This window comes from Heterodontus francisci, chromosome 29, assembly GCF_036365525.1.
Source record: "Heterodontus francisci isolate sHetFra1 chromosome 29, sHetFra1.hap1, whole genome shotgun sequence".
In the NCBI taxonomy this organism is placed as follows: Eukaryota; Metazoa; Chordata; class Chondrichthyes; order Heterodontiformes; family Heterodontidae; genus Heterodontus; species Heterodontus francisci.
In genome coordinates this window covers 59,548,083-59,620,171 of record NC_090399.1, presented here as the reverse complement: position 1 = coordinate 59,620,171, position 72,089 = coordinate 59,548,083, and the positions used below count along the sequence as shown (strand labels likewise).

At 56.6% G+C, this 72,089-nt stretch overlaps 1 long non-coding RNA gene across 1 annotated transcript; it reads right to left on the bottom strand.

Moving 5' to 3' along the window:
• Positions 1-48,815: 48,815 nt before the first annotated feature.
• On the bottom strand, positions 48,816-50,534 carry LOC137346044 (uncharacterized). Its single transcript, XR_010968640.1, has 2 exons — positions 50,356-50,534; positions 48,816-49,380 (listed from the first exon to the last, which is right to left on the bottom strand). It is a non-coding gene; the product is annotated as an uncharacterized lncRNA (long non-coding RNA).
• Between the last annotated feature and the right edge of the window lie 21,555 nt (positions 50,535-72,089).

Here is a 72,089-nt window from a genome sequence, read left to right as displayed (position 1 = left end):
CACACACACACACAAACAACCACCACCTCCCCCCACCCAGCACACACACACACACACAAACAACCACCACCTCCCCCCGCCCAGCACACACACACACACAAACAACCACCACCTCCCCCCGCCGAGCACACACACACAAACAACCACCACCTCCCCCCGCCCAGCACACACACACCCACCCACAACAACCCACCACCTCCCCCTGCCCAGCACACACACACACACAACAACCCACCACCTCCCCCCGGCCAGCACACACACACCCACAACAACCCACCACCTCCCCCCGGCCTGCACACACACACACACACACAACAACCACCACCTCCCCTCGCCCAGCAGACACACAACCACCACCTCCCCCCACCCAGCAGACACACATACACAACAACCCACCACCTCCCCCCGGCCAGCACACACACACCCACAAAAACCCACCACCTCCCCCCGCCCAGCACACACACACCCACAACAACCACCACCTCCCCCCGGCCAGCAGACACACCCACACAAACCCACAACAACCCACCACCTCCCCCCGCCCAGCACACACACACACAACAACACACCACCTCCCCCCGGCCAGCACACACACAACCACAAAAACCCACCACCACCCCCCGCCCAGCACACACACACACACACAACCACCACCTCCCCCCGCCCAGCACACACACACACAACAACCCACCACATCCCCCCGCCCAGCACACACACCCACAACAACCCACCACCTCCCCCTGCCCAGCACACACACACACAACAACCCACCACATCCCCCCGCCCAGCACACACACCCACAACAACCACCACCTCCCCCCGGCCAGCAGGCACACACCCACAACAACCCACCACCTCACCCCGGCCAGCAGACACACCCACAACAACCCACCACCTCCCCCCGCCCAGCACACACACACACACACAACAACCACCACCTCCCCCCGCCCAGCACACACACACCCACAACAACCACCACCTCCCCCCGCCCAGCACACACACACACAACAACCCACCACCTCCCCTCGCCCAGCAGACACCCACACACAACAAACCACCACCTCACCCCGCCCAGCACACACACACAACAACCCACCTCCTCCCCTCGCCCAGCAGACACCCACACACAACAAACCACCACCTCACCCCGCCCAGCAGACACCCACACACAACAACCCACCACCTCCCCTCGCCCAGCAGACACCCACACACAACAAACCACCTCACCCCGCCCAGCACACACACCCACAACAAACCACCACCTCCCCCCGCCCAGCACACACACACCCACGACAACCACCGCCTCCCCCCGCCCAGCACACACACACCCACAACAACCACCACCTCCCCCCGCCCAGCACACACACACCCACAACAACCACCACCTCCCCCCGCCCAGCACACACACCCACAACAGCCACCACCTCCCCTCACCCAGCACACACACATCCACAACAACCCACCACCTCCCCCCGGCCAGCGCACACACACAACAACACACCACCTCCCCCCGGCCAGCACACACACAACCACAAAAACCCACCACCTCCCCCCGCCCAGCACACACACCCACAACAGCCACCACCTCCCCTCACCCAGCACACACACATCCACAACAACCCACCACCTCCCCCCGGCCAGCGCACACACACACACACAACAACCCACCACCTCACCCCGGCCAGCACACACACAACCACAAAAACCCACCACCTCCCCCCGGCCAGCACACACACACACACACACACACACAACAACCCACCACCTCCCCCAGCCAGCAGGCACACCCACAACAACCCACCACCTCCCCCCGCCCAGCACACGCACCCACATCCGCCACCACCTCCCCCCACCCAGCACACACACACCCACAACAGCCACCACCTCCCCTCGCCCAGCAGACACACACCCACAACAAACTACCACCTCCCACCGCCCAGAACACACACACACACAACCACCACCTACCCCCGCCCAGCACAAACACAAACAACCACATCCCCCCGCCCAGCACACACACACACACACACACACACACACAACAAACCATCAACTCGCTCCACCCAGCACAAACACAAACAACCACCTACCCCCGCCCAGCACAAACACAAACAACCACATCCCCCCGCCCAGCACACACACACACACACACACACACACACAACAAACCATCAACTCGCTCCACCCAGCACAAACACAAACAACCACCTCCCCTCGCCCAGCACACACACACAACAACCACCACCTCCCCCCGCCCAGCACAAACACAAACAACCACCTCACCCCGCCCAGCACACACACACAAACAACAACCACCTCCCCTCTCCCAGCACACACACAAACAACCACCACCTCCCCCCGCCCAGCACACACACACACTCAACCCACCACCTCCCCTCGCCCAGCACACACACAAACAACCCACCACCTCCCCTCGCCCAGCACACACACACAAACAACCACCACCTCCCCCCGCCCAGCGCACACACAAACAACCACCACCTCCCCCCGCCCAGCACACACACACACAACCCACCACCTCCCCCCGCCCAGCACACACACAACCCACCACCTCCCCCCGCCCAGCACACACACACACAACCACCACCACCTCCCCTCGCCCAGCACACACACACACAACCCACCACCTCCCCCCGCCCAGCACACACACACACACAACAACCACCACCTCCCCTCGCCCAGCACACACACACACACACAAACAACCACCACCTCCCCCCACCCAGCACACACACACAAACAACCACCACCTCCCCCCACCCAGCACACACACACACAACAACCACCACCTCCCCCCGCCCAGCACACACACACAAACAACCACCACCTCCCCCCGCCCAGCACACACACACACAACCACCACCTCCCCCCACCCAGCAGACACACACACACAACCACCACCTCCACCCACCCAGCGCACACACACACACAACCACCACCTCCCCCCGCCCAGCACACACACACACAACAACCACCACCTCCCCCCGCCCAGCACACACTCACAAAACAACCACCACCTCCCCCTGCCCAGCACACACACACAAACAACCACCACCTCCCCCCGCCCAGCACACACACACACACAACCACCACCACCTCCCCCGCCCAGCACACACACACACACACTAAACAACCACCACCTCCCCCTGCCCACAACATACACACAACCACCACCACCCCCCGCCCAGCACACACACACACAACCACCACCTCCCCTCGCCCAGCAGACACACACACACAACAACCACCACCTCCCCTCGCCCAGCACACACACAACAACCACCACCTCCCCTCGCCCAGCAGACACACACAGACAAACAACCACCACCTCCCCCCGCCCAGCACACATGCACACACAGACACAACCCACCACCTCCCCCCGCCCAGCTCACACACACACACAAACAACCACCTCCCCCCGCCCAGCTCACACACACAACAACCACCTCCGCCCGCCCAGCACACACACACAACAACCACCACCTCCCCCCGCCCAGCACACACACACACAACAACCACCACCTCCCCCCGCCCAGCACACACACACACACACAACCACCTCCCCCCGCCCAGCACACACACACACACAACAACCACCACCTCCGTCCACCCAGCACACACACACAACAACCACCACCTCCCCCCACCCAGCACACACACACAACAACCACCACCTCCCCCCGCCCAGCACACACACAAACAACCACCACCTCCCCCCGCCCAGCACACACACACAACAACCACCACCTCCCCCCGCACAGCACACACACACACAACAACCACCTCCCCCCACCCAGCACACACGCACAACAACCACCACCTCCCCCCACCCAGCACACACACACAACAACCACCACCTCCCCCCGCCCAGCACAAACACACACACAACAACCACCACCTCCCCCCACCCAGCACACACACACACACACAACCACCACCTCCCCCCCGCCCAGCACACACACAAACAACAACCACCTCCCCCCGCCCAGCACACACACACACAACAACCACCACCTCCCCCCGCCCAGCACACACACACACAAACTACCACCACCTCCCCCCGCCCAGCACACACTCACACACAACAACCACCTACCCCCGCCCAGCACACACACACACACAAACTACCACCACCTCCCCCCGCCCAGCACACACACACACACAACAACCACCACCTCCCCCCGCCCAGCACACACACACACACAACAACCACCACCCCCCCGACCCAGCACCCACACACACAACAAACACCACCTCCCCCCACCCAGCGCCCACACACACAACAACCACCACCTCCCCCCACCCAGCACCCACACACACAACAAACACCACCTCCCCTCGCCCAGCACACACACAAACAACCACCACCTCCCCCCGCCCAGCACACACACACAAACTACCACCACCTCCCCCCACCCAGCACACACTCACACACAACAACCACCTCCCCCCACCCAGCACACACACACACAACAACCACCTCCCCCCACCCAGCACACACACACCCACAACAACCACCTCCCCCCACCCAGCACACACACACACAACAACCACCTCCCCCCGCCCAGCGCACACACACACACAAACAACCACCACCTCCCCCCGCCCAGCGCACACACAAACAACCACCACCTCCCCCCGCCCAGCGCACACACACACACAAACAACCACCACCTCCCCCCGCCCAGCGCACACACACACAACCACCACCTCCCCCCGCCCAGCACACACACACAGCAACCACCTCCCCTCGCCCTGCACACACAAACAACCACCTCCCCCCGCCCAGCACACCACACACACAACAACCACCACCTCCCCCCGCCCAGCAGACACACACACACAACAACCACCTCCCCTCGCCCTGCACACACACACAACAACCACCTCCTCCCGCCCAGCACACCACACACACAACAACCACCACCTCCCCCCGCCCAGCACACCACACACACAACAACCACCACCTCCACCACCCAGAACACACACACACAACAACCAGCACCTCCCCCCGCCCAGCACACACACACAAACAACCACCACCTCCCCCCACCCAGCACACACACACACACACACAACAACCACCACCTCCCCCCGCCCAGCACACACACACACACACACACACAAACAACCACCACCTCCCCCTCCCAGCACACACACACACAACAACCACCACCTCCCCCCGCCCAACACACACACACAACAACCACCACCTCCCCCCGCTGAGCACACACACACACAACAACCACCACCTCCCCCCGCCCAGGACACACACACACAACAACCACCTCCCCCCGCCCAGCAAACACACACACACACAACAACCACCACCTCCCCCCGCCCAGCACACACACACACAACAACACACCACCTCCCCCGACACAGCACACACACACACACAACAGCCACCACCTCCCCCCGCCCAGCACACACACACACAACAACCCACCACCTCCCCCTGCCCAGCACACACACACACAAACAACCACCACCTCCCCCCGCCCAGCACACACACAAACAACCACCACCTCCCCCCGCCCAGCACACACACACACAACAAACACCACCTCCCCCCGCCCAGCACACACACACACACAACAACCACCACCTCCCCCCGCCCAGCACACACACACACAACAACCACCACCTCCCCCCGCCCAGCACACACACACACAACAACCACCACCTCCCCCCGCCAGCACACACACACACACACAACAACCACCACCTCCCCCCGCCCAGCACACACACACACAACAACCACCACCTCCCCCCGCCCAGCACACACACACACACAACAACCACCACCTCCCCCCGCCCAGCACACACACACACACAAACAACCACCACCTCCCCCTGCCCAGCACACACACACACAACCACCACCTCCCCCCGCCCAGCACACACACACACACACAACCACCATCTCCCCCCGCCCAGCACACACACACACAACCACCACCTCGCCCCAACCAGCACACACACACAACAACCACCACCTCCCCCCGCCCAGCACACACACAAACAACCACCACCTCCCCTCGCCCAGCACACACACAAACAACCACCACCTCCCCTCGCCCCGCACACACACACACAACAACCACCTCCCCCCGCCCAGCACACACACACACAACAACCACCTCCCCTCGCCCAGCACACACACAAACAACCACCACCTCCCCCTGCCCAGCACACACACACACACAACAACCACCACCTCCCCCCGCCCAGCACACACACACACAACAACCAGCACCTCCCCCCGCCCAGCACACACACACAAACAACCACCACCTCCCCCCACCCAGCACACACACACACACAACAACCACCACCTCCCCCCGCCCAGCACACACACACAAACAACCACTACCTCCCCCTCCCAACACACACACACACAACAACCACCACCTCCCCCCGCCCAACACACACACACAACAACCACCACCTCCCCCCGCCCAGCACACACACATACACACACACAACAACCACCACCTCCCCCCGCCCAGGACACACACACACACACACACAACAACCACCTCCCCCCGCCCAGCACACACACACACACAACAACCACCACCTCCCCCCGCCCAGCACACACACACACACAACAACCACCACCTCCCCCCGCCCAGCACACACACACACAACAACCCACCACCTCCCCCTGCCCAGCACACACACACACAAACAACCACCACCTCCCCCCGCCCAGCACACACACACACAACAACCACCACCTCCCCCCGCCCAGCACACACACACACAAACAACCACCACCTCCCCCCGCCCAGCACACACACACACACACAACCACCACCTCCCCCCACCCAGCACACACACACACAACAACCACCACCTCCCCCCGCCCAGCACACACACAAACAACCACCACCTCCCCTCGCCCAGCACACACACAAACAACCACCACCTCCCCTCGCCCCGCACACACACACACAACAACCACCACCTCCCCCCGCCCAGCACGCACACACACAACAACCACCACCTCCCCTCGCCCAGCACACACACAAACAACCACCACCTCCCCCTGCCCAGCACACACACAAACAACCACCACCTCCCCTCGCGGAGCACACACACACACAACAACCACCACCTCCCCCCGCCCAGCACACACACACACAACCACCACCTCCCCCCGCCCAGCAGACACACACACAACAACCACCACCTACCCCGCCCAGCAGACACACACACAACAACCACCACCTCCCCCCGCCCAGCGCACACACACACACAAACAACCACCACCTCCCCCTGCCCAGCACACACACACACACAACAACCACCACCTCCCCCCCGCCCAGCACACACACACACACACAACCACCACCTTCCCCCGCCCAGCACACACACACACACACACACAACAACCACCTCCCCCCGCCCAGCACACACACACACACAACAACCACCACCTCCCCCCGCCCAGCACACACTCACACACAAACAACCACCACCTCCCCCCGCCCAGCACACACACACAAACAACCACCACCTTCCCCCGCCCAGCACACACACACACAAACAACCACCACCTCCCCCCGCCCAGCACACACACACACACACACACAACCACCACCTCCCCCAGCCCAGCACACACACACACACTCACAATTACCCACCACCTCCCCTCGCCCAGCAGACACACACGCACAACCACCACCTCCCCCCGCCCAGCACACACACAAACAGCCAACCACCTCCCCCCACCCAGCACACACACACACACACACAAACAACCACCACCTCCCCCCGCCCAGCACACACACACACACACACAACCACCACCTCCCCCAGCCCAGCACACACACACACACTCACAACTACCCACCACCTCCCCTCGCCCAGCAGACACACACGCACAACCACCACCTCCCCCCGCCCAGCACACACACAAACAGCCAACCACCTCCCCCCACCCAGCACACACACACACACACACAACAACCACCACCTCCCCCCGCCCAGCACACACACACACACAACAACTACCACCTCCCCCCGCCCAGCACACACACACACAAACAACCACCACCTCCCCCCGCCCAGCACACACACACACACAACCACCACCTCCCCCCACCCAGCACACACACACACAACAACCACCACCTCCCCCCGCCCAGCACACACACAAACAACCACCACCTCCCCTCGCCCAGCACACACACAAACAACCACCACCTCCCCTCGCCCCGCACACACACACACAACAACCACCACCTCCCCCCGCCCAGCACACACACACACAACAACCACCACCTCCCCTCGCCCAGCACACACACAAACAACCACCACCTCCCCCTGCCCAGCACACACACAAACAACCACCACCTCCCCTCGCGGAGCACACACACACACAACAACCACCACCTCCCCCCGCCCAGCACACACACACACAACCACCACCTCCCCCCGCCCAGCAGACACACACACAACAACCAACACCTCCCCCCGCCCAGCAGACACACACACAACAACCACCACCTCCCCCCGCCCAGCGCACACACACACACTAACAACCACCACCTCCCCCTGCCCAGCACACACACACAAACAACCACCACCTCCCCCCCGCCCAGCACACACACAAACAACCACCACCTCCCCCCACCCAGCACAAACACACACACACAACCACCACCTCCCCCCGCCCAGCACACACACACACACACACACAACAACCACCACCTCCCCCCGCCAAGCACACACACAACAACCCACCACCTCCCCCCACCCAGCACACACACAAACAACCACCACCTCCCCCCGCCCAGCACACACACAAACAACCACCACCTCCCCCTGCCAAGCACACACACAAACAACCACCACCTCCCCTCGCGGAGCACACACACACACAACAACCACCACCTCCCCCCGCCCAGCACACACACACACAACCACCACCTCCCCCCGCCCAGCAGACACACACACAACAACCACCACCTCCCCCCGCCCAGCAGACACACACACAACAACCACCACCTCCCCCCGCCCAGCGCACACACACACACAAACAACCACCACCTCCCCCTGCCCAGCACACACACACACACAACAACCACCACCTCCCCCCCGTCCAGCACACACACAAACAACCACCACCTCCCCCCACCCAGCACAAACACACACACACAACCACCACCTCCCCCCGCCCAGCACACACACACACACACACAACAACCACCTCCCCCCGCCCAGCACACACACACACACACAACCACCACCTCCCCCCGCCCAGCACACACTCACACACAAACAACCACCACCTCCCCCCGCCCAGCACACACACACAAACAACCACCACCTTCCCCCGCCCAGCACACACACACACAAACAACCACCACCTCCCCCCGCCCAGCACACACACACACACAACCACCACCTCCCCCAGCCCAGCACACACACACACACTCACAACTACCCACCACCTCCCCTCGCCCAGCAGACACACACGCACAACCACCACCTCCCCCCGCCCAGCACACACACAAACAGCCAACCACCTCCCCCCACCCAGCACACACACACACACACACAAACAACCACCACCTCCCCCCGCCCAGCACACACACACACACACACACACAACCACCACCTCCCCCAGCCCAGCACACACACACACACTCACAACTACCCACCACCTCCCCTCGCCCAGCAGACACACACGCACAACCACCACCTCCCCCCGCCCAGCACACACACAAACAGCCAACCACCTCCCCCCACCCAGCACACACACACACACACACAACAACCACCACCTCCCCCCGCCCAGCACACGCACACACACAACAACCACCACCTCCCCCCGCCCAGCACACACACACACAAACAACCACCACCTCCCCCCGCCCAGCACACACACACACACAACCACCACCTCCCCCCACCCAGCACACACACACACAACAACCACCACCTCCCCCCGCACAGCACACACACAAACAACCACCACCTCCCCTCGCCCAGCACACACACAAACAACCACCACCTCCCCTCGCCCCGCACACACACACACAACAACCACCACCTCCCCTCGCCCAGCACACACACAAACAACCACCACCTCCCCCTGCCCAGCACACACACAAACAACCACCACCTCCCCTCGCGGAGCACACACACACACAACAACCACCACCTCCCCCCGCCCAGCACACACACACACAACCACCTCCCCCCGCCCAGCAGACACACACACAACAACCACCACCTCCCCCCGCCCAGCAGACACACACACAACAACCACCACCTCCCCCCGCCCAGCGCACACACACACACAAACAACCACCACCTCCCCCTGCCCAGCACACACACACAAACAACCACCACCTCCCCCCCGCCCAGCACACACACAAACAACCACCACCTCCCCCCGCCCAGCACAAACACACACACACAACCACCACCTCCCCCCGCCCAGCACACACACACACACACACACACAACCACCACCTCCCCCCGCCAAGCACACACACAACAACCCACCACCTCCCCCCACCCAGCACACACACAAACAACCACCACCTCCCCCCGCCCAGCACACACACACAACCACCACCTCCCCCCGCCCAGCACACACACACAACCACCACCTCCCCCCGCCCAGCACACACACAAACAACAACCACCTCCCCCCGCCCAGCACACACACAACAACCACCACCTCCCCCCGCCCAGCACACACACACACACACACAACAACCACCACGTCCCCCCGCCCAGCACACACACACACACACACAACAACCCACCACCTCCCCCCACCCAGCGCGCACACACACAACAACCACCACCTCCCCCCGCCCAGCACACACACACATACACACAATAACCACCACCTCCCCCCGCCCAGCACACACTCACACACAAACAATCACCACCTCCCCCCAACCCAGCACACACACACAAACAACCACCACCTCCCCCCGCCCAGCACACACACACAAACAACCACCACCTTCCCCCGCCCAGCACACACACACACAAACAGCCAACCACCTCCCCCCACCCAGCACACACACACACACACACACAACAACCCACCACCTCCCCCCGCCCAGCACACACACCACAACCACAACCTCCCCCTGCCCAGCACACACACACACAACAACCACCACCTCCCCCCGCCCAGCACACACACACCCACAACAACCACCTCCCCCCACCCAGCACACACACCCACAACAACCACCACCTCCCCCCGCCCAGCACACACACAAACAACCGCCACCTCCACCCACCCAGCAGACACACAAACAACCACCACCTCCCCCCGCCCAGCACACACACACACCCACAACAACCACCTCCCCCCACCCAGCACACACACACAACAACCAACACCTCCCCCCGCCCAGCACACACACACAAACAACCACCACCTCCCCCCGCCCAGCACACACACACAAACAACCACCACCTCCCCCCGCCCAGCACACACACACCCACAACAACCAACACCTCCCCTCGCCCAGCACACACACACACACAACAACCAACACTTCCCCCCGCCCAGCACACACACACAAACAACCAACACCTCCCCCCGCCCAGCACACACACACACAACAACCCACCACCTCCCCCCGCCCAGCACACACACAAACAACCGCCACCTCCACCCACCCAGCAGACACACACAAACAACCACCACCTCCCCCCGCCCAGCACACACACACACACAACTACCACCACCTCCCCCCGCCCAGCACACACACACACAACCACCACCTCCCCCCGCCCAGCACACACACACACACAACAACCACCACCCCACCCCGCCCAGCACACACACAAACAACCACCACCTCCCCCCGCCCAGCACACACACAAACAACCACCACCTCCCCCCGCCCAGCACACACACAAACAACCACCACCTCCCCCCGCCCAGCACACACACACACAACCACCACCTCCCCCTACCCAGCACACACACACAAACAACCACCACCTCCCCCCACCCAGCACACACACACACCCACAACCACCACCTTCCCCCGCCCAGCACACACACAAACAACCACCACCTCCCCTCGCCCAGCACACACACACCCACAACCACCACCTCCCCCTACCCAGCACACACACAAACAACCACCACCTCCCCCCGCCCAGCACACACACAAACAACCACCACCTCACCCCGCCCAGCACACACACAAACAACCACCACCTCCCCCCGCCCAGCACACACACAAACAACCACCACCTCCACCCGCCCAGCACACACACAAACAACCACCACCTCCCCCTGCCCAGCACACACACCCACAACCACCACCTCCCCCCACCCAGCACACACACAAACAACCACCACCTCCCCCCGCCCAGCACACACACAAACAACCACCACCTCCCCCCGCCCAGCACACACACAAACAACCACCACCTCCCCCCGCCCAGCACACACACACCCACAACCACCACCTCCCCCCGCCCAGCACACACACACCAACAACCCACCACCTCCCCCCGCCCAGCACACACACACACACAACAACCCACCTCCCCCCACCCAGCACACACACACAAACAACCACCACCTCCCCCCGCCCAGCACACACACACACAAACAACCACCACCTCCCCCCGCCCAGCAGACACACACAAACAACCACCACCTCCCCTCGCCCAGCACACACACACACCCACAACCACCACCTCCCCCCGCCCAGCACACACACACCCACAACCACCACCTCCCCCCGCCCAGCACACACACACCAACAACCCACCACCTCCCCCCGCCCAGCACACACACACAACAACCACCACCTCCCCCAGCACACACACACTAACAACCACCACCTCCCCCCGCCCAGCACACACACACTCACAACAAACCGTCACCTCGCCCCACCCAGCACAAACACAAACCACCACCTCCCCCCGCCCAGCACACACACAGAAACAACCACCACCTCCCCCCGCCCAGCACACACACACACACTCACAACTACCCACCACCTCCCCCCGCCCAGCACACACACACACACAACAACCACCACCTCCCCTCGCCCAGCACACACACACTCACAACAAACACCACCTCCCCCCGCCCAGCACAAACACACACACAACAAACCATCACCTCGCACCACCCAGCACAAACACAAACCACCACCTCCCCCCGCCCAGCACACACACAGAAACAATCACCACCTCCCCACGCCCAGCACACACACAGAAACAACCACCACCTCCCCCCGCCCAGCACACAAACACACACTCACAACTACCCACCAACTCCCCTCGCCCAGCACACACACACACACTCACAACTACCCACCACCTCCCCCCGCCCAGCACACACACAGAAACAACCCACCACCTCCCCCCGCCCAGCACACACACACACACTCACAACTACCCACCACCTCCCCCCGCCCAGCACACACACAGAAACAACCCACCACCTCCCCCCGCCCAGCACACACACAGAAACAACCCACCACCTCCCCCCGCCCAGCACACACACTCCCACAACAACCACCTCCCCCCACCCAGCACACACAAACAACCACCACCTCCCCCCGCCCAGCGCACACACACACACAACAACCAACTCCACCCCGCCCAGCACACACACACAACCACCACCTCCCCCCGCCCAGAACACACACACACAACAACCACCACCTCCCCCCGTCCTGCACACACACACACACACACACCACAACAACCACCTCCCCCCCACCCAGCACACACAAACAACCACCACCTCCCCCCGCCCAGCACACACACTCAACAACAACCACCTCCCTCCCGCCCAGCACACACACACACACTCACAACTACCCACCACCTCCCCCCGCCCAGCACACACACAGAAACAACCCACCACCTCCCCCCCCCCAGCACACACACAGAAACAACCCACCACCTCCCCCCGCCCAGCACACACACACCCACAACAACCACCTCCCCCCACCCAGCACACACAAACAACCACCACCTTCCCCCGCCCAGCGCACACACACACCACAACAACCACCTCCCCCCCACCCAGCACACACAAACAACCACCACCTCCCCCCGCCCAGCACACAGACACACACAACAACCAACTCCACCCCGCCCAGCACACACACACAACCACCACCTCCCCCCGCCCAGCACACACACACAACAACCATCACCTCCCCCCGCCCAGCACACACACACAACAATCACCACCTCCCCCCGCCCAGCACACACACACACAACAACCATCACCTCCCCCCGCCCAGCACACACACACAAACAACAAACCATCACCTCGCCCCACCAAGCACAAACACAAACCACCACCTCCCCCCGCCCAGCACACACACAGAAACAACCACCACCTCCCCCCGCCCAGCACACACACACAGAAACAACCACCACCTCCCCCCGCCCAGCACACACACACTCACAACAACCACCACCTCCCCCCGCCCAGCACATACACACACACAACAAACCATCACCTCGCACCACCCAGCACAAACACAAACCACCACCTCCCCCCGCCCAGCACACACACAGAAACAATCACCACCTCCCCCGCCCAGCACACACACACACACACTCACAACTACCCACCAACTCCCCTCGTCCAGCACACACACACACACTCACAACTACCCACCATCTCCCCCCGCCCAGCACACACACAGAAACAACCCACCACCTCCCCCCGCCCAGCACACAAACACACACTCACAACTACCCACCAACTCCCCTCGCCCAGCAGACACACACGCACAACCACCACCTCCCCCCGCCCAGCACACACACAAACAGCCCACCACCTCCGCCCACCCAGCACACACACCACAACCACCACCTCCCCCTGCCCAGCGCACACACACACACAACCACCACCTCCCCCCGCCCAGCACAAACACACACAAAAACCAACACCTCCCCCCGCCCAGCACACACACACAAACAACCCACCACCTCCCCCCGCCCAGCACACACACACAACAACCACCACCTCCCCCCGCCCAGCACACACACAAACAACCACCACCTCCCCCCGCCCAGCACACACACACACACACACACAACAAACACCACCTCCCCCGGCCCAGCACACACACACAAACAACCACCACCTCCCCCCGCCCAGCACACACACACACAAACAACCACCACCTCCCCCCGCCCAGCACACACACAAACAACCACCACTTCCCCCCGCCCAGCAGACACACACACACAACAACCACCACCTCCCCCCGCCCAGCACGCACACACACAAACAACCACCACCTCCCCCCGCCCAGCACACACAGAACTACCCACCACCTCCCCCCGCCCAGCAGACACACACACACAACAACCATCACCTCCCCCCGCCCAGCACACACACACACAAACAACCACCACCTCCCCCCGCCCAGCACACACAGAACTACCCACCACCTCCCCTCGCCCAGCAGACACACAAACAACCACCACCTCCACCCACCCAGCAGACAGACACAAACAACCACCACCACCCCCCGCCCAGCACACACACATACAAACAACCACCACCTCCCCCCACCCAGCACCCACACACACAACAACCACCACCTCCCCCCGCCCAGCACGCACACACACAAACAACCACCACCTCCCCCCGCCCTGCACACACTCACACAACAACCACCACCTCCCCCCACCCAGCACCCACACACACAACAACCACCACCTCCCCCCACCCAGCACACACAAACAACCACCACCTCCCCCCGCCCAGCGCACACACACACACAACAACCACCAACTCACCCCACCCAGCACACATACACAACAACCTCCACCTCCCCCTGCCAGGCACACTCACACAACAACCACCACCTCCCCCCACCCAGCACACACACACAACAACCACCACCTCCCCCCACCCCGCACACACAAACAACCACCACCTCCCCCCGCCCAGCGCACACACACACACACAACAACCACCACCTCCCCCCGCCCAGCACACACACACACACACTCACAACTACCCACCAACTCCCCTCGGCCAGCAGACACACACGCACAACCACCACCTCCCCCCGCCCAGCACACACACAAACAGCCCACCCAGCACACACACACACACACACACACACACAACAACCCACCACCTCCCCCCGCCCAGCACACACACCACAACCACCACCTCCCCCTGCCCAGCGCACACACACACACAACCACCACCTCCCCCCGCCCAGCACACACACACACACAACAACCACCACCTCCCCCCGCCCAGCACACACACAAACAACCACCACCTCCCCCCGCCCAGCACACACACAAACAACCACCACCTCCACCCGCCCAGCACACACACAAACAACCACCACCTCCCCCCACCCAGCAGACACACACAAACAACCACCACCAACCCCCGACCAGCACACACACACACAAACAACCACCACCTCCCCCCACCGAGCACACACACAAACAACCACCACCTCCCCCCACCCAGCACACACACACAACAACCTCCACCTCCCCCCGCCCAGCACACACTCACACAACAACCAACACCTCCCCCCACCCAGCACACACACACAACAACCACCTCCCCCCCGCCCAGCACACGCACACAACAACCACCACCTCCCCCCACCCAGCACACACACACCCACAACAACCACCTCCCCCCACCCAGCACACACACACACAAACAACCACCACCTCCCCCCGCCCAGCACACACACACACACAACAACCACCACCTCCCCCCACCCAGCACACACACACCCACAACAACCAACTCCCCCCACCCAGCACACACACACACAAACAACCACCACCTCCCCCCGCCCAGCACACACACACACACAAACAACCCACCACCTCCCTCTGCCCAGCACACACACACAACAACCCACCACCTCCCCCCACCCAGCGCGCACACACACACACACACACACACAACAAACCATCACCTCGCCCCACCCAGCACAAACACAAACCACCACCTCCCCCTGCCCAGCACACACACAGAAACAATCACCACCTCCCCCCGCCCAGCGCACACACACAAACAACCACCACTTCCCCTCACCCAGCACACACACACAAACAAACCATCACCTCCCCCCACCCAGCACATGCACAAACAACGACCATCTCCCCTCGCCCAGCACACACACACAACAACCACCACCTCCCCCCGCCCAGCACACACACACACAAACAACCACCACCTACCCTCGCCCAGCACCCACACACAAACAACCAACACCTCCCCTCGCCCAGCACACACACACACCCACAACAACCACCACCTCCCCCCACCCAGCACACACACACCCACAACAACCAACACCTCCCCTCGCCCAGCACACACACACACACACAACCACCTCCCCCCGCCCAGCACACACACACCCACAACAACCACCTCCCCCCACCCAGCACACACAAACAACCACCACCTCCCCCCGCCCAGCGCACACACACACACACAACAACCACCTCGCCCCCGCCCAGCACACACAAACAACCACCACCTCCCCCCGCCCAGCACACACACGCACAACAACAACCACCTCCCCCCGGCCCAGCACACACACACACAACAACCACCTACCCCCCGCCCAGCACACACACACAAACAACCACCACCTCCCCTCGCCCAGCACTCACACACAACAACCACCACCTCCCCCCGCCCAGCACACACACACAAACGACCACCACCTCCCCCCGCCCAGCACAAACACAAACCAACACCTCCCCCCGCCCAGCACACACACAGAAACAATCACCACCTCCCCCCGCCCAGCACACACACAAAACAATCACCACATCCCCCCGCCCAGCACACACACAACAACCACCACCTCCCTCCGCCCAGCACACACACACAAAACAACCACCACCTCCCCCCGCCCAGCAGACACACACAAACAACCACCACCACCCCCCGCCCAGCACACACACACACGAACAACCACCACCTCCCCCCGCCCAGCACACACACAAACAACCACCACCTCCCCCGGCCCAGCACACACACACACACAACCACCACCACCCCCCGCCCAGCACACACACACAAACAACCCACCACCTCCCCCCGCCCAGCACACACACACAACAACCACCACCTCCCCCGGCAGACACACACTCACAACAACCACCACCTCCCCCCGCCCAGCACACACACACTCACAACAACCACCACCTCCCCCCGCCAAGCACACACAAACAACCCACCACCTCCCCCCACCCAGCACACACACACAACAACAACCTCCCCCCGCCCAGCACACACACACACACAACAAACCATCACCTCGCCCCACCCAGCACAAACACAAACCACCACCTCCCCTCACCCAGCACACACACACAAACAACAAACCATCACCTCGCCCCACCCAGCACAAACACAAACAACCACCTCCCCCCGCCCAGCACACACACACAAACAACCACCACCTCCCCCCGCCCAGCACACACACACACAAACAACCACCACCTCCCCCCGCCCAGCACACACACACACAACAACCACCACCTCCCCTCGCCCAGCACACACACACACAACAACCACCACCTCCCCCCGCCCAGCACACACACACACAAACAACCACCACCTCCCCTCGCCGAGCGCACACACACAAACAACCACCACCTCCCCTCACCCAGCACACACACACAAACAACAAACCATCACCTCGCCCCACCCAGCACAAACACAAACAACCACCTCCCCCCGCCCAGCACACACACACAAACAACCACCACCTCCCCCCGCCCAGCACACACACACACAAACAACCACCACCTCCCCTCGCCCAGCACACACACACAAACAACCACCACCTCCCCTCGCCCAGCACACACACACAAACAACCACCACCTCCCCTCGCCCAGCACACTTACACAACAACCACCACCTCCCCTCGCCCAGCACACACACACAAACAACTACCACCTCCCCTCGCCCAGCACACACACACAAACAACCACCACCTCCCCTCGCCCAGCACACACACACAAACAACCACCACCTCCCCCCACCCAGCACCCACACACACAACAACCACCACCTCCCCCCGCCCAGCACACAAGCAGAAACAACCACCACCTCCCCCCCGCCCAGCACACACACACACACAGCAACCACCACCTCCCCCCACCCAGCACCCACACACACAACAACCACCACCTCCCCCCGCCCAGCACACACACACCCACAACAACCACCATCTCCCCCCGCCCAGCACACACACACACAACCACCACCTCCCCCCACCCAGCACTCACAACACCAACCACCTCCCTCCGCCCAGCACACACACAAACAACCACCACCTCCCCCCGTCCAGCACACACAACACCAACCACCTCCCCCCCACCCAGCACACACAAACAACCACCACCTCCCCCCGCGCAGCACACACACACACACACACACACACAACCACCACCTCCCCCTGCCCAGCACACACACACACAACAACCACCACCTCCCCCCGCCCAGCACACACACACACACACACACACACACAACCACCACCTCCCCCCGCCCAGCACACGCACACACAACAACCACCACCTCCCCCCGCCCAGCACACACACACACAAAAACCACCACCTCCCCCCGCCCAGCACACACACACACAACAACCACCACCTCCCCCCACCCAGCACACACACACACAAACAACCACCACCTCCCCCCGCCCAGCACACACACACACAACAACCACCACCTCCCCCCACCCAGCACACACACACAACAACCACCACCTCCCCCCACCCAGCACACACACACAACAACCACCACCTCCCCCCACCCAGCACACACACACACACAACCACCACCACCTCTCCCCGCCCAGCACACACACACACACAACAACCACCACCTCCCCCCGCCCAGCACACACACACACAACAACCACCACCTCCCCCCACCCAGCACACACACACAACAACCACCACCTCCCCCCACCCAGCACACACACACACACAACAACCACCACCTCCCCCCACCCAGCACACCCACACACACAACAACCACCACCTCCCCCCACCCAGCACACACACACACACAACAACCACCACCTCCCCCCACCCAGCACACACACACACAACAACCACCACCTCCCCCCGCCCAGCACACACACACACAACAACCACCACCTCCCCCCGCCCAGCACACACACACACAACAACCACCACCTCCCCCCGCCCAGCACACACACACACAACCACCACCTCCCCCCACCCAGCACTCACAACACCAACCACCTCCCCCCGCCCAGCACACACACAAACAACCACCACCTCCCCCCGTCCAGCACACACAACACCAACCACCTCCCCCCCACCCAGCACACACAAACAACCACCACCTCCCCCCGCGCAGCACACACACACACACACACACACACACACACAACCACCACCTCCCCCTGCCCAGCACACACACACACAACAACCACCACCTCCCCCCGCCCAGCACACACACACACACACACACACACACACACACACACACACAACCACCACCTCCCCCCGCCCAGCACACGCACACACAACAACCACCACCTCCCCCCGCCCAGCACACACACACACAAAAACCACCACCTCCCCCCGCCCAGCACACACACACACAACAACCACCACCTCCCCCCACCCAGCACACACACACACAAACACACAACCACCACCTCCCCCCGCCCAGCACACGCACACACAACAACCACCACCTCCCCCCGCCCAGCACACACACACACAAAAACCACCACCTCCCCCCGCCCAGCACACACACACACAACAACCACCACCTCCCCCCACCCAGCACACACACACACAAACAACCACCACCTCCCCCCGCCCAGCACACACACACACAACAACCACCACCTCCCCCCACCCAGCACACACACACAACAACCACCACCTCCCCCCACCCAGCACACACACACAACAACCACCACCTCCCCCCACCCAGCACACACACACACACAACAACCACCACCTCCCCCCACCCAGCACACACACACACAACAACCACCACCTCCCCCCGCCCAGCACACACACACACAACAACCACCACCTCCCCCCGCCCAGCACACACACACACAACAACCACCACCTCCCCCCGCCCAGCACACACACACACAACAACCACCACCTCCCCCCGCCCAGCACACACACACACAACAACCACCACCTCCCCCCGCCCAGCACACACACACAACAACCACCACCTCCCCCCACCCAGCACACACACACACACACAGAAACAACCACCACCTCCCCCCGCCCAGCACACACACACAACAACCACCACCTCCCCCCACCCAGCACACACACACAACAACCACCACCTCCCCCCACCCAGCACACACACACAACAACCACCACCTACCCTCGCCCAGCACACACACACACAACCACCACCTCCCCCCGCCCAGCACACACACACACAACAACCCACCACCTCCCCCCGCCCAGCACACACACAAACAACAACCACCTCCCCTCGCCCAGCACACACACACAAACAACCACCACCTCCCCCCGCCCAGCACCCACACACAACAGCCACCACCTCCCCTCGCCCAGCACACACACCCACAACCACCACCTCCCCCCGCCCAGCACACACACACACAACAACCACCACCTCCCCCCACCCAGCACCCACACACATAACAACCACCACCTCCCCCCACCCAGCACACACACACACACAACAACCACCACCTCCCCCCACCCAGCACCCACACACATAACAACCACCACCTCCCCCCACCCAGCACACACACACACACAACAACCACCACCTCCCCCCGCCGAGCAAACCACACGCCCACACACAAGAACCACCACCTCCCCTCGCCCAGCACACCCACACAACCACCACCTCCCCCCGCCCAGCACACACACACCCACACACAACAACCACCACCTCCCCTCGCCCAGCACACACACACCCACAACAACCCACCACCTCCCCCCGGCCAGCACACACACACACACAACAACCACCACCTCCTCCCGGCCAGCACACACACACCCACAATAACCCACCACCTCCCCCCGGCCAGCACACACACAACCACAAAAACCCACCACATCCCCCCGGCCAGCACACACACACACACAAAAACCCACCACATCCCCCCGGCCAGCACACACACAACCACAAAAACCCACCACCTCACCCCGGCCAGCAGACACACCCACAACAACCCACCACCTCCCCCCGCCCAGCACTCGCACCCACATCCGCCACCACCTCCCTCCGACCAGCACACACACACCAACAACAACCACCTCCCCCCGCCCAGCACACACACACACAACCACCACCTCCCCCCGCCCAGCACACACACACACACACACACACACACACACACACACACAACAGCCACCACCTCCCCCCGGCCAGCACACACACACACAAAAACCACCACCTCCCCCCGCCCAGCAGACACACACACACAACAACCACCACCTCCCCCCGCCCAGCACACACACACACAACAACCACCACCTCCCCCTGCCCAGCACACACACACACAAAAACCACCACCTCCCCCCGCCCAGCACACACACACACAACAACCATCACCTCCCCCTGCCCAGCACACACACACACAAAAACCACCACCTCCCCCCGCCCAGCACACACACACAACAACCCACCACCTCCCCCCGCCCAGCACACACACACAACAACCCACCACCTCCCCCCACCCAGCACACACACACACACACAGAAACAACCACCACCTCCCCCCGCCCAGCACACACACACAACAACCACCACCTCCCCCCACCCAGCACACACACACACACAACCACCACCACCTCTCCCCGCCCAGCACACACACACACACAACCACCACCTCCCCCCGCCCAGCACACACACACACAACAACCACCACCTCCCCCCACCCAGCACACACACACAACAACCACCACCTCCCCCCACCCAGCACACACACACACACAACAACCACCACCTCCCCCCACCCAGCACACCCACACACACAACAACCACCACCTCCCCCCACCCAGCACACACACACACACAACAACCACCACCTCCCCCCACCCAGCACACACACACACAACAACCACCACCTCCCCCCGCCCAGCACACACACACACAACAACCACCACCTCCCCCCGCCCAGCACACACACACACAACAACCACCACCTCCCCCCGCCCAGCACACACACACACAACCACCACCTCCCCCCACCCAGCACTCACAACACCAACCACCTCCCCCCGCCCAGCACACACACAAACAACCACCACCTCCCCCCGTCCAGCACACACAACACCAACCACCTCCCCCCCACCCAGCACACACAAACAACCACCACCTCCCCCCGCGCAGCACACACACACACACACACACACACACAACCACCACCTCCCCCTGCCCAGCACACACACACACAACAACCACCACCTCCCCCCGCCCAGCACACACACACACACACACACACACACACACACACACAACCACCACCTCCCCCCGCCCAGCACACGCACACACAACAACCACCACCTCCCCCCGCCCAGCACACACACACACAAAAACCACCACCTCCCCCCGCCCAGCACACACACACACAACAACCACCACCTCCCCCCACCCAGCACACACACACACAAACACACAACCACCACCTCCCCCCGCCCAGCACACGCACACACAACAACCACCACCTCCCCCCGCCCAGCACACACACACACAAAAACCACCACCTCCCCCCGCCCAGCACACACACACACAACAACCACCACCTCCCCCCACCCAGCACACACACACACAAACAACCACCACCTCCCCCCGCCCAGCACACACACACACAACAACCACCACCTCCCCCCACCCAGCACACACACACAACAACCACCACCTCCCCCCACCCAGCACACACACACAACAACCACCACCTCCCCCCACCCAGCACACACACACACACAACAACCACCACCTCCCCCCACCCAGCACACACACACACAACAACCACCACCTCCCCCCGCCCAGCACACACACACACAACAACCACCACCTCCCCCCGCCCAGCACACACACACACAACAACCACCACCTCCCCCCGCCCAGCACACACACACACAACAACCACCACCTCCCCCCGCCCAGCACACACACACACAACAACCACCACCTCCCCCCGCCCAGCACACACACACAACAACCACCACCTCCCCCCACCCAGCACACACACACACACACAGAAACAACCACCACCTCCCCCCGCCCAGCACACACACACAACAACCACCACCTCCCCCCACCCAGCACACACACACAACCACCACCTCCCCCCACCCAGCACACACACACAACAACCACCACCTACCCTCGCCCAGCACACACACACACAACCACCACCTCCCCCCGCCCAGCACACACACACACAACAACCCACCACCTCCCCCCGCCCAGCACACACACAAACAACAACCACCTCCCCTCGCCCAGCACACACACACAAACAACCACCACCTCCCCCCGCCCAGCACCCACACACAACAGCCACCACCTCCCCTCGCCCAGCACACACACACCCACAACCACCACCTCCCCCCGCCCAGCACACACACACACAACAACCACCACCTCCCCCCACCCAGCACCCACACACATAACAACCACCACCTCCCCCCACCCAGCACACACACACACACAACAACCACCACCTCCCCCCACCCAGCACCCACACACATAACAACCACCACCTCCCCCCACCCAGCACACACACACACACAACAACCACCACCTCCCCCCGCCGAGCAAACCACACGCCCACACACAAGAACCACCACCTCCCCTCGCCCAGCACACCCACACAACCACCACCTCCCCCCGCCCAGCACACACACACCCACACACAACAACCACCACCTCCCCTCGCCCAGCACACACACACCCACAACAACCCACCACCTCCCCCCGGCCAGCACACACACACACACAACAACCACCACCTCCTCCCGGCCAGCACACACACACCCACAATAACCCACCACCTCCCCCCGGCCAGCACACACACAACCACAAAAACCCACCACATCCCCCCGGCCAGCACACACACACACACAAAAACCCACCACATCCCCCCGGCCAGCACACACACAACCACAAAAACCCACCACCTCACCCCGGCCAGCAGACACACCCACAACAACCCACCACCTCCCCCCGCCCAGCACTCGCACCCACATCCGCCACCACCTCCCTCCGACCAGCACACACACACCAACAACAACCACCTCCCCCCGCCCAGCACACACACACACAACCACCACCTCCCCCCGCCCAGCACACACACACACACACACACACACACACACACACACACACACACACACACACAACAGCCACCACCTCCCCCCGGCCAGCACACACACACACAAAAACCACCACCTCCCCCCGCCCAGCAGACACACACACACAACAACCACCACCTCCCCCCGCCCAGCACACACACACACAACAACCACCACCTCCCCCTGCCCAGCACACACACACACAAAAACCACCACCTCCCCCCGCCCAGCACACACACACACAACAACCATCACCTCCCCCTGCCCAGCACACACACACACAAAAACCACCACCTCCCCCCGCCCAGCACACACACACAACAACCCACCACCTCCCCCCGCCCAGCACACACACACAACAACCCACCACCTCCCCCCACCCAGCACACACACACACACACAGAAACAACCACCACCTCCCCCCGCCCAGCACACACACACAACAACCACCACCTCCCCCCACCCAGCACACACACACAACAACCACCACCTCCCCCCACCCAGCACACACACACAACAACCACCACCTACCCTCGCCCAGCACACACACACACAACAACCACCACCTCCCCCCGCCCAGCACACACACACACAACAACCCACCACCTCCCCCCGCCCAGCACACACACAAACAACCACCACCTCCCCTCGCCCAGCACACACACACAAACAACCACCACCTCCCCCCGCCCAGCACCCACACACAACAGCCACCACCTCCCCTCGCCCAGCACACACACACCCACAACCACCACCTCCCCCCGCCCAGCACACACACATAACAACCACCACCTCCCCCCACCCAGCACACACACACACAACAACCACCACCTCCCCCCACCCAGCACCCACACACATAACAACCACCACCTCCCCCCACCCAGCACACACACACACACAACAACCACCACCTCCCCCCACCCAGCACCCACACACATAACAACCACCACCTCCCCCCACCCAGCACACACACACACACAACAACCACCACCTCCCCCCACCCAGCACACACACACACACAACAACCACCACCTCCCCCCACCCAGCACCCACACACAAGAACCACCACATCCCCTCGCCCAGCACACCCACACAACCACCACCTCCCCCCGCCCAGCACACACACACCCACACACAACAACCACCACCTCCCCTCGCCCAGCACACACACACCCACAACAACCCACCACCTCCCCCCGGCCAGCACACACACACACACAACAACCACCACCTCCTCCCGGCCAGCACACACACACCCACAATAACCCACCACCTCCCCCCGGCCAGCACACACACAACCACAAAAACCCACCACATCCCCCCGGCCAGCACACACACAAAAACCCACCACATCCCCCCGGCCAGCACACACACAACCACAAAAACCCACCACCTCACCCCGGCCAGCAGACACACCCACAACAACCCACCACCTCCCCCCCACCCAGCACACACAAACAACCACCACCTCCCCCCGCGCAGCACACACACACACACAACCACCACCTCCCCCTGCCCAGCACACACACACACAACAACCACCACCTCCCCCCGCCCAGCACACACACACACACACACACACACACACAACCACCACCTCCCCCCGCCCAGCACACGCACACACAACAACCACCACCTCCCCCCGCCCAGCACACACACACACAAAAACCACCACCTCCCCCCGCCCAGCACACACACACACAACAACCACCACCTCCCCCCACCCAGCACACACACACACAAACAACCACCACCTCCCCCCGCCCAGCACACACACACACAACAACCACCACCTCCCCCCACCCAGCACACACACACAACAACCACCACCTCCCCCCACCCAGCACACACACACAACAACCACCACCTCCCCCCACCCAGCACACACACACACACAACCACCACCACCTCTCCCCGCCCAGCACACACACACACACAACAACCACCACCTCCCCCCGCCCAGCACACACACACACAACAACCACCACCTCCCCCCACCCAGCACACACACACAACAACCACCACCTCCCCCCACCCAGCACACACACACACACAACAACCACCACCTCCCCCCACCCAGCACACCCACACACACAACAACCACCACCTCCCCCCACCCAGCACACACACACACACAACAACCACCACCTCCCCCCACCCAGCACACACACACACAACAACCACCACCTCCCCCCGCCCAGCACACACACACACAACAACCACCACCTCCCCCCGCCCAGCACACACACACACAACAACCACCACCTCCCCCCGCCCAGCACACACACACACAACCACCACCTCCCCCCACCCAGCACTCACAACACCAACCACCTCCCCCCGCCCAGCACACACACAAACAACCACCACCTCCCCCCGTCCAGCACACACAACACCAACCACCTCCCCCCCACCCAGCACACACAAACAACCACCACCTCCCCCCGCGCAGCACACACACACACACACACACACACACACACACAACCACCACCTCCCCCTGCCCAGCACACACACACACAACAACCACCACCTCCCCCCGCCCAGCACACACACACACACACACACACACACACACACACACACACACACAACCACCACCTCCCCCCGCCCAGCACACGCACACACAACAACCACCACCTCCCCCCGCCCAGCACACACACACACAAAAACCACCACCTCCCCCCGCCCAGCACACACACACACAACAACCACCACCTCCCCCCACCCAGCACACACACACACAAACACACAACCACCACCTCCCCCCGCCCAGCACACGCACACACAACAACCACCACCTCCCCCCGCCCAGCACACACACACACAAAAACCACCACCTCCCCCCGCCCAGCACACACACACACAACAACCACCACCTCCCCCCACCCAGCACACACACACACAAACAACCACCACCTCCCCCCGCCCAGCACACACACACACAACAACCACCACCTCCCCCCACCCAGCACACACACACAACAACCACCACCTCCCCCCACCCAGCACACACACACAACAACCACCACCTCCCCCCACCCAGCACACACACACACACAACAACCACCACCTCCCCCCACCCAGCACACACACACACAACAACCACCACCTCCCCCCGCCCAGCACACACACACACAACAACCACCACCTCCCCCCGCCCAGCACACACACACACAACAACCACCACCTCCCCCCGCCCAGCACACACACACACAACAACCACCACCTCCCCCCGCCCAGCACACACACACACAACAACCACCACCTCCCCCCGCCCAGCACACACACACAACAACCACCACCTCCCCCCACCCAGCACACACACACAACAACCACCACCTCCCCCCACCCAGCACACACACACAACAACCACCACCTACCCTCGCCCAGCACACACACACACAACCACCACCTCCCCCCGCCCAGCACACACACACACAACAACCCACCACCTCCCCCCGCCCAGCACACACACAAACAACAACCACCTCCCCTCGCCCAGCACACACACACAAACAACCACCACCTCCCCCCGCCCAGCACCCACACACAACAGCCACCACCTCCCCTCGCCCAGCACACACACACCCACAACCACCACCTCCCCCCGCCCAGCACACACACACACAACAACCACCACCTCCCCCCACCCAGCACCCACACACATAACAACCACCACCTCCCCCCACCCAGCACACACACACACACAACAACCACCACCTCCCCCCACCCAGCACCCACACACATAACAACCACCACCTCCCCCCACCCAGCACACACACACACACAACAACCACCACCTCCCCCCGCCGAGCAAACCACACGCCCACACACAAGAACCACCACCTCCCCTCGCCCAGCACACCCACACAACCACCACCTCCCCCCGCCCAGCACACACACACCCACACACAACAACCACCACCTCCCCTCGCCCAGCACACACACACCCACAACAACCCACCACCTCCCCCCGGCCAGCACACACACACACACAACAACCACCACCTCCTCCCGGCCAGCACACACACACCCACAATAACCCACCACCTCCCCCCGGCCAGCACACACACAACCACAAAAACCCACCACATCCCCCCGGCCAGCACACACACACACACAAAAACCCACCACATCCCCCCGGCCAGCACACACACAACCACAAAAACCCACCACCTCACCCCGGCCAGCAGACACACCCACAACAACCCACCACCTCCCCCCGCCCAGCACTCGCACCCACATCCGCCACCACCTCCCTCCGACCAGCACACACACACCAACAACAACCACCTCCCCCCGCCCAGCACACACACACACAACCACCACCTCCCCCCGCCCAGCACACACACACACACACACACACACACACACACACACACACAACAGCCACCACCTCCCCCCGGCCAGCACACACACACACAAAAACCACCACCTCCCCCCGCCCAGCAGACACACACACACAACAACCACCACCTCCCCCCGCCCAGCACACACACACACAACAACCACCACCTCCCCCTGCCCAGCACACACACACACAAAAACCACCACCTCCCCCCGCCCAGCACACACACACACAACAACCATCACCTCCCCCTGCCCAGCACACACACACACAGAAACCACCACCTCCCCCCGCCCAGCACACACACACAACAACCCACCACCTCCCCCCGCCCAGCACACACACACAACAACCCACCACCTCCCCCCACCCAGCACACACACACACACACAGAAACAACCACCACCTCCCCCCGCCCAGCACACACACACAACAACCACCACCTCCCCCCACCCAGCACACACACACACACAACCACCACCACCTCTCCCCGCCCAGCACACACACACACACAACAACCACCACCTCCCCCCGCCCAGCACACACACACACAACAACCACCACCTCCCCCCACCCAGCACACACACACAACAACCACCACCTCCCCCCACCCAGCACACACACACACACAACAACCACCACCTCCCCCCACCCAGCACACCCACACACACAACAACCACCACCTCCCCCCACCCAGCACACACACACACACAACAACCACCACCTCCCCCCACCCAGCACACACACACACAACAACCACCACCTCCCCCCGCCCAGCACACACACACACAACAACCACCACCTCCCCCCGCCCAGCACACACACACACAACAACCACCACCTCCCCCCGCCCAGCACACACACACACAACCACCACCTCCCCCCACCCAGCACTCACAACACCAACCACCTCCCCCCGCCCAGCACACACACAAACAACCACCACCTCCCCCCGTCCAGCACACACAACACCAACCACCTCCCCCCCACCCAGCACACACAAACAACCACCACCTCCCCCCGCGCAGCACACACACACACACACACACACACACAACCACCACCTCCCCCTGCCCAGCACACACACACACAACAACCACCACCTCCCCCCGCCCAGCACACACACACACACACACACACACACACACACACACACAACCACCACCTCCCCCCGCCCAGCACACGCACACACAACAACCACCACCTCCCCCCGCCCAGCACACACACACACAAAAACCACCACCTCCCCCCGCCCAGCACACACACACACAACAACCACCACCTCCCCCCACCCAGCACACACACACACAAACACACAACCACCACCTCCCCCCGCCCAGCACACGCACACACAACAACCACCACCTCCCCCCGCCCAGCACACACACACACAAAAACCACCACCTCCCCCCGCCCAGCACACACACACACAACAACCACCACCTCCCCCCACCCAGCACACACACACACAAACAACCACCACCTCCCCCCGCCCAGCACACACACACACAACAACCACCACCTCCCCCCACCCAGCACACACACACAACAACCACCACCTCCCCCCACCCAGCACACACACACAACAACCACCACCTCCCCCCACCCAGCACACACACACACACAACAACCACCACCTCCCCCCACCCAGCACACACACACACAACAACCACCACCTCCCCCCGCCCAGCACACACACACACAACAACCACCACCTCCCCCCGCCCAGCACACACACACACAACAACCACCACCTCCCCCCGCCCAGCACACACACACACAACAACCACCACCTCCCCCCGCCCAGCACACACACACACAACAACCACCACCTCCCCCCGCCCAGCACACACACACAACAACCACCACCTCCCCCCACCCAGCACACACACACACACACAGAAACAACCACCACCTCCCCCCGCCCAGCACACACACACAACAACCACCACCTCCCCCCACCCAGCACACACACACAACAACCACCACCTCCCCCCACCCAGCACACACACACAACAACCACCACCTACCCTCGCCCAGCACACACACACACAACCACCACCTCCCCCCGCCCAGCACACACACACACAACAACCCACCACCTCCCCCCGCCCAGCACACACACAAACAACAACCACCTCCCCTCGCCCAGCACACACACACAAACAACCACCACCTCCCCCCGCCCAGCACCCACACACAACAGCCACCACCTCCCCTCGCCCAGCACACACACACCCACAACCACCACCTCCCCCCGCCCAGCACACACACACACAACAACCACCACCTCCCCCCACCCAGCACCCACACACATAACAACCACCACCTCCCCCCACCCAGCACACACACACACACAACAACCACCACCTCCCCCCACCCAGCACCCACACACATAACAACCACCACCTCCCCCCACCCAGCACACACACACACACAACAACCACCACCTCCCCCCGCCGAGCAAACCACACGCCCACACACAAGAACCACCACCTCCCCTCGCCCAGCACACCCACACAACCACCACCTCCCCCCGCCCAGCACACACACACCCACACACAACAACCACCACCTCCCCTCGCCCAGCACACACACACCCACAACAACCCACCACCTCCCCCCGGCCAGCACACACACACACACAACAACCACCACCTCCTCCCGGCCAGCACACACACACCCACAATAACCCACCACCTCCCCCCGGCCAGCACACACACAACCACAAAAACCCACCACATCCCCCCGGCCAGCACACACACACACACAAAAACCCACCACATCCCCCCGGCCAGCACACACACAACCACAAAAACCCACCACCTCACCCCGGCCAGCAGACACACCCACAACAACCCACCACCTCCCCCCGCCCAGCACTCGCACCCACATCCGCCACCACCTCCCTCCGACCAGCACACACACACCAACAACAACCACCTCCCCCCGCCCAGCACACACACACACAACCACCACCTCCCCCCGCCCAGCACACACACACACACACACACACACACACACACACACAACAGCCACCACCTCCCCCCGGCCAGCACACACACACACAAAAACCACCACCTCCCCCCGCCCAGCAGACACACACACACAACAACCACCACCTCCCCCCGCCCAGCACACACACACACAACAACCACCACCTCCCCCTGCCCAGCACACACACACACAAAAACCACCACCTCCCCCCGCCCAGCACACACACACACAACAACCATCACCTCCCCCTGCCCAGCACACACACACACAAAAACCACCACCTCCCCCCGCCCAGCACACACACACAACAACCCACCACCTCCCCCCGCCCAGCACACACACACAACAACCCACCACCTCCCCCCACCCAGCACACACACACACACACAGAAACAACCACCACCTCCCCCCGCCCAGCACACACACACAACAACCACCACCTCCCCCCACCCAGCACACACACACAACAACCACCACCTACCCTCGCCCAGCACACACACACACAACAACCACCACCTCCCCCCGCCCAGCACACACACACACAACAACCCACCACCTCCCCCCGCCCAGCACACACACAAACAACCACCACCTCCCCTCGCCCAGCACACACACACAAACAACCACCACCTCCCCCCGCCCAGCACCCACACACAACAGCCACCACCTCCCCTCGCCCAGCACACACACACCCACAACCACCACCTCCCCCCGCCCAGCACACACACATAACAACCACCACCTCCCCCCACCCAGCACACACACACACAACAACCACCACCTCCCCCCACCCAGCACCCACACACATAACAACCACCACCTCCCCCCACCCAGCACACACACACACACAACAACCACCACCTCCCCCCACCCAGCACCCACACACATAACAACCACCACCTCCCCCCACCCAGCACACACACACACACAACAACCACCACCTCCCCCCACCCAGCACACACACACACACAACAACCACCACCTCCCCCCACCCAGCACCCACACACAAGAACCACCACATCCCCTCGCCCAGCACACCCACACAACCACCACCTCCCCCCGCCCAGCACACACACACCCACACACAACAACCACCACCTCCCCTCGCCCAGCACACACACACCCACAACAACCCACCACCTCCCCCCGGCCAGCACACACACACACACAACAACCACCACCTCCTCCCGGCCAGCACACACACACCCACAATAACCCACCACCTCCCCCCGGCCAGCACACACACAACCACAAAAACCCACCACATCCCCCCGGCCAGCACACACACAAAAACCCACCACATCCCCCCGGCCAGCACACACACAACCACAAAAACCCACCACCTCACCCCGGCCAGCAGACACACCCACAACAACCCACCACCTCCCCCCGCCCAGCACACGCACCCACATCCGCCACCACCTCCCTCCGACCAGCACACACACACCAACAACAACCACCTCCCCCCGCCCAGCACACACACACACAACCACCACCTCCCCCCGCCCAGCACACACACACACACACACACACACACACACAACAGCCACCACCTCCCCCCGGCCAGCACACACACACACAAAAACCACCACCTCCCCCCGCCCAGCACACACACACACAACAACCACCACCTCCCCCCACCCAGCACCCACACACATAACAACCACCACCTCCCCCCACCCAGCACACACACACACACAACAACCACCACCTCCCCCCACCCAGCACCCACACACATAACAACCACCACCTCCCCCCACCCAGCACACACACACACACAACAACCACCACCTCCCCCCGCCGAGCAAACCACACGCCCACACACAAGAACCACCACCTCCCCTCGCCCAGCACACCCACACAACCACCACCTCCCCCCGCCCAGCACACACACACCCACACACAACAACCACCACCTCCCCTCGCCCAGCACACACACACCCACAACAACCCACCACCTCCCCCCGGCCAGCACACACACACACACAACAACCACCACCTCCTCCCGGCCAGCACACACACACCCACAATAACCCACCACCTCCCCCCGGCCAGCACACACACAACCACAAAAACCCACCACATCCCCCCGGCCAGCACACACACACACACAAAAACCCACCACATCCCCCCGGCCAGCACACACACAACCACAAAAACCCACCACCTCACCCCGGCCAGCAGACACACCCACAACAACCCACCACCTCCCCCCGCCCAGCACTCGCACCCACATCCGCCACCACCTCCCTCCGACCAGCACACACACACCAACAACAACCACCTCCCCCCGCCCAGCACACACACACACAACCACCACCTCCCCCCGCCCAGCACACACACACACACACACACACACACACACACACACACAACAGCCACCACCTCCCCCCGGCCAGCACACACACACACAAAAACCACCACCTCCCCCCGCCCAGCAGACACACACACACAACAACCACCACCTCCCCCCGCCCAGCACACACACACACAACAACCACCACCTCCCCCTGCCCAGCACACACACACACAAAAACCACCACCTCCCCCCGCCCAGCACACACACACACAACAACCATCACCTCCCCCTGCCCAGCACACACACACACAAAAACCACCACCTCCCCCCGCCCAGCACACACACACAACAACCCACCACCTCCCCCCGCCCAGCACACACACACAACAACCCACCACCTCCCCCCACCCAGCACACACACACACACACAGAAACAACCACCACCTCCCCCCGCCCAGCACACACACACAACAACCACCACCTCCCCCCACCCAGCACACACACACAACAACCACCACCTCCCCCCACCCAGCACACACACACAACAACCACCACCTACCCTCGCCCAGCACACACACACACAACAACCACCACCTCCCCCCGCCCAGCACACACACACACAACAACCCACCACCTCCCCCCGCCCAGCACACACACAAACAACCACCACCTCCCCTCGCCCAGCACACACACACAAACAACCACCACCTCCCCCCGCCCAGCACCCACACACAACAGCCACCACCTCCCCTCGCCCAGCACACACACACCCACAACCACCACCTCCCCCCGCCCAGCACACACACATAACAACCACCACCTCCCCCCACCCAGCACACACACACACAACAACCACCACCTCCCCCCACCCAGCACCCACACACATAACAACCACCACCTCCCCCCACCCAGCACACACACACACACAACAACCACCACCTCCCCCCACCCAGCACCCACACACATAACAACCACCACCTCCCCCCGCCGAGCAAACCACACGCCCACACACAAGAACCACCACATCCCCTCGCCCAGCACACCCACACAACCACCACCTCCCCCCGCCCAGCACACACACACCCACACACAACAACCACCACCTCCCCTCGCCCAGCACACACACACCCACAACAACCCACCACCTCCCCCCGGCCAGCACACACACACACACAACAACCACCACCTCCTCCCGGCCAGCACACACGCACCCACAATAACCCACCACCTCCCCCCGGCCAGCACACACACAACCACAAAAACCCACCACATCCCCCCGGCCAGCACACACACAAAAACCCACCACATCCCCCCGGCCAGCACACACACAACCACAAAAACCCACCACCTCACCCCGGCCAGCAGACACACCCACAACAACCCACCACCTCCCCCCGCCCAGCACACGCACCCACATCCGCCACCACCTCCCTCCGACCAGCACACACACACCAACAACAACCACCTCCCCCCGCCCAGCACACACACACACAACCACCACCTCCCCCCGCCCAGCACACACACACACACACACACACACACACACAACAGCCACCACCTCCCCCCGGCCAGCACACACACACACAAAAACCACCACCTCCCCCCGCCCAGCAGACACACACACACAACAACCACCACCTCCCCCCGCCCAGCACACACACACACACAACAACCACCACCTCCCCCCGCCCAGCACACACACACACAACAACCACCACCTCCCCCTGCCCAGCACACACACACACAAAAACCACCACCTCCCCCCGCCCAGCACACACACACACAACAACCATCACCTCCCCCTGCCCAGCACACACACACACAAAAACCACCACCTCCCCCCGCCCAGCACACACACACAACAACCCACCACCTCCCCCCGCCCAGCACACACCCACAACAACCCACCACCTCCCCCCGCCCAGCACACACACACCCACAACAACCCACCACCTCCCCCCGCCCAGCACACACACACCCACAACAACCCACCAGCTCCCCCCGGCCAGCACACACACACCCACAACAACCCACCACCTCCCCCCGCCCAGCACACACACACCCACAACAACCCACCAGCTCCCCCCGCCCAGCACACACACACCCACAACAACCCACCAGCTCCCCCCGGCCAGCACACACACACCCACAACAACCCACCACGTCCCGCCGGCCAGCCGACACACACCCACAACAACCCACCACCTCCCCCCCAGCACAGCAGACACACAAACACAACAACCACCACCTCCCCCCGCCCAGCACACACACACACACAACCACCACCTCGCCCCACCCAGCAGACACACAACCACCACCTGCCCCCGCCCAGCACACACACACACACACAACAACCCACCACCTCCCCCCGCCCAGCACACACAAACAAACCACCACCTCCCCCCGCCCAGCAGACACACACACACAACAACCCACCACCTCCCCCCACCCAGCACACACACAAACAACCTCCACCTCCCCCCGCCCAGCACACACACAAACAACCCACGACCTGCCCCCGCCCAGCACACACACACACACAGAAACAACCCACCACCTCCCCCCGCCCAGCACACAAACACAACCACAAAAACCCACCACCTCCCCCCGGCCACAGGCACACACCCACAACAACCACCACCTCCCCCCGGCCAGCACACACACACACACACACACAACAACCCACCACCTCCCCCCGGCCAGCACACACACACCCACAACAACCCACCACCTCCCCCCGGCCAGCACACACACATCAACAACTACCACCACCTCCCCCCGGCCAGCACACACACACACACAACAACCCACCACCTCCCCCCGGCCAGCACACACACACCCACAACAACCCACCACCTCCCCCCGGCCAGCACACACACACACAACAACCCACCGCCTCCCCCCGGCCAGCACACACACACCAACAACAACCACCACCTACCCCCGGCCAGCAGGCACACACCCACAACAACCCACCACCTCACCCCGGCCAGCAGACACACACACAACAACCACCACCTCCCCCCACCCAGAACACACACCACAACAACCACCTCCCCCCGCCCAGCAGACACACACACCACAACCACCTCCCCCCGCCCAGCAGACACACACACAACAACCACCACCTCCCCCCGCCCAGCACACACACAAACAACCACCACCTCCCCCCGCCCAGCACACACACACACAAGAACCCACCACCTCCCCCCGCCCAGCACACACAACACCAACCACCTCCCCCCCACCCAGCACACACAAACAACCACCACCTCCCCCCGCGCAGCACACACACACACAACCACCACCTCCCCCCACCCAGCACACACACACACAACAACCACCACCTCCCCCCGCCCAGCACACACACAACCACCACCTCCCCCCGCCCAGCACGCACACAAACAACCACCACCTCCCCCCGCCCAGCACACACACAAACAACCCAAAAGCTCCCCTCGCCCAGCACCCACACAAACAACCACCACCTCCCCCCGCCCAGCACACACACACTCACAACAACCACCACCTCCCCCCGCCCAGCACACACACAAACAACCCACAACCTCCCCCCGCCCAGCACACACACACACACAAACAACCCACCACCTCCCCCCGCCCAGCACACACACACACACTCACAACAACCACCACCTCCCCCCGCCCAGCACACACACACACAACAACCACCACCTCCCCCCGCCCAGCACACACACACACAACCACCACCTCCCCCCGCCCAGCACACACACACACAACAACCACCACCTCCACCCGCCCAGCACACACACCCACAACAACCACCACCTCACCCCGGCCAGCACACACACACCCACAACAGCCACCACCTCCCCCCGCTCAGCACACACACCCACAACAGCCACCACCTCCCCCCGCCCAGCACACGCACACCCACAACAACCCACCACCTCCCCCCGCCCAACAGACACACATACAACAACCACCAGCTCCACTCGCTCAGCGCACACATCACAACAAGCACCACCTCCCCCCGCCCAGCACAGACACACACACACAAACAACCACCACCAACCCCCGGCCAGCAGACACAAACACACAACAACCACCACCTCCCCTCGCCCAGCACACACACCCACAACAACCCACCACCTCCCCCCGCCCAACAGACACACATACAACAACCACCAGCTCCACTCGCTCAGCGCACACATCACAACAAGCACCACCTCCCCTCGCCCAGCACACACACCCACAACAACCACCACATCCCACCGGCCAGCAGACACACAGCCACAACAACCCACCACCTCCCCCCGGCCCAGCACACACACACCCACAACAACCCACCACGTCCCGCCGGCCAGCTGACACACACCCACAACAACCACCACTTCCGCCCGGCCGGCACACACACACCCACAACAACCACCACCTCCGCCCGGCCGGCACACACACAAACACAAACAACCTCCACCTCCCCCCCGCCCAGCACACACACACACACAACCACCACATCGCCCCACCCAGCAGACACACAACCACCACCTGCCCCCGCCCAGCACACACACACACACACAAACAACCCACCACCTCCCTCCGCCCAGCACACACACACAACAACCCACCACCTCCCCCCGCCCAGCACACACAAACAAACCACCACTCCCCCCGCCCAGCAGACACACACCCACAACAACCCACCACCTCCCCCCGCCCAGCACACACAAACAACCTCCACCTCCCCCTGCCCAGCACACACACACACACAACCACCACCTCCCCTCGCCCAGCAGACACACACACACACAACCACCAACTCCCCCCGCCCAGCACACACACACAAACAACAACCACCACCTCCCCTCGCCCAGCAGACACACACCCACAACAACCCATCACCTCCCCCCGCCCAGCACACACACAAACAACCCACCACCTCCCCTCGCCCAGCAGACACACACCCACAACAACCCACCACCTCCCCCTGCCCAGCACACACACACACAACAACCCACCACCTCCCCCTGCCCAGCACACACACACACAACAACCCACCACCTCCCCCTGCCCAGCACACACACACACAACAACCCACCGCCTCCCCTCGCCCAGCAGACACACACCCACAACAACCCACCACCTCCCCCCGCCCAGCACACACACACACAACAACCCACCACCTCCCCCTGCCCAGCACACACACAAACAACAACCACCACCTCCCCCTGCCCAGCACACACACAAACAACAACCACCACCTCCCCCCACCCAGCACCCACACACACAACCACCACCTCCCCCCGCCCAGCACCCACACAACCACCACCTCCCCCCACCCAGCACCCACACACACAACAGACCATCACCTCACCCCGCCCAGCACCCACACACACAACAGACCACCACCTCCCCCCGCCCAGCACACACACAGAAACAACCACCACCTCCCCCCACCCAGCACACCACACACACAACAAAGCATCACCTCGCCCCACCCAGCACAAACACAAACAACCACCTCCCCCCGCCCAGCACACACACACACAAACAACCACCACCTCCCCCCACCCAGCACACCACACACACAACAAAGCATCACCTCGCCCCACCCAGCACAAACACAAACAACCACCTCCCCCCGCCCAGCACACACACACACACAACAACCACCACCTCCCCCCGCCCAGCACACACACACACAAACAACCACCACCTCCCCCCGCCCAGCACACACACACAAACAACCACCACCTCCCCCCGCCCAGCACACACACACAAACAACCACCACCTCCCCTTGCCCAGCACACACACACAAACAACCACCACCTCCCCTCGCCCAGCACACACACAAACAACAACCACCACCTCCCCTCGCCCAGCACACACACACAAACAACCACCACCTCCCCTCGCCCAGCACACACACACACACACAAACAACCACCACCTCCCCTCGCCCAGCACACACACAAACAACAACCACCACCTCCCCTCGCCCAGCACACACACACAAACAACCACCACCTCCCCTCGCCCAGCACACACACACACAAACAACCACCACCTCCCCCGCCCAGCACAGACACACACAACAACCACCACCTCCCCCCACCCAGCACACACACACACAACAACCACCACCTCCCTCCGCCCAGCACACACACACAAACAACCACCACCTCCCCCCACCCAGCACACACACACAAACAACCACCACCTCCCCTCGCCCAGCACACACACAACAACCACCACCTCCCCCCACCCAGCACACACACACACAACAACCACCACCTCCCTCCGCCCAGCACACACACACACAACAACCACCACCTCCCCCCACCCAGCACACACACACACAACAACCACCACCTCCCCCCACCCAGCACACACACACACAACAACCACCACCTCCCCCCGCCCAACACACACACACAAACAACCACCACCCCCCCCCCGCCCAGCACACACACAACCACCACCTCCCCCCACCCAGCACACACACACACAACAACCACCACCTCCCCCCGCCCAGCACACACACACAAACAACCACCACCTCCCCCCGCCCAGCACACACACACAAACAACCACCACCTCCCCCCGCCCAGCACACACACAACAACCACCACCTCCCCCCACCCAGCACACACACAACAACCACCACCTCCCCCCGCCCAGCACACACACACAAACAACCACCACCTCCCCCCGCCCAGCACACACAAACAACCACCACCTCCCCCCACCCAGCACACACACAACAACCACCACCTCCCCCCGCCCAGCACACACACACAAACAACCACCACCTCCCCCCGCCCAGCACACACAAACAACCACCACCTCCCCCCGCCCAGCACACACACAACAACCACCACCTCCCCCCGCCCAGCACACACACACACAACAACCACCACCTCCCCCCGCCCAGCACACACACACAAACAACCACCACCTCCCCCCGCCCAGCACACACACAACCACCACCTCCCCCCACCCAGCACACACACCCACAACAACCATCTCCCCCCACCCAGCACACACACACACAAACAACCACCACCTCCCCCCACCCAGCACACACACACACACAACAACCACCACCTCCCCCCGCCCAGCACACACACACAAACAACCACCACCTCCCCTCGCCCAGCACACACACACACACAACAACCACCACCTCCCCCCGCCCAGCACACACACAACAACCACCACCTCCCCCCACCCAGCACACACACACACAACAGACCATCACCTCACCCCACCCAGCACACACACACACAACAAACCATCACCTCGCCCCACCCAGCACAAACACAAACAACCACCTCCCCCCGCCCAGCACACACACACACAACAGACCATCACCTCACCCCACCCAGCACACACACACACAACAACCACCACCTCCCCCCGCCCAGCACACACACACAACAACCACCACCTCCCCCCGCCCAGCACACACACACAAACAACCACCACCTCCCCTCGCCCAGCACACACACACACAACAAACCACCACCTCCCCTCGCCCAGCACACACACACACAACAAACCATCACCTCGCCCCACCCAGCACAAACACAAACAACCACCTCCCCCCGCCCAGCACACACACACAACAAACCATCACCTCGCCCCACCCAGCACAAACACACACAACCAGCACCTCCCCCCGCCCAGCACCCACACACACAACCACCACCTCCCCCCGCCCAGCACCCACACACACAACAGACCATCACCTCACCCCGCCCAGCACCCACACACACAACAGACCACCACCTCCCCCCGCCCAGCACACACACACACACACACAAACAACCACCACCTCCCCCCACCCAGCACACACACAAACAACCACCACCTCCCCTCGCCCAGCACACACACACAAACAACCACCACCTCCCCTCGCCCAGCACACACACACAAACAACCACCACCTCCCCTCGCCCAGCACACACACACAAACAACCACCACCTCCCCTCGCCCAGCACACACACACAAACAACCACCACCTCCCCTCGCCCAGCACACACACACAACAACCACCACCTCCCCTCGCCCAGCACACACACACACTACAACCACCACCACCCCTCGCCCAGCACACACACACAAACAACCACCACCTCCCCCCGCCCAGCACACACACACACAACAGACCACCACTTCACCCCGCCCAGCACACACACAGAAACAACCACCACCTCCCCCCACCCAGCACACCACACACACAACAAAGCATCACCTCACCCCGCCCAGCACCCACACACACAACAGACCACCACCTCCCCCCGCCCAGCACACACACACACAAACAACCACCACCTCCCCCCGCCCAGCACACACACACACAACAACCACCACCTCCCCCCGCCCAGCACACACACACACAAACAACCACCACCTCCCCCCGCCCAGCACACACACACAAACAACCACCACCTCCCCTCGCCCAGCACACACACACAAACAACCACCACCTCCCCTCGCCCAGCACACACACAAACAACAACCACCACCTCCCCTCGCCCAGCACACACACACAAACAACCACCACCTCCCCTCGCCCAGCACACACACACAAACAACCACCACCTCCCCTCGCCCAGCACACACACAAACAACAACCACCACCTCCCCTCGCCCAGCACACACACACAAACAACCACCACCTCCCCCGCCCAGCACACACACACACAACAACCACCACCTCCCCCCACCCAGCACACACACACACAACAACCACCACCTCCCTCCGCCCAGCACACACACACAAACAACCACCACCTCTCCCCACCCAGCACACACACACACAACAACCACCACCTCCCCCCGCCCAGCACACACACACAAACAACCACCACCTCCCCTCGCCCAGCACACACACAACCACCACCTCCCCCCACCCAGCACACACACACACAACAACCACCACCTCCCTCCGCCCAGCACACACACACAAACAACCACCACCTCCCCCCACCCAGCACACACACACACAACAACCACCACCTCCCCCCGCCCAGCACACACACACAAACAACCACCACCTCCCCTCGCCCAGCACACACACAACAACCACCACCTCCCCCCACCCAGCACACACACAAACAACAACCACCACCTCCCCCCGCCCAGCACACAAACAACCACCACCTCCCCCCACCCAGCACACACACACACAACAACCACCACCTCCCCCCGCCCAGCACACACACACAAACAACCACCACCTCCCCCCGCCCAGCACACACACACAAACAACCACCACCTCCCCCCGCCCAGCACACACACAACAACCACCACCTCCCCCCACCCAGCACACACACACACAACAACCACCACCTCCCCCCGCCCAGCACACACACACAAACAACCACCACCTCCCCCCGCCCAGCACACACACAACAACCACCACCTCCCCCCACCCAGCACACACACACACAACAACCACCACCTCCCCCCGCCCAGCACACACACAAACAACAACCACCACCTCCCCTCGCCCAGCACACACTCACAAACAACCACCACCTCCCCTCGCCCAGCACACACACACAAACAACCACCACCTCCCCTCGCCCAGCACACACACAAACAACAACCACCACCTCCCCTCGCCCAGCACACACACACAAACAACCACCACCTCCCCCGCCCAGCACACACACACACAACAACCACCACCTCCCCCCACCCAGCACACACACACAAACAACCACCACCTCTCCCCACCCAGCACACACACAACAACCACCACCTCCCCCCGCCCAGCACACACACACAAACAACCACCACCTCCCCTCGCCCAGCACACACACACACAACAACCACCACCTCCCTCCGCCCAGCACACACACACAAACAACCACCACCTCCCCCCACCCAGCACACACACACACAACAACCACCACCTCCCCCCGCCCAGCACACACACACAAACAACCACCACCTCCCCTCGCCCAGCACACACACAACAACCACCACCTCCCCCCGCCCAGCACACACACACAAACAACCACCACCTCCCCCCGCCCAGCACACACACACAAACAACCACCACCTCCCCCCGCCCAGCACACACACAACAACCACCTCCCCCCACCCAGCACACACACACACAACAACCACCACCTCCCCCCGCCCAGCACACACACACAAACAACCACCACCTCCCCCCGCCCAGCACACACACAACAACCACCACCTCCCCCCACCCAGCACACACACAAACAACCACCACCTCCCCCCGCCCAGCACACACACACAAACAACCACCACCTCCCCCCGCCCAGCACACACACAACAACCACCACCTCCCCCCGCCCAGCACACACACACACAACAACCACCACCTCCCCCCGCCCAGCACACACACACAAACAACCACCACCTCCCCCCGCCCAGCACACACACAACAACCACCACCTCCCCCCACCCAGCACACACACCCACAACAACCATCTCCCCCCACCCAGCACACACACACACAAACAACCACCACCTCCCCCCACCCAGCACACACACACAAACAACCACCACCTCCCCTCGCCCAGCACACACACACACACAACAACCACCACCTCCCCTGACCCAGCACACACACACACAACAACCACCACCTCCCCCCGCCCAGCACACACACAACAACCACCACCTCCCCCCACCCAGCACAAACACAAACAACCACCTCCCCCCGCCCAGCACACACACACACACACAACAACCACCACCTCCCCCCACCCAACACACACACACACAACAACCACCACCTCCCCCCACCCAGCACACACACACAACAACCACCACCTCCCCTCACCCAGCACACACACACACACAACAAACCATCACCTCGCCCCACCCAGCACAAACACAAACAACCACCTCCCCCCGCCCAGCACACACACACACAACAGACCATCACCTCACCCCACCCAGCACACACACACACAACAACCACCACCTCCCCCCACCCAGCACACACACACAACAACCACCACCTCCCCCCGCCCAGCACACACACACAAACAACCACCACCTCCCCTCGCCCAGCACACACACAACCACCACCTCCCCCCACCCAGCACACACACACACAACAAACCATCACCTCGCCCCACCCAGCACAAACACAAACAACCACCTCCCCCCGCCCAGCACACACACACAACAAACCATCACCTCGCCCCACCCAGCACAAACACAAACAACCACTTCACCCCACCCAGCACACACACAAACAACAACCACCACCTCCCCCCACCCAGCACCCACACACACAACCACCACCTCCCCCCGCCCAGCACCCACACAAACAACAACCACCACCTCCCCCTGCCCAGCACACACACACAAACAACAACCACCACCTCCCCCCACCCAGCACCCACACACACAACCACCACCTCCCCCCGCCCAGCACCCACACACACAACAGACCATCACCTCACCCCGCCCAGCACCCACACACACAACAGACCACCACCTCCCCCCGCCCAGCACACACACACACACACAAACAACCACCACCTCCCCCCACCCAGCACACACACAAACAACCACCACCTCCCCTCGCCCAGCACACACACACAAACAACCACCACCTCCCCTCGCCCAGCACACACACAAACAACCACCACCTCCCCTCGCCCAGCACCCACACACACTGCAACCACCACCTCCCCTCGCCCAGCACACACACACAAACAACCACCACCTCCCCTCGCCCAGCACACACACACAACAACCACCACCTCCCCTCGCCCAGCACACACACACACTACAACCACCACCACCCCTCGTCCAGCACACACACACAAACAACCACCACCTCCCCCAGCCCAGCACACACACACTACAACCACCACCTCCCCTCGCCCAGCACACACACACAAACAACCACCACCTCCCCTCGCCCAGCACACACACACACAACAACCACCACCTCCCCCCGCCCAGCACACACACACCCACAACAACCACCTCCTCCCCCCGCCCAGCACACACACACACACAAACAACCACCACCTCCCCTCGCCCAGCACCCACACACAAACAACCACCACCTCCCCTCGCCCAGCACACACACACAACAACCACCACCTCCCCTCACCCAGCACACACACCCACAACAACCACCACCTCCCCTCACCCAGCACACACATCCACAACAACCACCTCCTCCCCCCGCCCAGCACACACACACACACACTACAACCACCACCTCCCCTCGCCCAGCACACACACACAAACAACCACCACCTCCCCTCGCCCAGCACACACACACACAAACAACCACCACCTCCCCTCGCCCAGCACACACACACACAAACAACCACCACCTCCCCTCGCCCAGCACACACACACACACACAAACAACCACCACCTCCCCTCGCCCAGCACACACACACAAACAACCACCACCTCCCCTCGCCCAGCACACACACACACACACAACCACCACCACCTCCCCTCGCCCAGCACACACAGACACAACAACCACCACCTCCCCCCGCCCAGCACACACACACACACACACAACCACCACCACCTCCCCTCGCCCAGCACACACACACAAACAACCACCACCACCTCCCCTCGCCCAGCACACACACACACAATCACGACCTCCCCCCGCCCAGCACACACACAAACAACCACCACCTCCCCCCGCCCAGCACACACACAAACAACCACCACCTCCCTCCGCCCAGCACACACACACCCACAACAACCACCACCTCCCCCCGCCCAGCACACACACACAACAACCACGACCTCCCCCCGCCCAGCACACACACACAAACAACCACCACCTCCCCCCACCCAGCACACACACACACAAAAACCACCACCTCCCCCCGCCCAGCACACACACACACACACAACAACCACCACCTCCCCCACCCAGCACACACACACAAACAACCACCACCTCCCCCCACCTAGCACACACACACAAACAACCACCACCTCCCCCCGCCCACAACACACACACACAACAACCACCACCTCCCCCCGCCCAGCGCGCACGCACCCACAACAACCCACCACCTCCACCCCCCCAGCGAGCACACACCAACATCCACCACCTCCCCCCCCGCCCAGCGCGCGCCCACACATACATGCAAACACACACACATGCAATCAAACACACACGCACGCAATCAAACACACACGAACACATAAAGACATGCAAACACATATATACACACACGCACGCAAACACATATATACACACACAAACACATTTAGACACAGACATACCCACACAGCAAACACACATACACACAAACATGCAAACATATACACACACACCACAAACACATACATACACACAAACGCACGCAAGCATACACGCACACGTGCAAACACACACATGCAAACACACATACACACAAACATGCAAACATATACACACACAAAAACACACACAAACACATACATACACATGCTAAAAACATAGACACACAGACGCGCAAACACATACACACATGCAAACACGCACACAAATACAGACATACACAGACACACAAACACATACACACACACCAAAACATTAGATTAAGTTTATGCACTCCGAAACGCATGGGATATAATTTGCATCTAAGAGTTTACTATCAACGTCAGTTCTAGAGGAATACAGTTAATTATTTCTGCACCAGCTGCCCTATACTGCTCAGGATGTATATTCAGTACAGGGATGTCTCTGGACTATCTTGTACTCTCTCTCAATCTCACTCTCCGGTTTAACCTCTTTCTATACAAATTAATCAATGACACTCTTTACACATAGCAAATTGACCAACTGTTATATTTCACACTATCCTGCACATCAAATGTATCCGAGTCAAACTATTCAAAGTATCTCTTACATTGTTGATTGTTTGTTCTGGAGCTCAGTTATATATATTGTCCTGATCCTCTGGAATAGCTTTCAGAACAGTCTTTCACACCAGGGAGAGGGATTCTCCATTTAACTGATGTACCTGTTTAATATGACAGAGTGATTCATCCAGTTCAGATGGAACTCCTTCTTAGTCATTCTCTCTGAAGCTAACTCTCGGTCGGTACCTAGCTTGCTATGTAAGCTCTGTTTTCACTTGAACTGATCTTTGCAGGGACCTCGAGATAGTCACCGTCATCTGCCTCTGAATTTTCCTGCAATATCAGAGGTGAGGACAGCGAGGACGGGATTGTTGTCCTTCCTCGATCGTCTGCTTTCGAAAGTTCCTTTGTTCCTGGGATCCACAGGTAAAGTATTGTTGTTTGTTGCTGCTCAACTCTCAGCTTCCCCACCTTGTAGCCATTGTTGGATTTTGTCCAGATGGTTTTGCACTGTTCAGGTCGCTGATGGGAGTGTCTGGGATTTACAGAGAGGGAAAATCGTGTCACCATCTGTATTGTTAATTTGATGCTAAGTGACCGAGTTCAATCATACCAATTATTTATCTAATCTGTTGTTTACCAGCTGTTTTCTTCACCTGTCTTTAGTCATTACAACTAGTCTAAGAATAGAACCTAACGACTATGAGCCAGTTCCCTCACCAGGTATTTACTCCCCTCTCCTACTCAGGAACTAAACCCCGCCGTTTGATCTCATTCTTGCTGTTCTCCGTTTAGCATTGAACACGTTTTGAGCCTTTTTATTTTTCATTGCTCCCCATCGACCATTTATCTCCCAATTTATAATTGATAATGTATTACTTATTTTCAGTTAGTTTCCTTGTGTTTTCTTTTTATTGGTTTATTTGTGTTTCCTTCACTGAGCTGCTACTTCTGACAATTATTTATATTTCATTACCTCGCTGTTCATTTACTCGTATAGTTAAATGACCAGAAATTTACCCCGAGCTCTGCTGGGTTTCCACCGCACTTTAGATAGAGTTTGTAATGGAACGAGAGCAGCTGAACTGGAATTTCAAAAGTATGTATTTGATCAGTCTATGGTCTTTTCTAAAAGATTTAAATGTATTCACTCCAAACTCTATACATCACATGGCAATTTGATAGTAAAATTCAATCAATTACACAATTCTAGCAGCTGTAAAGAGTTCAGTTCCCATCCCCAGTTCCTGCAGTAAAGTATATTTCACATCAAATACAATCAGACTATTTTGTTTTAACCAGGTGGGTGATTCCCTATTTCTGTTCGTTTCTCTTTTACAGCTAACGTGATGACAATAGTGATCCTGTCCCGGGGAAAGTGCGGTCTCTCCAGATGTATCACTCACTACCTGGTCGCCATGTCGGGGGCGGATCTACTGGTCGTTATCACTGACGTGATATTTTTTCGGATTAATGATTATTATTTCCCGACTACCTTCCTGTTACTCACCCCTGTGTGCTCTTTCCACAATGTCCTGATTCGTGCAGCCACTAATATTTCTGTCTGGTTAACAGTCGCTTTCACTTTTGATCGTTTTGTTACCATTTGTTGCCAGAAGCTGAGGACTAAATATTGCACCGAGAAAACGGCAGCTGTAGTTATAGGAACTGTGTGTCTGCTGTTCTGTTTTAAAAACATTCCTTTGTATTTTACATTTGAACCCTACATTACAATCGACAACATACCCTGGGCCTGCCATCAAAAGCTGCAGTATTACACATTAACTGCATGGGTAGCATTTAACTGGATTGACCGCTGTCTCACCCCACTGCTCCCAACATTCCTGATATTACTGCTCAATGCTCTGACCATTGGACACATTTTGGCGGCCAATCGAGTCCGCAGGAGGCTGAGAGGCAGAAAGGATGAAATGGATCATAATGATCCGGAGATGGAGAGCAGAAGGAAATCTATCATTTTACTGTTCGCTATATCCGGAAACTTAATACTGTTATGGATGACGTATGTGATAGTTTTCCTATTAATACAAATTACAAAGCAATATTATTTAACAGGTTTCAATGACCCGATGACTATCGCAGACTATACCAGCTACATGCTCCTGCTTTTAAGCTGCTGCACAAACACGTGTATTTATGCAGTGACCCAGACTAAATTCAGAGAGGAGCTGAAGAATGGCATAACATCTCCAGTGAGAATAATATTTAAATTATTGAAACGTAGAAAATAACAGGAATTCCCAGCATTGAATCTGAATTGCATCTCATATCCCATTCCAATGTTATTTGTGTCTCATGGCTGAACTGAACGGATTCCATCTCTGCCTCACTCTGCTCCAGATATAATGCTGGGCAATATCTGACACAGGCTGTATTTTCAATGTAGGAATCAGTGATAAAGGCAATATCCAGATGATAATAGGGGTAGGCATTTCACTGGATTAAATCCCAGTCATGAACCCATGGAGATAAAAGACGCAGCACTGAGGCTTAGGCTGGTTGAAAAATGTCCGGGTAAATAAAGAATCTGCATCAGAACATGTGGGAAATACTAGGGGCATGTGAAAGTAGAATAAGCCTCTCCCCGATTGATATCTAAATAAAATAAGGAGATGAAGGGCAAATGTCTGTGAATTACTTGCAGAAAAATAAACAGATCATTATAGTGAAGGGAATTTGCTGTTTGGACTTTTTCTGTCTCAATTTCGGAAACAGCCTATCTTTCAGAATCAGCTCTGTGAATTTTTGGACACTCAGTATTGAAGATAGAACAATGACTCCTCTGAACATGTGTCTATGAACAGCAGCTTTTCCAGTAGTGATCCTCTGCACTTGAGTCCAGAAACAGTGGTGTTTCCTGCAGTAAGACTCCTCGGCTTGTGTCTATGAACAATGGCCTTTCTGGTTGTGAGCCCTCGAATTGTATTTCTGAGCAGTGATGTTTCCAGCAGTCCCCTGTCCTGCTATGTATGAACAGTGATGTTTTGAGGAATATGTCCCATCTACCAGTGTCTGTAAACAGTGATGTTTCCTGGAATATATTCCCTTGACCAGCGCCTGTGAACAGTGGTGTGACTCACAGCAGTGAGTCCCCTGTATCTGTGTCTATTATCAGTGATGTTTGCAGCAGTGAGTCCCCTGTATCTGTGTCTATTAACAGTGGTGTTTGCAGCAGTGAGTCCCCTGTATCTGTGTCTATTAACAGTGGTGTTTGCAGCAGTGAGTCCCCTGTATCTGTGTCTATTAACAGTGGTGTTTGCAGCAGTGAGTCCCCTGTATCTGTGTCTATTATCAGTGGTGTTTGCAGCAGTGAGTCCCCTGTATCTGTGTCTATTATCAGTGGTGTTTGCAGCAGTGAGTCCCCTGTATCTGTGTCTATTAACAGTGGTGTTTGCAGCAGTGAATCCCCTGTATCTGTGTCTATTATCAGTGGTGTTTGCAGCAGTGAGTCCCCTGTATCTGTGTCTATTATCAGTGGTGTTTGCAGCAGTGAGTCCCCTGTATCTGTGTCTATTAACAGTGGTGTTTGCAGCAGTGAGTCGCCTGTATCTCTGTCTATTATCAGTGGTGTTTGCAGCAGTGAATCCCCTGTATCTGTGTCTATTAACAGTGGTGTTTGCAGCAGTGAATCCCCTGTATCTCTGTCTATTAACAGTGGTGTTTGCAGCAGTGAATCCCCTGTATCTCTGTCTATTATCAGTGGTGTTTGCAGCAGTGAATCCCCTGTATCTCTGTCTATTATCAGTGGTGTTTGCAGCAGTGAATCCCCTGTATCTGTGTCTATGTTTGCAGCAGTGAATCCCCTGTATCTGTGTCTATTAACAGTGGTGTTTGCAGCAGTGAATCCCCTGGATCTGTGTCTATTAACAGTGGTGTTTGCAGCAGTGAGTTCCCTGTATGTGTCTATTATCAGTGGTGTTTGCAGCAGTGAATCCCCTGTATCTGTGTCTATTATCAGTGGTGTTTGCAGCAGTGAATCCCCTGTATCTGTGTCTATTATCAGTGGTGTTTGCAGCAGTGAGTCCCCTGTATCTGTGTCTATTAACAGTGGTGTTTGCAGCAGTGAATCCCCTGTATCTGTGTCTATTAAAAGTGGTGTTTGCAGCAGTGAATCCCCTGTATCTATGTCTATTATCAGTGGTGTTTGCAGCAGTGAATCCCCTGTATCTGTGTCTATTAACAGTGGTGTTTGCAGCAGTGAATTCCCTGTATCTGTGTCTATTAACAGTGGTGTTTGCAGCAGTGAGTCCCCTGTATCTGTGTCTATTAACAGTGGTGTTTGCAGCAGTGAATCCCCTGTAACTGTGTCTATGTTTGCAGCAGTGAATCCCCTGTATCTGTGTCTATGTTTGCAGCAGTGAATCCCCTGTATCTGTGTCTATGTTTGCAGCAGTGAGTCCCCTGTATCTGTGTCTATTAACAGTGGTGTTTGCAGCAGTGAATCCCCTGTATCTGTGTCTATTATCAGTGGTGTTTGCAGCAGTGAAACCCCTGTATCTGTGTCTATTAAAAGTGGTGTTTGCAGCAGTGAATCCCCTGTATCTGTGTCTATTATCAGTGGTGTTTGCAGCAGTGAATCCCCTGTATCTGTGTCTATTAACAGTGGTGTTTGCAGCAGTGAGTCCCCTGTATCTGTGTCTATTAACAGTGGTGTTTGCAGCAGTGAATACCCTGTATCTGTGTCTATTAACAGTGGTGTTTGCAGCAGTGAGTCCCCTGTATCTGTGTCTATTAACAGTGGTGTTTGCAGCAGTGAATTCCCTGTATCTGTGTCTATTAACAGTGGTGTTTGCAGCAGTGAGTCCCCTGTATCTGTGTCTATTAACAGTGGTGTTTGCAGCAGTGAGTCCCCTGTATCTGTGTCTATTAACAGTGGTGTTTGCAGCAGTGAATCCCCTGTAACTGTGTCTATGTTTGCAGCAGTGAGTCCCCTGTATCTGTGTCTATTAACAGTGGTGTTTGCAGCAGTGAATCCCCTGTATCTGTGTCTATTATCATTGGTGTTTGCAGCAGTGAATCCCCTGTATCTGTTTCTATTAACAGTGGTGTTTGCAGCAGTGAATCCCCTGTATCAGTGTCTATTATCAGTGGTGTTTGCAGCAGTGAATCCCCTGTATCTGTGTCTATGAACAGTGGTGTTTGCAGCAGTGAGTCCCCTGTATCTGTGTCTATTAACAGTGGTGTTTGCAGCAGTGAATCCCCTGTATCTGTGTCTATCAACAGTGGTGTTTGCAGCAGTGAATTCCCTGTATCTGTGTCGATTTTTGCAGCAGTGAATCCCCTGTATCTGTGTCTATTATCAGTGGTGTTTGCAGCAGTGAATCCCCTGTATCTGTGTCTATTAACAGTGGTGTTTGCAGCAGTGAGTCCCCTGTATCTGTGTCTATTAACAGTGGTGTTTGCAGCAGTGAATCCCCTGGATCTGTGTCTATTATCAGTGGTGTTTGCAGCAGTGAGTCCCCTGTATCTGTGTCTATTAACAGTGGTGTTTGCAGCAGTGAATCCCCTGTATCTGTGTCTATTATCAGTGGTGTTTGCAGCAGTGAATCCCCTGTATCTGTGTCTATTAACAGTGGTGTTTGCTGCAGTGAATCCCCTGTATCTGTGTCTATTATCAGTGGTGTTTGCAGCAGTGAATCCCCTGTAACTGTGTCTATTATCAGTGGTGTTTGCAGCAGTGAGTCCCCTGTATCTGTGTCTATTAACAGTGGTGTTTGCAGCAGTGAATCCCCTGTATCTGTGTCTATTATCAGTGGTGTTTGCAGCAGTGAGTCCCCTGTATCTGTGTCTATTAACAGTGGTGTTTGCAGCAGTGAATTCCCTGTATCTGTGTCTATTAACAGTGGTGTTTGCAGCAGTGAGTCCCCTGGATCTGTGTCTATTAACAGTGGTGTTTGCAGCAGTGAGTCCCCTGTATCTGTGTCTATTATCAGTGGTGTTTGCAGCAGTGAGTCCCCTGTATCTGTGTCTATTAACAGTGGTGTTTGCAGCAGTGAATTCCCTGTATCTGTGTCTATTAACAGTGGTGTTTGCAGCAGTGAGTCCCCTGGATCTGTGTCTATTAACAGTGGTGTTTGCAGCAGTGAGTCCCCTGTATCTGTGTCTATTATCAGTGGTGTTTGCAGCAGTGAATTCCCTGTAACTGTGTCTATTATCAGTGGTGTTTGCAGCAGTGAGTCCCCTGTATCTGTGTCTATTAACAGTGGTGTTTGCAGCAGTGAATCCCCTGTATCTGTGTCTATTATCAGTGGTGTTTGCAGCAGTGAGTCCCCTGTATCTGTGTCTATTAACAGTGGTGTTTGCAGCAGTGAATTCCCTGTATCTGTGTCTATTAACAGTGGTGTTTGCAGCAGTGAGTCCCCTGGATCTGTGTCTATTAACAGTGGTGTTTGCAGCAGTGAGTTCCCTGTATCTGTGTCTATTAACAGTGGTGTTTGCAGCAGTGAATCCCCTGTATCTGTGTCTATTATCAGTGGTGTTTGCAGCAGTGAATCCCCTGTATCTGTGTCTATTATCAGTGGTGTTTGCAGCAGTGAATCCCCTGTATCTGTGTCTATTATCAGTGGTGTTTGCAGCAGTGAGTCCCCTGTATCTGTGTCTATTAACAGTGGTGTTTGCAGCAGTGAATCCCCTGTATCTGTGTCTATTAAAAGTGGTGTTTGCAGCAGTGAATCCCCTGTATCTATGTCTATTATCAGTGGTGTTTGCAGCAGTGAATCCCCTGTATCTGTGTCTATTAACAGTGGTGTTTGCAGCAGTGAATTCCCTGTATCTGTGTCTATTAACAGTGGTGTTTGCAGCAGTGAGTCCCCTGTATCTGTGTCTATTAACAGTGGTGTTTGCAGCAGTGAATCCCCTGTAACTGTGTCTATGTTTGCAGCAGTGAATCCCCTGTATCTGTGTCTATGTTTGCAGCAGTGAATCCCCTGTATCTGTGTCTATGTTTGCAGCAGTGAGTCCCCTGTATCTGTGTCTATTAACAGTGGTGTTTGCAGCAGTGAATCCCCTGTATCTGTGTCTATTATCAGTGGTGTTTGCAGCAGTGAAACCCCTGTATCTGTGTCTATTAAAAGTGGTGTTTGCAGCAGTGAATCCCCTGTATCTGTGTCTATTATCAGTGGTGTTTGCAGCAGTGAATCCCCTGTATCTGTGTCTATTAACAGTGGTGTTTGCAGCAGTGAGTCCCCTGTATCTGTGTCTATTAACAGTGGTGTTTGCAGCAGTGAATTCCCTGTATCTGTGTCTATTAACAGTGGTGTTTGCAGCAGTGAGTCCCCTGTATCTGTGTCTATTAACAGTGGTGTTTGCAGCAGTGAATTCCCTGTATCTGTGTCTATTAACAGTGGTGTTTGCAGCAGTGAGTCCCCTCTATCTGTGTCTATTAACAGTGGTGTTTGCAGCAGTGAGTCCCCTGTATCTGTGTCTATTAACAGTGGTGTTTGCAGCAGTGAATCCCCTGTAACTGTGTCTATGTTTGCAGCAGTGAATCCCCTGTATCTGTGTCTATGTTTGCAGCAGTGAGTCCCCTGTATCTGTGTCTATTAACAGTGGTGTTTGCAGCAGTGAATCCCCTGTATCTGTGTCTATTATCATTGGTGTTTGCAGCAGTGAATCCCCTGTATCTGTGTCTATTAACAGTGGTGTTTGCAGCAGTGAATCCCCTGTATCTGTTTCTATTAACAGTGGTGTTTGCAGCAGTGAATCCCCTGTATCAGTGTCTATTATCAGTGGTGTTTGCAGCAGTGAATCCCCTGTATCTGTGTCTATTAACAGTGGTGTTTGCAGCAGTGAGTCCCCTGTATCTGTGTCTATTAACAGTGGTGTTTGCAGCAGTGAATCCCCTGTATCTGTGTCTATCAACAGTGGTGTTTGCAGCAGTGAATTCCCTGTATCTGTGTCGATTTTTGCAGCAGTGAATCCCCTGTATCTGTGTCTATTATCAGTGGTGTTTGCAGCAGTGAATCCCCTGTATCTGTGTCTATTAACAGTGGTGTTTGCAGCAGTGAGTCCCCTGTATCTGTGTCTATTAACAGTGGTGTTTGCAGCAGTGAATCCCCTGTATCAGTGTCTATTATCAGTGGTGTTTGCAGCAGTGAGTCCCCTGTATCTGTGTCTATTAACAGTGGTGTTTGCAGCAGTGAATCCCCTGTATCTGTGTCTATTATCAGTGGTGTTTGCAGCAGTGAGTCCCCTGTATCTGTGTCTATTAACAGTGGTGTTTGCAGCAGAGAGTCCCCTGTATCTGTGTCTATTAACAGTGGTGTTTGCAGCAGTGAATTCCCTGTATCTGTGTCTATTAACAGTGGTGTTTGCAGCAGTGAGTCCCCTGGATCTGTGTCTATTAACAGTGGTGTTTGCAGCAGTGAGTTCCCTGTATCTGTGTCTATTAACAGTGGTGTTTGCAGCAGTGAATCCCCTGTATCTGTGTCTATTATCAGTGGTGTTTGCAGCAGTGAATCCCCTGTATCTGTGTCTATTATCAGTGGTGTTTGCAGCAGTGAATCCCCTGTATCTGTGTCTATTATCAGTGGTGTTTGCAGCAGTGAGTCCCCTGTATCTGTGTCTATTAACAGTGGTGTTTGCAGCAGTGAGTCCCCTGTATCTGTGTCTATTAACAGTGGTGTTTGCAGCAGCGAATCCCCTGTATCTGTGTCTATTAAAAGTGGTGTTTGCAGCAGTGAATCCCCTGTATCTATGTCTATTATCAGTGGTGTTTGCAGCAGTGAATCCCTGTATCTGTGTCTATTAACAGTGGTGTTTGCAGCAGTGAATTCCCTGTATCTGTGTCTATTAACAGTGGTGTTTGCAGCAGTGAGTCCCCTGTATCTGTGTCTATTAACAGTGGTGTTTGCAGCAGTGAATCCCCTGTAACTGTGTCTATGTTTGCAGCAGTGAATCCCCTGTATCTGTGTCTATGTTTGCAGCAGTGAATCTCCTGTATCTGTGTCTATGTTTGCAGCAGTGAGTCCCCTGTATCTGTGTCTATTAACAGTGGTGTTTGCAGCAGTGAATCCCCTGTATCTGTGTCTATTATCAGTGGTGTTTGCAGCAGTGAAACCCCTGTATCTGTGTCTATTAAAAGTGGTGTTTGCAGCAGTGAATCCCCTGTATCTGTGTCTATTATCAGTGGTGTTTGCAGCAGTGAATCCCCTGTATCTGTGTCTATTAACAGTGGTGTTTGCAGCAGTGAGTCCCCTGTATCTGTGTCTATTAACAGTGGTGTTTGCAGCAGTGAATTCCCTGTATCTGTGTCTATTAACAGTGGTGTTTGCAGCAGTGAGTCCCCTGTATCTGTGTCTATTAACAGTGGTGTTTGCAGCAGTGAATTCCCTGTATCTGTGTCTATTAACAGTGGTGTTTGCAGCAGTGAGTCCCCTGTATCTGTGTCTATTAACAGTGGTGTTTGCAGCAGTGAGTCCCCTGTATCTGTGTCTATTAACAGTGGTGTTTGCAGCAGTGAATCCCCTGTAACTGTGTCTATGTTTGCAGCAGTGAATCCCCTGTATCTGTGTCTATGTTTGCAGCAGTGAGTCCCCTGTATCTGTGTCTATTAACAGTGGTGTTTGCAGCAGTGAATCCCCTGTATCTGTGTCTATTAACAGTGGTGTTTGCAGCAGTGAATCCCCTGTATCTGTGTCTATTAACAGTGGTGTTTGCAGCAGTGAATCCCCTGTATCTGTGTCTATTAACAGTGGTGTTTGCAGCAGTGAATCCCCTGTATCTGTTTCTATTAACAGTGGTGTTTGCAGCAGTGAATCCCCTGTATCAGTGTCTATTATCAGTGGTGTTTGCAGCAGTGAATCCCCTGTATCTGTGTCTATTAACAGTGGTGTTTGCAGCAGTGAGTCCCCTGTATCTGTGTCTATTAACAGTGGTGTTTGCAGCAGTGAATCCCCTGTATCTGTGTCGATTTTTGCAGCAGTGAATCCCCTGTATCTGTGTCTATTAACAGTGGTGTTTGCAGCAGTGAGTCCCCTGTATCTGTGTCTATTAACAGTGGTGTTTGCAGCAGTGAATTCCCTGTATCTGTGTCTATTAACAGTGGTGTTTGCAGCAGTGAATTCCCTGTATCTGTGTCTATTAACAGTGGTGTTTGCAGCAGTGAGTCCCCTGTATCTGTGTCTATTAACAGTGGTGTTTGCAGCAGTGAGTCCCCTGTATCTGTGTCTATTAACAGTGGTGTTTGCAGCAGTGAATCCCCTGTAACTGTGTCTATGTTTGCAGCAGTGAATCCCCTGTATCTGTGTCTATGTTTGCAGCAGTGAGTCCCCTGTATCTGTGTCTATTAACAGTGGTGTTTGCAGCAGTGAATCCCCTGTATCTGTGTCTATTATCATTGGTGTTTGCAGCAGTGAATCCCCTGTATCTGTGTCTATTAACAGTGGTGTTTGCAGCAGTGAATCCCCTGTATCTGTTTCTATTAACAGTGGTGTTTGCAGCAGTGAATCCCCTGTATCAGTGTCTATTATCAGTGGTGTTTGCAGCAGTGAATCCCCTGTATCTGTGTCTATTAACAGTGGTGTTTGCAGCAGTGAGTCCCCTGTATCTGTGTCTATTAACAGTGGTGTTTGCAGCAGTGAATCCCCTGTATCTGTGTCTATCAACAGTGGTGTTTGCAGCAGTGAATTCCCTGTATCTGTGTCGATTTTTGCAGCAGTGAATCCCCTGTATCTGTGTCTATTATCAGTGGTGTTTGCAGCAGTGAATCCCCTGTATCTGTGTCTATTAATAGTGGTGTTTGCAGCAGTGAGTCCCCTGTATCTGTGTCTATTAACAGTGGTGTTTGCAGCAGTGAATCCCCTGTATCAGTGTCTATTATCAGTGGTGTTTGCAGCAGTGAGTCCCCTGTATCTGTGTCTATTAACAGTGGTGTTTGCAGCAGTGAATCCCCTGTATCTGTGTCTATTATCAGTGGTGTTTGCAGCAGTGAGTCCCCTGTATCTGTGTCTATTAACAGTGGTGTTTGCAGCAGTGAGTCCCCTGTATCTGTGTCTATTAACAGTGGTGTTTGCAGCAGTGAATTCCCTGTATCTGTGTCTATTAACAGTGGTGTTTGCAGCAGTGAGTCCCCTGGATCTGTGTCTATTAACAGTGGTGTTTGCAGCAGTGAGTTCCCTGTATCTGTGTCTATTAACAGTGGTGTTTGCAGCAGTGAATCCCCTGTATCTGTCTCTATTATCAGTGGTGTTTGCAGCAGTGAATCCCCTGTATCTGTGTCTATTATCAGTGGTGTTTGCAGCAGTGAATCCCCTGTATCTGTGTCTATTATCAGTGGTGTTTGCAGCAGTGAGTCCCCTGTATCTGTGTCTATTAACAGTGGTGTTTGCAGCAGTGAATCCCCTGTATCTGTGTCTATTAAAAGTGGTGTTTGCAGCAGTGAATCCCCTGTATCTATGTCTATTATCAGTGGTGTTTGCAGCAGTGAATCCCCTGTATCTGTGTCTATTAACAGTGGTGTTTGCAGCAGTGAATTCCCTGTATCTGTGTCTATTAACAGTGGTGTTTGCAGCAGTGAGTCCCCTGTATCTGTGTCTATTAACAGTGGTGTTTGCAGCAGTGAATCCCCTGTAACTGTGTCTATGTTTGCAGCAGTGAATCCCCTGTATCTGTGTCTATGTTTGCAGCAGTGAATCCCCTGTATCTGTGTCTATGTTTGCAGCAGTGAGTCCCCTGTATCTGTGTCTATTAACAGTGGTGTTTGCAGCAGTGAATCCCCTGTATCTGTGTCTATTATCAGTGGTGTTTGCAGCAGTGAAACCCCTGTATCTGTGTCTATTAAAAGTGGTGTTTGCAGCAGTGAATCCCCTGTATCTGTGTCTATTATCAGTGGTGTTTGCAGCAGTGAATCCCCTGTATCTGTGTCTATTAACAGTGGTGTTTGCAGCAGTGAGTCCCCTGTATCTGTGTCTATTAACAGTGGTGTTTGCAGCAGTGAATTCCCTGTATCTGTGTCTATTAACAGTGGTGTTTGCAGCAGTGAGTCCCCTGTATCTGTGTCTATTAACAGTGGTGTTTGCAGCAGTGAATTCCCTGTATCTGTGTCTATTAACAGTGGTGTTTGCAGCAGTGAGTCCCCTGTATCTGTGTCTATTAACAGTGGTGTTTGCAGCAGTGAGTCCCCTGTATCTGTGTCTATTAACAGTCGTGTTTGCAGCAGTGAATCCCCTGTAACTGTGTCTATGTTTGCAGCAGTGAATCCCCTGTATCTGTGTCTATGTTTGCAGCAGTGAGTCCCCTGTATCTGTGTCTATTAACAGTCGTGTTTGCAGCAGTGAATCCCCTGTAACTGTGTCTATGTTTGCAGCAGTGAATCCCCTGTAACTGTGTCTATGTTTGCAGCAGTGAATCCCCTGTATCTGTGTCTATGTTTGCAGCAGTGAGTCCCCTGTATCTGTGTCTATTAACAGTGGTGTTTGCAGCAGTGAATCCCCTGTATCTGTGTCTATTATCATTGGTGTTTGCAGCAGTGAATCCCCTGTATCTGTGTCTATTAACAGTGGTGTTTGCAGCAGTGAATCCCCTGTATCTGTTTCTATTAACAGTGGTGTTTGCAGCAGTGAATCCCCTGTATCAGTGTCTATTATCAGTGGTGTTTGCAGCAGTGAATCCCCTGTATCTGTGTCTATTAACAGTGGTGTTTGCAGCAGTGAGTCCCCTGTATCTGTGTCTATTAACAGTGGTGTTTGCAGCAGTGAATCCCCTGTATCTGTGTCTATCAACAGTGGTGTTTGCAGAAGTGAATTCCCTGTATCTGTGTCGATTTTTGCAGCAGTGAATCCCCTGTATCTGTGTCTATTATCAGTGGTGTTTGCAGCAGTGAATCCCCTGTATCTGTGTCTATTAACAGTGGTGTTTGCAGCAGTGAGTCCCCTGTATCTGTGTCTATTAACAGTGGTGTTTGCAGCAGTGAATCCCCTGGATCTGTGTCTATTATCAGTGGTGTTTGCAGCAGTGAGTCCCCTGTATCTGTGTCTATTAACAGTGGTGTTTGCAGCAGTGAATCCCCTGTATCTGTGTCTATTATCAGTGGTGTTTGCAGCAGTGAATCCCCTGTATCTGTGTCTATTAACAGTGGTGTTTGCAGCAGTGAATCCCCTGTATCTGTGTCTATTAACAGTGGTGTTTGCAGCAGTGAATCCCCTGTAACTGTGTCTATTATCAGTGGTGTTTGCAGCAGTGAATCCCCTGTAACTGTGTCTATTATCAGTGGTGTTTGCAGCAGTGAGTCCCCTGTATCTGTGTCTATTAACAGTGGTGTTTGCAGCAGTGAGTCCCCTGTATCTGTGTCTATTAACAGTGGTGTTTGCAGCAGTGAATCCCCTGTATCTGTGTCTATTATCAGTGGTGTTTGCAGCAGTGAGTCCCCTGTATCTGTGTCTATTATCAGTGGTGTTTGCAGCAGTGAGTCCCCTGTATCTGTGTCTATGTTTGCAGCAGTGAATCCCCTGTATCTCTGTCTATGTTTGCAGCAGTGAATCCCCTGTATCTGTGTCTATTAACAGTGGTGTTTGCAGCAGTGAATCCCCTGTATCTGTGTCTATGTTTGCAGCAGTGAGTCCCCTGTATTTGTGTCTATTATCAGTGGTGTTTGCAGCAGTGAATCCCCTGTATCTGTGTCTATTATCAGTGGTGTTTGCAGCAGTGAATCCCCTGTATCTGTGTCTATTAACAGTGGTGTTTGCAGCAGTGAATCCCCTGTATCTGTGTCTATTAACAGTGGTGTTTGCAGCAGTGAATTCCCTGTATCTGTGTCGATGTTTGCAGCAGTGAATCCCCTGTATCTGTGTCTATTATCAGTGGTGTTTGCAGCAGTGAATCCCCTGTATCTTTGTCTGTTATCAGCGGTGTTTGCAGCAGTGAGTCCCCTGTATCTGTGTCTATTAACAGTGGTGTTTGCAGCAGTGAATCGCTTGTATCTGTGTCTATTATCAGTGGTGTTTGCAGCAGTGAGTCCCCTGTATCTGTGTCTATTAACAGTGGTGTTTGCAGCAGTGAATCCCCTGTATCTGTGTCTATTATCAGTGGTGTTTGCAGCAGTGAATCCCCTGTATCAGTGTCTATTATCAGTGGTGTTTGCAGCAGTGAATCCCCTGTAACTGTGTCTATTATCAGTGGTGTTTGCAGCAGTGAATCCCCTGTATCTGTGTCTATTATCAGTGGTGTTTGCAGCAGTGAATCCCCTGTATCTGTGTCTATTAACAGTGGTGTTTGCAGCAGTGAGTCCCCTGTATCTGTGTCTATTAACAGTGGTGTTTGCAGCAGTGAGTCCCCTGTATCTGTGTCTATTATCAGTGGTGTTTGCAGCAGTGAGTCCCCTGTATCTGTGTCTATTATCAGTGGTGTATGTGATAGCTTGTCACCTGTATCTGTGTCTATGTTTGCAGCAGTGAGTCCCCTGTATCTGTGTCTATTAACAGTGGTGTTTGCAGCAGTGAGTCCCCTGTATCTCTGTCTATTATCAGTGGTGTTTGCAGCAGTGAATCCCCTGTATCTGTGTCTATTATCAGTGGTGTTTGCAGCAATGAGTCCCCTGTATCTGTGTCTATTATCAGTGGTGTTTGCAGCAGTGAGTCCCCTGTATCTCTGTCTATTATCAATGGTGTTTGCAGCAGTGAATCCCCTGCATCTGTGTCTATTAACAGTGGTGTTTGCAGCAGTGAATCCCCTGTATCTGTGTCTATGTTTGCAGCAGTGAATCCCCTGTATCTGTGTCTATTAACAGTGGTGTTTGCAGCAGTGAATCCCCTGTATCTGTGTCTATGTTTGCAGCAGTGAGTCCCCTGTATTTGTGTCTATTATCAGTGGTGTTTGCAGCAGTGAATCCCCTGTATCTGTGTCTATTATCAGTGGTGTTTGCAGCAGTGAGTCCCCTGTATCTGTGTCTATTAACAGTGGTGTTTGCAGCAGTGAATCCCCTGGATCTGTGTCTATTATCAGTGGTGTTTGCAGCAGTGAATCCCCTGTATCTGTGTCTATTATCAGTGGTGTTTACAGCAGTGAATCCCCTGTATCTGTGTCTATTAACAGTGGTGTTTGCAGCAGTGAATCCCCTGTATCTGTGTCTATTAACAGTGGTGTTTGCAGCAGTGAATCCCCTGTATCTGTGTCTATTATCAGTGGTGTTTGCAGCAGTGAATCCCCTGTATCTGTGTCTATTATCAGTGGTGTTTGCAGCAGTGAGTCCCCTGTATCTGTGTCTATTAAAAGTGGTGTTTTCAGCAGTGAATCCCCTGTATCTGTGTCTATTATCAGTGGTGTTTGCAGCAGTGAATCCCCTGTATCTGTGTCTATTAACAGTGGTGTTTGCAGCAGTGAATCCCCTGCATCTGTGTCTATTATCAGTGGTGTTTGCAGCAGTGAGTCCCCTGTATCTGTGTCTATTAACAGTGGTGTTTGCAGCAGTGAATCCCCTGTATCTGTGTCTATTATCAGTGGTGTTTGCAGCAGTGAATCCCCTGTATCAGTGTTTATTATCAGTGGTGTTTGCAGCAGTGAATCCCCTGTATCTGTGTCTATTAACAGTGGTGTTTGCAGCAGTGAGTCCCCTGTATCTGTGTCTATTAACAGTGGTGTTTGCAGCAGTGAGTCCCCTGTATCTGTGTCTATTATCAGTGGTGTTTGCAGCAGTGAGTCCCCTGTATCTGTGTCTATTATCAGTGGTGTATGTGATAGCTTGTCACCTGTATCTGTGTCTATGTTTGCAGCAGTGAGTCCCCTGTATCTGTGTCTATTAACAGTGGTGTTTGCAGCAGTGAGTCCCCTGTATCTCTGTCTATTATCAGTGGTGTTTGCAGCAGTGAATCCCCTGTATCTGTGTCTATTATCAGTGGTGTTTGCAGCAATGAGTCCCCTGTATCTGTGTCTATTATCAGTGGTGTTTGCAGCAGTGAGTCCCCTGTATCTCTGTCTATTATCAATGGTGTTTGCAGCAGTGAATCCCCTGCATCTGTGTCTATTAACAGTGGTGTTTGCAGCAGTGAATCCCCTGTATCTGTGTCTATGTTTGCAGCAGTGAATCCCCTGTATCTGTGTCTATTAACAGTGGTGTTTGCAGCAGTGAATCCCCTGTATCTGTGTCTATGTTTGCAGCAGTGAGTCCCCTGTATTTGTGTCTATTATCAGTGGTGTTTGCAGCAGTGAATCCCCTGTATCTGTGTCTATTATCAGTGGTGTTTGCAGCAGTGAGTCCCCTGTATCTGTGTCTATTAACAGTGGTGTTTGCAGCAGTGAATCCCCTGGATCTGTGTCTATTATCAGTGGTGTTTGCAGCAGTGAATCCCCTGTATCTGTGTCTATTATCAGTGGTGTTTACAGCAGTGAATCCCCTGTATCTGTGTCTATTAACAGTGGTGTTTGCAGCAGTGAATCCCCTGTATCTGTGTCTATTAACAGTGGTGTTTGCAGCAGTGAATCCCCTGTATCTGTGTCTATTATCAGTGGTGTTTGCAGCAGTGAATCCCCTGTATCTGTGTCTATTATCAGTGGTGTTTGCAGCAGTGAGTCCCCTGTATCTGTGTCTATTAAAAGTGGTGTTTTCAGCAGTGAATCCCCTGTATCTGTGTCTATTATCAGTGGTGTTTGCAGCAGTGAATCCCCTGTATCTGTGTCTATTAACAGTGGTGTTTGCAGCAGTGAATCCCCTGCATCTGTGTCTATTATCAGTGGTGTTTGCAGCAGTGAATCCCCTGTATCTGTGTCTATTATCAGTGGTGTTTGCAGCAGTGAATCCCCTGTATCTGTGTCTATTATCAGTGGTGTTTGCAGCAGTGAGTCCCCTGTATCTGTGTCTATTAACAGTGGTGTTTGCAGCAGTGAGTCCCCTGTATCTGTGTCTATTATCAGTGGTGTTTGCAGCAGTGAATCCCCTGTATCTGTGTCTATTATCAGTGGTGTTTGCAGCAGTGAATCCCCTGTATCTGTGTCTATTATCAGTGGTGTTTGCAGCAGTGAATCCCCTGTATCTGTGTCTATTATCAGTGGTGTTTGCAGCAGTGAATCCCCTGTATCTGTGTCTATTATCAGTGGTGTTTGCAGCAGTGAGTCCCCTGTATCTGTGTCTATTATCAGTGGTGTTTGCAGCAGTGAGTCCCCTGTATCAGTATCTATTATCAGTGGTGTTTGCAGCAGTGAATCCCCTGTATCTGTGTCTCTTATCAGTGGTGTTAGCAGCAGTGAGTCCCCTGTATCTGTGTCTATTAACAGTGGTGTTTGCAGCAGTGAGTCCCCTGTATCTGTGTCTATTATCAGTGGTGTTTGCAGCAGTGAATCCCCTGTATCTGTGTCTATTATCAGTGGTGTTTGCAGCAGTGAGTCCCCTGTATCTGTGTCTATTATCAGTGGTGTTTGCAGCAGTGAGTCCCCTGTATCTGTGTCTATTATCAGTGGTGTTTGCAGCAGTGAATCCCCTGTATCTGTGTCTATTATCAGTGGTGTTTGCAGCAGTGAGTCCCCTGTATCTGTGTCTATTAACAGTGGTGTTTGCAGCAGTGAGTCCCCTGTATCTGTGTCTATTATCAGTGGTGTTTGCAGCAGTGAGTCCCCTGTATCTGTGTCTATTATTAGTGGTGTTTGCAGCAGTGAATCCCCTGTATCTGTGTCTATTATCAGTGTTGTTTGCAGCAGTCAATCCCCTGTATCTGTGTCTATTATCAGTGTTGTTTGCAGCAGTGAATCCCCTGTATCTGTGTCTATTATCAGTGGTGTTTGCAGCAGTGAGTCCCCTGTATCTGTGTCTATTATCAGTGGTGTTTGCAGCAGTGAATCCCCTGTATCTGTGTCTATTATCAGTGGTGTTTGCAGCAGTGAATCCCCTGTATCTGTGTCTATTAACAGTGGTGTTTGCAGCAGTGAGTCCCCTGTATCTGTGTCTATGTTTGCAGCAGTGAGTCCCCTGTATCTGTGTCTATTATCAGTGGTGTATGTGATATCTTGTCACCTGTATCTGTGTCTATGTTTGCAGCAGTGAGTCCCCTGTATCTGTGTCTATTATCAGTGGTGTCTGTGATAGCTTGTCACCTGTATCTGTGTCTATGTTTGCAGCAGTGAGTCCCCTGTATCTGTGTCTATTATCAGTGGTGTATGTGATAGCTTGTCACCTGTATCTGTGTCCATGTTTGCAGCAGTGAGTCCCCTGTATCTGTGTCTATTATCAGTGGTGTTTGCAGCAGTGAGTCCCCTGTATCTGTGTCTATTATCAGTGGTGTTTGCAGCAGTGAGTCCCCTGTATCTGTGTCTATTATCAGTGGTGTTTGCAGCAGTGAGTCCCCTGTATCTGTGTCTATTATCAGTGGTGTCTGTGATAGCTTGTCACCTGTATCTGTGTCCATGTTTGCAGCAGTGAATCCCCTGTATCTGTGTCTATTAACAGTGGTGTTTGCAGCAGTGAATCCCCTGTAACTGTGTCTATGTTTGCAGCAGTGAATCCCCTGTATCTGTGTCTATGTTTGCAGCAGTGAGTCCCCTGTATCTGTGTCTATTAACAGTGGTGTTTGCAGCAGTGAATCCCCTGTATCTGTGTCTATTATCAGTGGTGTTTGCAGCAGTGAATCCCCTGTATCTGTGTCTATTATCAGTGGTGTTTGCAGCAGTGAATCCCCTGTATCTGTGTCTATTAACAGTGGTGTTTGCAGCAGTGAATCCCCTGTATCTGTTTCTATTAACAGTGGTGTTTGCAGCAGTGAATCCCCTGTATCAGTGTCTATTATCAGTGGTGTTTGCAGCAGTGAATCCCCTGTATCTGTGTCTATTAACAGTGGTGTTTGCAGCAGTGAGTCCCCTGTATCTGTGTCTATTAACAGTGGTGTTTGCAGCAGTGAATCCCCTGTATCTGTGTCTATCAACAGTGGTGTTTGCAGCAGTGAATTCCCTGTATCTGTGTCGATTTTTGCAGCAGTGAATCCCCTGTATCTGTGTCTATTATCAGTGGTGTTTGCAGCAGTGAATCCCCTGTATCTGTGTCTATTAACAGTGGTGTTTGCAGTAGTGAGTCCCCTGTATCTGTGTCTATTAACAGTGGTGTTTGCAGCAGTGAATCCCCTGGATCTGTGTCTATTATCAGTGGTGTTTGCAGCAGTGAGTCCCCTGTATCTGTGTCTATTATCAGTGGTGTTTGCAGCAGTGAATCCCCTGTATCTGTGTCTATTATCAGTGGTGTTTGCAGCAGTGAATCCCCTGTATCTGTGTCTATTATCAGTGGTGTTTGCAGCAGTGAATCCCCTGTATCTGTGTCTATTAACAGTGGTGTTTGCAGCAGTGAATCCCCTGTATCAGTTTCTATTAACAGTGGTGTTTGCAGCAGTGAATCCCCTGTATCAGTGTCTATTATCAGTGGTGTTTGCAGCAGTGAATCCCCTGTATCTGTGTCTATTAACAGTGGTGTTTGCAGCAGTGAGTCCCCTGTATCTGTGTCTATTAACAGTGGTGTTTGCAGCAGTGAATCCCCTGTATCTGTGTCTATTAACAGTGGTGTTTGCAGCAGTGAATCCCCTGTATCTGTTTCTATTAACAGTGGTGTTTGCAGCAGTGAATCCCCTGTATCAGTGTCTATTATCAGTGGTGTTTGCAGCAGTGAATCCCCTGTATCTGTGTCTATTAACAGTGGTGTTTGCAGCAGTGAGTCCCCTGTATCTGTGTCTATTAACAGTGGTGTTTGCAGCAGTGAATCCCCTGTATCTGTGTCTATCAACAGTGGTGTTTGCAGCAGTGAATTCCCTGTATCTGTGTCGATTTTTGCAGCAGTGAATCCCCTGTATCTGTGTCTATTATCAGTGGTGTTTGCAGCAGTGAATCCCCTGTATCTGTGTCTATTAACAGTGGTGTTTGCAGCAGTGAGTCCCCTGTATCTGTGTCTATTAACAGTGGTGTTTGCAGCAGTGAATCCCCTGGATCTGTGTCTATTATCAGTGGTGTTTGCAGCAGTGAGTCCCCTGTATCTGTGTCTATTAACAGTGGTGTTTGCAGCAGTGAATCCCCTGTATCTGTGTCTATTATCAGTGGTGTTTGCAGCAGTGAATCCCCTGTATCTGTGTCTATTATCAGTGGTGTTTGCAGCAGTGAATCCCCTGTATCTGTGTCTATTATCAGTGGTGTTTGCAGCAGTGAATCCCCTGTATCTGTGTCTATTAACAGTGGTGTTTGCAGCAGTGAATCCCCTGTATCAGTTTCTATTAACAGTGGTGTTTGCAGCAGTGAATCCCCTGTATCAGTGTCTATTATCAGTGGTGTTTGCAGCAGTGAATCCCCTGTATCTGTGTCTATTAACAGTGGTGTTTGCAGCAGTGAGTCCCCTGTATCTGTGTCTATTAACAGTGGTGTTTGCAGCAGTGAATCCCCTGTATCTGTGTCTATCAACAGTGGTGTTTGCAGCAGTGAATTCCCTGTATCTGTGTCGATTTTTGCAGCAGTGAATCCCCTGTATCTGTGTCTATGTTTGCAGCAGTGAGTCCCCTGTATCTGTGTCTATTAACAGTGGTGTTTGCAGCAGTGAATCCCCTGTATCTGTGTCTATTATCAGTGGTGTTTGCAGCAGTGAGTCCCCTGTATCTGTGTCTATTAACAGTGGTGTTTGCAGCAGTGAATCCCCTGTATCTGTGTCTATTAACAGTGGTGTTTGCAGCAGTGAATCCCCTGTATCTGTTTCTATTAACAGTGGTGTTTGCAGCAGTGAATCCCCTGTATCAGTGTCTATTATCAGTGGTGTTTGCAGCAGTGAATCCCCTGTATCTGTGTCTATTAACAGTGGTGTTTGCAGCAGTGAGTCCCCTGTATCTGTGTCTATTAACAGTGGTGTTTGCAGCAGTGAATCCCCTGTATCTGTGTCTATCAACAGTGGTGTTTGCAGCAGTGAATTCCCTGTATCTGTGTCGATTTTTGCAGCAGTGAATCCCCTGTATCTGTGTCTATTATCAGTGGTGTTTGCAGCAGTGAATCCCCTGTATCTGTGTCTATTAACAGTGGTGTTTGCAGCAGTGAGTCCCCTGTATCTGTGTCTATTAACAGTGGTGTTTGCAGCAGTGAATCCCCTGGATCTGTGTCTATTATCAGTGGTGTTTGCAGCAGTGAGTCCCCTGTATCTGTGTCTATTAACAGTGGTGTTTGCAGCAGTGAATCCCCTGTATCTGTGTCTATTATCAGTGGTGTTTGCAGCAGTGAATCCCCTGTATCTGTGTCTATTATCAGTGGTGTTTGCAGCAGTGAATCCCCTGTATCTGTGTCTATTATCAGTGGTGTTTGCAGCAGTGAATCCCCTGTATCTGTGTCTATTAACAGTGGTGTTTGCAGCAGTGAATCCCCTGTATCAGTTTCTATTAACAGTGGTGTTTGCAGCAGTGAATCCCCTGTATCAGTGTCTATTATCAGTGGTGTTTGCAGCAGTGAATCCCCTGTATCTGTGTCTATTAACAGTGGTGTTTGCAGCAGTGAGTCCCCTGTATCTGTGTCTATTAACAGTGGTGTTTGCAGCAGTGAATCCCCTGTATCTGTGTCTATCAACAGTGGTGTTTGCAGCAGTGAATTCCCTGTATCTGTGTCGATTTTTGCAGCAGTGAATCCCCTGTATCTGTGTCTATTATCAGTGGTGTTTGCAGCAGTGAATCCCCTGTATCTGTGTCTATTAACAGTGGTGTTTGCAGCAGTGAGTCCCCTGTATCTGTGTCTATTAACAGTGGTGTTTGCAGCAGTGAATCCCCTGGATCTGTGTCTATTATCAGTGGTGTTTGCAGCAGTGAGTCCCCTGTATCTGTGTCTATTAACAGTGGTGTTTGCAGCAGTGAATCCCCTGTATCTGTGTCTATTATCAGTGGTGTTTGCAGCAGTGAATCCCCTGTATCTGTGTCTATTATCAGTGGTGTTTGCAGCAGTGAATCCCCTGTATCTGTGTCTATTAACAGTGGTGTTTGCAGCAGTGAATCCCCTGTATCTGTTTCTATTAACAGTGGTGTTTGCAGCAGTGAATCCCCTGTATCAGTGTCTATTATCAGTGGTGTTTGCAGCAGTGAATCCCCTGTATCTGTGTCTATTAACAGTGGTGTTTGCAGCAGTGAGTCCCCTGTATCTGTGTCTATTAACAGTGGTGTTTGCAGCAGTGAATCCCCTGTATCTGTGTCTATCAACAGTGGTGTTTGCAGCAGTGAATTCCCTGTATCTGTGTCGATTTTTGCAGCAGTGAATCCCCTGTATCTGTGTCTATTATCAGTGGTGTTTGCAGCAGTGAATCCCCTGTATCTGTGTCTATTAACAGTGGTGTTTGCAGTAGTGAGTCCCCTGTATCTGTGTCTATTAACAGTGGTGTTTGCAGCAGTGAATCCCCTGGATCTGTGTCTATTATCAGTGGTGTTTGCAGCAGTGAGTCCCCTGTATCTGTGTCTATTATCAGTGGTGTTTGCAGCAGTGAATCCCCTGTATCTGTGTCTATTATCAGTGGTGTTTGCAGCAGTGAATCCCCTGTATCTGTGTCTATTATCAGTGGTGTTTGCAGCAGTGAATCCCCTGTATCTGTGTCTATTAACAGTGGTGTTTGCAGCAGGGAATCCCCTGTATCAGTTTCTATTAACAGTGGTGTTTGCAGCAGTGAATCCCCTGTATCAGTGTCTATTATCAGTGGTGTTTGCAGCAGTGAATCCCCTGTATCTGTGTCTATTAACAGTGGTGTTTGCAGCAGTGAGTCCCCTGTATCTGTGTCTATTAACAGTGGTGTTTGCAGCAGTGAATCCCCTGTATCTGTGTCTATTAACAGTGGTGTTTGCAGCAGTGAATCCCCTGTATCTGTTTCTATTAACAGTGGTGTTTGCAGCAGTGAATCCCCTGTATCAGTGTCTATTATCAGTGGTGTTTGCAGCAGTGAATCCCCTGTATCTGTGTCTATTAACAGTGGTGTTTGCAGCAGTGAGTCCCCTGTATCTGTGTCTATTAACAGTGGTGTTTGCAGCAGTGAATCCCCTGTATCTGTGTCTATCAACAGTGGTGTTTGCAGCAGTGAATTCCCTGTATCTGTGTCGATTTTTGCAGCAGTGAATCCCCTGTATCTGTGTCTATTATCAGTGGTGTTTGCAGCAGTGAATCCCCTGTATCTGTGTCTATTAACAGTGGTGTTTGCAGCAGTGAGTCCCCTGTATCTGTGTCTATTAACAGTGGTGTTTGCAGCAGTGAATCCCCTGGATCTGTGTCTATTATCAGTGGTGTTTGCAGCAGTGAGTCCCCTGTATCTGTGTCTATTAACAGTGGTGT